Raw genomic sequence first — 70,939 nt, 5'->3', positions numbered from 1 at the left:
TGAAAACCCTGAAAGCTAGTGAATAGCATATCCTTTAGCTTCTGCCATGACGTAATTGTTCTCGGTCGAAGAGAAGAATATCATGTTTGAGCCACACTTCTGACTGCCATGACGAAGGATTTCTCCATGGCAGCAATGTTGCCCCCATATGAAGATATGGTTGCTTCGTAGCTCATCAGGAACTGCTTTGGATCTGAGTGTCCATCATACATGGGGAGCTGAGGTGGTTTGTAAGATGGTGGCCACGAGGTAGGCTATAACTCTGCTACTAGAGGAGAAGCATCATCAAAAGCAAAGTTACCGTGATGAAAGTCATCATACCATTCATCATCATTGATTGGGCTTTCTTGACGAAGCTCCCTGTGTTGAGGCCTTCGGTCTTAGGCATCCTGAGTGAGGTGACACATTTCTTTGACAGCTTCGTTGATTTTTCTCTGAAGATCGGCGAGCCGAAGCATCTTTTCCCTCTTCCTTTGCACATGTTGGTGAATAGATTCCAAGTCCCCGATCTCCTGGTCCAGCTCCTCCTCCTGAGGTGTTGGGCTAGTAGCCTTTCTCTTTTGGCTCTTAGCTTCTCGCAGGGAGAGTGTCTCCTGGTTTCTGTCCAGTGGCTGCAGGGCAGCCCCTGCGCTGTTGTCTTCTTCGGCGGCATGGTGAAGGTGGATGCTTGCCGAAGGTGGTTACGACTTTAAATATTTAATATTTCTATCTTACTTATCTATAGGATTTATATGATTCAATGACATATGAAGTTAATTGAAAGGGAAATGAGCTTAATCATTTCCTATAATCGATTTTGGTGTTTGACGTCCATCACAAACCACGTGGACTAACTAGTTTGCTTAGATGTCATTTATCTCAGGTGCATAAGGTTCAACATAAATCGAGAAATAAATTAAGTTGGGGACTCCACAAAGTTTGGAGCAAAGACTTGGAATGGTCCTGCTAGTGGCGCACCGGACAGTGTCCGGTGCCCTAGGCCAAACAACACTCAAACATGCCGCTCTCGGGTTTTCCAGGGATGTGCTCCACTATAATTCGCCACACCCAACGGTCGACTGTAAAAGGTGAACAGTGCAAGTCAGATGTCAGGCTGTGAAGTCAGAACGCACCGGACTGTCTGGTGCAACAACAGGACAAAGAACTTCAACGGTCAACCGCTCCAAACCCCAATGACGTGCTGACGTGGCACGCACCGGATAGTGAACAGTGCCCTGTTCGGCGCACCACCGGACTGTCCGGTGCGCCATCGACAACAACGACTAGAATAGTGGTTGGAGCTATAAATACCCCCAACCACCACCATTCAAGCCATCCAAGTTTTCTGAACTTCACATTCAATACAACAGCAATAGCATTCACTCCAAGACACATTCCAAAGATCAAATCCTCTCCAAGCCTCAAAATCAACTCAATTGCTTAGTGACTTGAGAGAGGGTGTTTTGTGTTCTTTTGTTGCTCTTGTTGCTTGGATTGATTTCTCCTTATCTATTCTTATTCTTCTAAGTGCTTTGTAAAGCTATCAAGAGACACCTAAGTGTGTGTGACACCCGGGATTTAGGGACCCGGACACGAACATAATCACCAGGTGTGATAGGATCATGTCTTACACATATGATGAATCATGGTACATAAACGAATGTCACATATTTACTATATAATAGGAGTTCTGTATAAAATAAATAAATAATTACATCATACGAAGACAATGATCCAGCAACCCAAAGTTGACTGGGAGACGACGGCCTAGACCTCTTACGAACACATCGCAGCATCCTCCATGCGCCTCATCCTGCGGTACCTGTTCTTGACCTATGGGGAGGTATGAGACAGCAAGGGTGAGCTCACAAATGTTCATCACTCAATAAGTTGTGGGGAATAATGTGCATTAACTCGCCAAAGGTCAGAGCCCATGTGAAGTGTAAGGCTTACCGAAGAGGATGGTTAAAGCTGAGCATTGCTTTTAAAGTTGGTCAAAATTTTATTAGCAATTACTAAATGTAAGTAGATACCAACCCAAATAAGTAATAGATCAAAATGTATTAAATATGATTTATACAAGGTTCTAGATTTTTTTGTGCTAAAAATAAATTCCTATAATCCTTTTTCCTATTTTCTCTATTTCCTGGACTGTGCGCATAATAACCAGTAAGCTCGAGGGCTAACTCACAATTGTTTCCAAGACTCAGGATACCACCGAGTGGACGGCGGGTTGATATTCACTAAATCTAGGGGCTCATATGCAATAGTGCCACAGCGAAGGGGTATGATTATATCTCGACTGTTAGATCACTAATCAACGGATCAGATTAGATCCAACCTATCTGAACCGGTACCCAATCGTTATCGTTGGCTCACCAATCAGCGCTCTAGATTTTATGAAGTCCGGACCATTCCTAGCCCACGGATTCAGATCCAATGGCCCCAACGTGACCCCGAACCGGTACACCAGGGTTTAATCTGAGCCACCCAAGCCCAGGTGGACGATTCTGATTCTTCTCACTTCCTCACCAATCGCATCCACCCGATAGGGATCGCACGGCCCACGGACTGTCTTCTCCACCCAATCCTAAGCAGCGACGACGACGCCCAAACTCACCGGCGAGTTCGCCGACCAGTGGCCAAAATCGCAACTCAGCCACGAAATCGCTAGTTCGCTAGTTCTACACGATGCTAAAGACACAGCGATGATGGGGGAGCTTCTCACCTGAGATGAGGCCGAGACGAGTCACCGCCACGGAGCAGTGCAGCCCGCGGTGGCGCAATCCCTCCAACGAGCAATTCGTAGGACCCCAGATGGATCCCCACCGATTGTGCTTTCTCCCAATGACTATAAGACTCGTCCAAGCTCCAGCTACCCCGATGGGGCTTGAATCTCGCCACTGACGCGAATCCGTGGCGGCGGCGAAGTTTTCTCCTAGCGGCGACTTCAATTTTTCTCGCCGCAGTATCGTTGATGACGAGCACTTGGCGCGGTGGCTTTGGTGAGTGCGAGCACGACCACAAAGGCCAGGTTTTGTAGGCGTAGAGGGATGGCTGTTGCGAGAATCAAGGGCCGCGACGTCCACGGCGAGGGAGAGACGGCGCAAGACCCACGCGGTCAGTTCATCGTGCTGCGTGGGTAGGATTTGCTGACGAGTGAGCCCCACGCGACAGCAGCGTGCTGATTCTTTTACTCATATATCTTGTTTTGTCCAATACTAGCTCCACAATAGTGATATGTTGATTTCGAGCTTTCCAACCTTTCTAAAAGTGTTGAATAGATTCCTAGAATATTTTCTATCATGGTACATGAAAGCATGATTCTTTTGACTACTACTAGCCATAGGGGCCTTCCCTTTCTCTTTGTTGGGAATGGGAGTCCTTTGACTTGTTAAGTTCTTGGCTTCCTTTCGAAAGCCAAGCCCATCCTTAATAGAGGGGTGTCTACCAATAGTGTAGGCATCCCTTGCAAATTTTAGTTTATCAAAGTCACTTTTGCAAGTCTTAAGTTGGGCATTAAGACTTGCCACTTCATCATTTAATTTTGCAATAGAAGTAAGGTGCTCAACACATGCATCAATATCGAAATCCTTACACCTATTACAAATCACAACGTGCTCTACACAAGGACTAGATTTATTAACTACTTCTAGCTTAGCATTTAAATCATCATTCAAGGTCTTCAAGCTAGAAATAGATTCATTGCAAATAGATAACTCAGAAGCTAGTAATTCATTTCTTTTAATCTCTAAGGCAAGAGACTTTTGAACACTAATAAATTTGTCATGTTCCTCATACAAAATGTCCTCTTGCCTCTCTAGCAGTCTATCTTTTTCATTCAAGGCATCAATCAACTCATTAATCTTTTCTACTTTAGCTCTATCTAATCCTTTTAACAAGCTAGTGTAATCTACTTCATCATCACTAGAGTGCTCGTCACTAGAAGTAGAGTACTTGGGAGTTTCACGAACGCTTACTTTTTTTTCCTTTGCCATGAGGCAGGTGTGGCATTCGTTGGGGAAGAGAAAGGACTTGTTGAAGGCTGAGGCAGTGAGTCCTTCGTCGTCGGAATCAGAAGATGAGCAGTCCGAGTCCCATTCCTTTCCAATGTGTGCCTCGCCCTTTGCCTTCCTATAGCTCTTTTGCTTCTCTTTCTTCCCGCCCTTTCCTTGTTCCTGGTCACTAGAGTTATCGGGACAATTTGCTATAAAATGACCAGTCTTACCGCATTTGAAGCAGGAGCGTTTTCCCTTTGCCTTGTTCTTGTTTGAGTATTCCTTGCGTCCTTTCAATGCGGTCTTGAAGCGCTTTATGATTAGAGCCATCTCATCCTCGTTTAGTCCGGCCGCCTCAACTTGTGCCACCTTGCTAGGTAGCGCCTCCCTGCTGCTTGTTGCTTTGAGAGCAACGGTTTGAGGCTCGTAGATGGGCATTGGGCCATTCAATGCCTCATCAACGTATCTTGCTTCCTTGATCATCATACGCCCGCTTACAAACTTTCCAAGTATTTCTTCGGGCGTCATCTTTGTGTATCTAGGATTCTCACGGATTGAGTTCACAAGATGAGGATCAAGAACAGTGAAGGACCTGAGCATAAGTCGGACGATGTCGTGGTCCGTCCATCTCGTGCTTCCATAGCTCCTGATTTTGTTGACCAGGGTCTTGAGCCTGTTGTACGTTTGCGTTGGCTCCTCTCCCCTGATCATTGCGAACCTTCCCAGTTTGCCTTCCACCAACTCCATCTTGGTGATCATGGTGGCGTCGTTCCCCTCATGAGAAATCTTGAGGGTGTCCCAAATTTGCTTGGCGTTATCCAAGCCGCTCACCTTGTGGTACTCGTCCCTGCATAAGGATGCTAGCAAAACAGTGTTAGCTTGTACATTTTTATGGATTTGCTCATTAATGAAAACGGGGTTGTCAGTACTATCAAAAAGCATTCCGTTTTCAACAATCTCCCAAATACTTGGATGGAGAGAGAATAAGTGACTACGCATTTTGTGACTCCAAAATGAGTAGTCTTCTCCATCAAAGTGCGGAGGTTTCCCAAGTGGAATTGAAAGTAAATGAGCATTGGAGTTAAACGGAATATGAGAATAATCAAAAGAAAAGTTTGAGTTAACCGGTTTCTTTTCTCGTCGTCGTCGTCTCTTGGGGAAGAAGAAGACTCATCGCTGTCGTAGTAGACGATCTTCTTGATGCACCTCTTCTTCTTCCCGTCTCTTTTCTTATGACTTGAGCCAGAATCTGAGGGCTTATCATCTCTTGGCTCGTTGATGATGGACTCCTTTGTCTTGTCGTTGACCACCATCCCCTTTCCCTTAGGATCCATCTCTTCGGGCGATTAGTCCCTTGCGTGAAGAGAACGACTCTGATACCAATTGTGAGCACCTAGAGGGGGGGGGGTGAATAGGTGATCCTGTAAAAATCAAATACTTGTAGCCACAAAACTTGGTTAAGAGTTAGTGCAATAGGACCAAGTGGCTAAGGACCGAGCTTTTGAAACACAATGATCACAGAGAAGAACAACACAAAAGACACGGTGATTTATCCCGTGGTTCGGCCAAGTATGACACTTGCCTAATCCACGTTGTGGCGTACCAATGGACGAGGGTTGCACTCAACCCCTTTCAAGTGATCCAATGATCAGCTTGAATACCACGATGTTTTCTTTTCTAATACTTTCTCCCGTTTGCGAGGAAACTCCACAACTTGGTGCCTCTCGCCCTTACAATTGATGATCACAGAGAAGTACAGAAGTAAGGGAGGGGAGAGCAACACACACAAGACTCAGAACAAGAGCACAATCACGCACACAAAGCCACAACTTGAGCTCACAACACAACTCGAGGAGTTCTCTACTCAAATGGGGCTCAAGTCACTATCTCAAAGAATCGAATGCGCGAGAATGGAGTCTTGGTGCTTAGAAATGATCAAGGAATGCTTAGATGTCTTCTCCATGCGCCTATGGGCCTCTTTTATAGCCCCAAGGTAGCTAGGAGTCGTTGGAGGCAATCTAGGAAGGCAATTCTTGCCTTCTGTCGGGTGGCGCACCGGACAGTCCGGTGCACCACCGGACAGGCACTGTTCAGTGTCCGGTGCAGATCGCCTTCCTAAAATGGCATAGCCGACCGTTGCAGAGTTGTAGCTGTTGGCGCACCGGACACTGTCCGGTGCACACCGGACAGTCCGGTGCCTCATGCCGACCGTTGGAGCGAGCCATGCGTCGCCCGTGGATTTGGCAGTCGACCGTTGCGGGAGCAGCCGTTGGCTCACCGGACAGTCCGGTGCACCACCGGACAGTCCAGTGAATTATAGTTGTACGCTGTCGACGAATTCCCGAGAGTGGCCAGTTCGCCAGAAACCAGCCTAGCGCACCGGACACTGTCCGGTGCACCACCGAACAGTCTGGTGTGCCAGTCTGCGCTGAGTCTTGGCTGCTCCAGCCAAGTCTTTTCCTTTTTCTCTTTTCTCCGATTCTAGCACTTAGACAAATATATTAGTACACAAAAACCAATGTACTAAGTCTAGAATCATACCTTCTTATTGATTTGCACTTCATTCATCATTTGGCACATAATTACTCACTCAATATGTGTTGAGCACTTAATCACCAAAATATACTAGAAATGGCCCAAGGGCACATTTCCCTTTCATTAACACCGCCTACTACTCCATCAACCGTTTATATCTACACCGAATCTTCAAGAAGACATCGTATGAACTCCTTACCGGTAAAAAGCCCAATGTTTCTTACTTTAGAGTTTTTGGGAGCAAATATTTTATTCTTATTAAGAGAGGTAGAAATTCTAAATTTGCTCCTAAAGTAGTAGAAGGTTTTTTACTTGGTTATGACTCAAACACAAGGGCATATAGAGACTTCGACAAATCCACTGGATTAGTTTAAGTTTCTTGTGACATTGTGTTTGACGAGACTAATGGCTCCCAAGTGGAGCAAGTTGATCTTAATGAATTAGATGATGAAGAGGCTCTGTGCATCGTGCCAAGGAACATGTCCATTGGGGATGTGTGTCCAAAAGAATCCGAAGAGCCACCACAAGCACAAGATCAACCATCATCTTCCATACAAGCATCTCCACCTACTCAAGAAGAGGACATGGCACAAGAAGAGGAGGATGAAGACCAAGATGATGAGCCACCTCAAGAGAAGGACATTGATCAAGGGGGAGATGAAGATGATCAAGACAAGGAAGATGATCAAGAGATTCAGGATCAAAGACCACCACACCCAAGAGTCCACCAAGCAATTCAAAGAGATCACCCCGTCAACTCCATACTTGGTGACATAAACAAGGGGGTAACCACTAGATCTCAAGTTGCTAAATTTTGTGAACATTACTCTTTGGTGTCATGTATTGAGCCATACAGGATAGAGGATGCAATAAGAGATCAGGACTGGGTGGTGGTAATGCAAGAGGAGCTCAACAACTTCACGAGGAATGAGGTATGCCATTTAGTTCCACGTTCTAACCAAAATGTTGTAGGTACCAAGTGGGTACATGGTGTGGTGACTAGGAACAAAGCCCGACTTGTTGCCAAAGGTTATTCACAAGTCGAAGGTTTGGATTTCGATGAAACCTATGGACCTATAGCTAGGCTTGAATCAATTCATATATTACTTCCCTATGCTACTTACCATGGCTTTAGGTTATATCAAATGGACATGAAAAGTGCCTTCCTCAATGACCCTATCAAGGAAGAGGTATATGTTGAGCAACCTCCCAGTTTTGAAGATAGTGAGTACTCTAACCATGTTTATAAGCTCTCAAAGGCGCTTTATAGGCTCAAGCAAGCCCCAAGAGCATGGTATGAATGCCTGAGAGACTTTCTTATCACTAATGGCTTCAAAGTTAGCAAAGCTGACCCTACTCTCTTCACCAAAACTATTGCTAAAGACTTGTTTATATGCCAAATTTATGTTGATGATATTATATTTGGGTCTACTAACAAGTCCTCTTGTGAAGAGTTTAGTACAATCATGATACAAAAATTTGAAATGTCTATGATGGGGGAGTTGAAGTATTTCCTTGGATTTAAAATCAAGCAACTCCAAGAAGGCACCTTCATCAGTCAAACTAAGTACATTCAAGACATACTTGAGAAGTTTGGAATGAAGAATGACAAACCCGTCAAGACACCCATGGGAACAAATGGGTATCTCGACCTCGACACAGGAGGTAAATCTATAGATCAAAAGGTATACCGGTCGATGATAGGATCTTTACTCTATTTATGTGTATTATACTTTCTGTATGCATGTGTGCAAGGTTCCAGACAAATCCTAAGAAAGTTCACCTTAGGGCCGTGAAAAGAATAATGAGATATTTAGTTTACACTCCTAAGTTTGAGCTTTGGTACCCCAAGGGATCTACTTTTGATTTAATTGGGTATTCCGATGCCGATTATGCTCGATGTAAAATTGACAGGAAGAGCACATCAGGGACTTGTCAGTTTCTGCGGAGATCTCTGGTGTCTTGGGCTTCAAAGAAACAAAACTTTGTAGCTCTTTCCACCGCCGAAGCCGAGTATATTGCTGCAGGACACTGTTGAGCACAATTACTTTGGATGAGGTAAACCCTTAGGGACTATGGCTACAAATTGAGCAAAGTCCCTCTCCTATGTTATAATGAGAGTGCAATCCACATGGTGGATAATCCCATTGAACACAGTCGCACTAAGCACATAGACATCTGGTATTACTTTTTGAGAGATCACCAACAAAAGGGGAATATCGAAATTGCTTATGTTAGCACCCACAGCCAATTAGCCGATATCTTTACCAAGCTACTAGATGAAAATACTTTTAGCAAACTTAGGAATGAGCTAAATATACTTGATTCTCGGAACTTTGATTGAAACATTACACATATTGCTCATTTATATACCTTTGATCATGTCTCTTTCATTTGGTACAAGTGTATATTTCTTATTCTTCTTGTGCCAAGGCTAAGACTAATGTATTTTCAAGTATATTTCTATGATTAGTCTTCAATTAAAAAGGAAATGGAGTTTTAGGCGAAAGCAAGGCTTCCACTCAACTCTATCGGTATCATTTATCCTTTGCCTTACTCATAATAGTCTCAATTGGTATGACCTTTCACTCATATACTTTTATTACCAAAGGTGAGATAATAGGCCCAAAGGGGGAGAATTTTCAGAGCTTTCAAGATTCTTCGTTTTTGGCGCTTAATGCCAAAGGGGGAGAAAGTATTAGGCCCAAAGCAAAATGACTGCACCACCATACCATTTTCAAAATTAAAAAAAATCAATTGGTATTTGATTTGGTTTCAAAAATTTCAATTGATATAATCTCATTTTGTATCTGTCTCAAAAGGGAAATCATTTCAAAAACTCTCTTGGCAGTTAAGGGGAGAATTTCTTCAGGGGGAGCTTTCATTTACTCAAAGGAAAAGCATTTGAAACAGGGGGGAAATTTAAAATCTTGAAAATGCTTATTGAAATCATATTCTTATACCTTTGGCTATTTGCAAAAGAATTTGAAAAGATTTTTCCAAAAGATTTGCCAAAAACAAGCAAGTGGTGCAAATGTGGTCCAAAATGTTTAATAAAAGAAAGCAATCACATTTATTCTTAGACTCATGTAGAAAATCTTTCAATTGGTTTAAATCTAAGTAACCTATGCACATCTATCATAATTCCAAACTAGTTATATTTTTACACTTGATATTTGCTTTGGTTTGTGTTGGCATCAATCACCAAAAAGGGGAGATTGAAAGGGAAATGAGTTTAATCATTTCCTATAACCAATTTTGGTGTTTGACGTCTATCACAAACCATGTGTACTAACTAGTTTGCTTAGATGTCATTTATCTCAGGTGCATAAGGTTCAACATAAGCCGAGAAAGAAATTAAGTTGGGGACTCCACAAAGTTTGGAGCAAAGACTTGGAATGGTGTTGCTAGTGGCGCACCGGACAGTGTCTGATGCCCTAGGCCAAGCACCACTCAAACATGTTGCTCTTGGGTTTTCCAGGGATGTGCTCCGCTATAATTCGCCGGACTGTCCGGTGTGCACCGGACATGTCCGGTGCGCCAACGGAGCAACGGTAACCTGCGACAAACGGTCGACTGTAAAAGGTGAACAGTGCAAGTCAGATGTCAGGCTGCGAAGTCAGAACGCACCGGACATGTCCGGTGTGCCACCGGACTGTCCGGTGCAACAACAAGACAAAGAACTTCAATGGTCAACCGCTCCAAACCCCAACAACGTGCTGACGTGGCACACGCTGGACAGTGAACAGTGCCCTATCCGGTGCACCACCGGACTATCCGATGCACCATCGACAACAACGGCTAGAATAGTGGTTGGAGCTATAAATACCCCCAACCACCACCATTCAAGCCATCCAAGTTTTCTGAACTTCACATTCAATACAAGAGCAATAGCATTCACTCCAAGACACATTCCAAAGATCAAATCCTGTCCGAGCCTCAAAATCAACTCAATTGCTTAGTGACTTTACAAAGGGTGTTTTGTGTTCTTTTGTTGCTCTTGTTGCTTGGATTGCTTTCTCCTTCTCTATTCTTATTCTTCTAAGTGCTTTGTAAAGCTATCAAGAGACACCTAAGTGTGTGGTGATCCTTGCGGGGTCTTAGTGACCCAAGTGATTAAGGAGAAGCCTCGACCGGTCTAAGTGACCGATTGAGAGAGGGAAAGGTTTGGAATAGACCTGGCCTTTGTGGCCTCCTCAACGGGGACTAGGTTCTTTGGAACCGAACCTCGGTAAAAAATCACCGTATTCACTTGCATTAATTTTCACTTGATTTGTTTCCCCTCATTCCTCTCTCTATGGTTCCCTTGCTCATATTGATTTGAGTTTGCTCCCAAACGTTATCCGTATTAATTGAGCAACTCTAAGCAAGGATAACTATCTTTTGAACTCCGATTTAATTCTAACGTTAACCCCGGCCTTAGTGCGAGTTTAAGTTTGTAAATTTGAAAGGGAAATAGGCTTACACCTTTTCCTAATTGATTTTGGTGGTTGAATTGCCCAACACAAATAATTGGACTAACTAGTTTGCTCTAGATTATAAGTTCTACAGGTGCCAAAGGTTCACAACAAACCGATAAAAAGACCAAGAAAGGATTCAAATAAAGAGAGCAAAAGACAACCGAAGTGTGCCCTGGTCTGGTGCACCGGACTGTCTGGTGTGCCACCGGACAGTGTCCGGTGCACCAGGGAACCCAACTCCAAACTGCTCACCTTTGGGAATTCTGGGAGCCGCTCCACTATAATTCACCGGACTGTCCGGTGTGCCAGCAGAGTAACAGCTACTACAGCGCCAACGGTTGTCTGCAACGGCAGTTAATGCGCTACAGTGCACGCAGAAGTCAGAGCAGAGCTAGAAGGTGCACCGGACAGTCTACAGGACCTGTCCGGTGCACCACCGGACTGTCCAGTGCCCCAGATGTCAGAAGCTCCAACGGTCAGAATCCAACGGCTGGGTGACGTGGCTGGCGCACCGGACTGTCCGGTGCGCCATGCGACAGAAGCCCTCACCAACGGTTCTTTTGGTGGTTGGGGCTATAAATACCCCCCAACCACCACACTTCAATGCATCCAAGTTTTCAGCCTTCAAACACCTTACAAGAGCTATAGCATTCAATACAAGACACAATCTAAGAGATCAAATCCTCTCCCAAGTCCAAAAATCATTCTAATCAAATAGTGACTAGTGAGAGAGAGACTTGTGTTCATTTGAGCTCTTGCGCTTGGATTGCTTTTCTTCTTCATTGTTTTTGTGATCAACTCAATTGTAACCAAGGCAAGAGACACCAATTGTGTGGTGGTCCTTGTGGGGACTTAGTGTCCCGTTTGATTGAGAAGAGAAGCTCACTCGGTCTAAGTGACCGTTTGAGAGAGGGAAAGGGTTGAAAGAGACCCGGTCTTTGTGACCACCTCAACGGGGAGTAGGTTTGCAAGAACCGAACCTCGGTAAAACAAATCACCGTGTCATCCGCCTTATTTGCTTGTGATTTGTTTTCGCCCTCTCTCTCGGACTCATTTATATTTCTAACGCTAACCTGGCTTGTAGTTGTGCTTAAAGTTTGTAAATTTCAGATTCGCCCTATTCACCCCCCTCCTCTAGGTGACTTTCAATTGGTATCAGAGCCCGGTGCTTCATTAGAGCCTAACCGCTCGAAGTGATGTCGGGAGCATCCGCCAAGAGGGAGATCGGGACCGGCAACAAGTCCGCAAGCTCGGGGAGAACGCACTCAAGGGAGTCCGCCCACAAGCACAAGGAGGAATCCTCTTTCTCCATCAAGTCCCAACAGAAGGGTGACAAGAAGAAGAAGATGAAGAAGGTGGTCTACTATGAGACCGACTCTTCGTCACCCTCCACCTTCGGCTCGGAATCAGCATTCGCCACTTCTAAGCGCCATGAGCACAAGAAGTATAGTAAGATGCCCCTTCGCTATCCTCGCATTTCAAAACGCACTCCATTACTTTCCGTCCCATTAGGCAAACCACCTATGTTTGATGGTGAAGATTATTCTATGTGGAGTGATAAAATGAGGCATCACCCAACCTCACTCCACAAAAGTATATGGGATATTGTTGAGTATGGAGCGCAGGTACCAAAGGAAGGGGACAAGGATTATGATTCGGAGGAGGTCGAACAAATCCAACACTTCAACTCCCAAGCCGCTACTATACTCCTCGCCTCTCTAAGTCGAGAGGAGTATAATAAAGTGCAAGGGTTGAAGAGCGCAAAGGAGATTTGGGACGTGCTCAAGACCGCGCACGAAGGAGACGAGGTGACCAAGATCACCAAGAGAGAGACGATCGAGGGGGTGCTCGGTCGGTTCATGCTTCACCAAGGGGAGGAGCCACAAGCGATGTAAAACCGGCTCAAGACCTTGGTGAACCAAGTGCGCAACCTCAGGATCACCAAATGGGATGACCATGAGATGGTTAAGGTTATTCTAAGATCACTTGTATTTCTTAATCCCACTCAAGTTCAATTAATTCGTGGTGATCCTAGATACAAGCTAATGTCTCCCGAGGAAGTGATAGGAAAATTTGTGAGCTTTGAATTGATGATCAAAGGCTCCAAGAAAATCATCGAGCAAGGCGCCTCCTCCACACCTGATGTGCAACCCATGGCATTCAAGGCAACGGAGGAGAAGAAAGAAGACTCTACACCGAGTAGAGTCCCCATCGACGCCTCCAAGCTCGACAACAAGGAGATGGCGCTCATCATCAAGAGCTTTCGCCAAATCCTCAAGCAAAGGAGGGGGAAGGACTACAAGCCCTGCTCCAAGAAAGTTTGCTACAAATGTGGTAAGCCCGGTCATTTTATTGTAAAATGTCCATTATCAAGTGATAGTGACAGGGGCGACGACAACAAGGGAAAGAGAAGAGAAAAGAAGAGGTACTATAAGAAGAAGGGCGGCGATGCCCATGTTTGCCGGGAGTGGGACTCCGACGAGAGCTCCACCGACTCCTCCTCCGACGAGGACGCCGCAAACATCACCGTCACCAAAGGGCTTCTCTTCCCCAACGTCGGCCACAAGTGCCTCATGGCAAAGGACGGCAAAAGGAAGAATGTAAAATCAAAATCCTCCACTAAGTATGCAACTTCTAGTGATGAGGATAATTCTAGTGATGATGATGATGATTTATTAACACTTTTTGCCAACCTAAACATGCAACAAAAGGATAAACTAAATGAATTAATTAGTGCTATTCATGATAAGGATGAACTCTTAGATAGTCAAGAGGACTTTCTAATTAAAGAAAATAAAAAGCATGTTAAAGTTAAAAATGCTTATGCTCTAGAAGTTGAAAAATGTGAAAAATTATCTAATGAGCTAAGCATTTGCCATGATATTATTTCCAACCATAGAAATGAAAATGCCAAATTAATTGCTAAGGTTGAGAAATCAAATGTTTGTGATGATTCATTTGACAATCTTAGAAATGATAATGTTAATTCAATTGCTAAGATTAAAAAATTAAATGCCTCTCTTGCTAGCCTTAAAAATGAAAATGAAAAATTAATTGCTAAGGCTAAGGAATTAGATGTTTGCAATATTTCCATTTCCAATCTTAGAGATGAGAATGACATTTTACATGCTAAGATTGTTGAACTAAATTCTTGCAAACCCTCTACGTCTACTATTGAGCATGTTACTATTTGCACTAGATGTAGAGACATTAATGTTGATGCTATTCATGATCACCTAGCTTTAATTAAGAAACAAAATGATCACATAGCTCAACTTAGTGCTAATATTGACGAGCATGACTTAGAAAATGAAAAATTTAAATTTGCTAGAAGCATGCTCTATAGTGGGAGACGCCCTGGCATTAAGGATGGCATTGGCTTCCAACAGGGAGGCAATGTCAAACTCAACGCCCCTCCTAAAAGATTATCTAACTTTGTTAAGGGCAAGACTCCCATGTCTCAGGATAACGAGGGTTACATTTTGTACCCTGTCGGTTATCCCGATCACAAAATTAGGAGAATTCATTCTAGAAAGTCTCACTCTAGCTCTCATCATGCTTTTATGTATAAGAGTGAGGCATATAGTTCTAGGCAATCCACTCATGCTAAATTGCCTAAGAAGAAAACTCCTATTGCATCAAATGAACATAACATCTCATTTAAGACTTTTGATGCATCCTATGTGCTAACTAACAAATCAGGCAAAGTAGTTGTCAAATATGTTGGGGGCAAACACAATTGGTCAAAGACTTGTGTTTGGGTACCCAAGGTGCTTGTTTCTAATGTGAAAGGACCCAAGACCGTTTGGGTACCTAAGAACAAGGCCTAAAATTGTTTTGTAGGTTTATGCATCCGGGGGCTCAAGTTGAATCATCCATAGCGGGTGCACAAACCACATGACAGGGGAGAAGAAGATATTCACCTCCTATGAGAAAAACCAAGATCCCCAAAGAGTCATCACATTCGGGGATGGAAATCAAGGTTTGGTCAAAGGATTAGGTAAAATTGCTATATCTCCTGACCATTCTATTTCCAATGTTTTTCTTGTAGATTCTTTACATTACAATTTTCTTTCTATTTCTCAATTATGCAAAATGGGCTACAACTGTCTTTTTACAGATTTAGGTGTTACTGTCTTTAGAAGAAGTGATGATTCAGTAGCATTTAAGGGAGTGTTAGAGGGTCAGCTATACTTAGTAGATTTTGATTGAGTTGAACTCGACACTTGCTTAATTGCTAAGACTAACATGGGTTGGCTCTGGCACCGCTGACTAGCTCATGTTGGGATGAAGAATCTTCATAAGCTTCTAAAGGGAGAGCACATTTTGGGACTAACCAATGTTCATTTTGAGAAAGACAGGGTTTGTAGCGCATGTCAAGCAGGGAAGCAAGTTGGTGTTCATCATCCACACAAGAACATCATGACGACCGACAGGCCGCTCGAGCTACTCCACATGGACCTATTCAGCCTGATTGCTTACATAAGCATCGGTGGGAGTAAGTATTGTCTTGTAATTGTGGATGATTATTCTCGCTTCACTTGGGTATTCTTTTTGCAGGAAAAATCACAAACCCAAGAGACTTTAAAGGGATTCTTGAGACGGGCTCAAAATGAGTTCGGCTTGAGGATCAAGAAAATAAGAAGCGACAACGGGACGGAGTTCAAGAACTCACAAATCAAAAGTTTTCTTGAGGATGAGGGCATCAAGCATGAGTTCTCTTCTCCCTACACGCCAAAACAAAATGGTGTAGTGGAGAGGAAGAATAGAACTCTATTGGACATGGCAAGGACCATGCTTGATGAGTACAAAACTTCGGATCGGTTTTGGGCTGAGGCGGTTAACACCGCTTGCTACGCCATCAACCGGTTATATCTACACCGAATCCTCAAGAAGACATCGTATGAACTCCTCACCGGTAGAAAGCCCAATGTTTCATATTTTAGAGTCTTTGGTAGCAAATGCTTTATTCTTGTTAAAAGAGGTAGAAAATCTAAATTTGCTCCTAAGGCTATAGAAGGCTTTTTACTTGGTTATGATTCAAACACAAGGGCATATAGAGTCTTTAACAAGTCCACTGGACTAGTTGAAGTTTCTTGTGACATTGTGTTTGATGAGACTAACGGCTCTCAAGTAGAGCAAGTTGATCTTGATGAGCTAGATGATGAAGAGGCTCCCTGCGTCGCGCTAAGGAACATGTCCATTGGGGATGTGTGTCTTAAGGAATTCGAAGAGCCTCCACAAGCACAAGATCAACCATCTTCCTCCATGCAAGCATCTCCACCAACTCAAGATGATGATGATGATGAAGATCAAGAAGAGCCACCTCAAGAGGAGGACAATGATCAAGAGGGAGATGCTAATGATTAAGACAAGGAAGATGATGAGGGTCCAAGACCGCCACACCCAAGAGTCCACCAAGTAATTCAACGAGATCACCCCGTGAACACCATCCTCGGCGATATTCATAAGGGGGTAACCACTCGATCTCGTGTTGCTCATTTTTGTGAACATTACTCGTTTGTTTCCTCTATTGAGCCACACAGGGTAGAGGAAGCACTTCAAGATTCGGATTGGGTGCTAGCGATGCAAGAGGAACTCAACAACTTCACGAGGAATAAGGTATGGCATTTAGTTCCACGTCCTAACCAAAATGTTGTAGGAACCAAGTGGGTCTTCCGCAACAAGCAAGATGAGCATGGTGTGGTGAAAAGGAACAAAGTCCGACTTGTGGCCAAGGGATATTCACAAGTCGAAGGTTTGGATTTCGGTGAAACCTATGCACCCGTAGCTAGGTTTGAGTCAATTCGTATATTACTTGCCTATGCTACTTACCATGGCTTTAAGCTTTATCAAATGGACGTAAAAAGTGCCTTCCTCAATGGACCAATCAAGGAGGAGGTCTATGTTGAGCAACCTCCCAGCTTTGAAGATAGTGAGTACCCTAACCATGTTTATAAACTCTCTAAGGCGCTTTATGGGCTCAAGCAAGCCCCAAGAGCATGGTATGAATGTCTAAGAGATTTTCTTATTGCTAATGGCTTCAAAGTCAGAAAAGTCGATCCTACTCTCTTTACTAAAACACTTGCAAATGATTTGTTTGTATGCCAAATTTATGTGGATGATATCATATTTGGGTCTACTAACGAATCTACATGTGAAGAGTTTAGTAGGATCATGACTCAAAAATTCGAGATGTCTATGATGGGGGAGTTGAAGTATTTCTTAGGATTTCAAGTGAAGCAACTCCAAGAGGGCACCTTCATTAGCCAAACAAAGTACATTCAAGACATTCTTGTAAAGTTTGGGATGAAGGATGCCAAGCCCATCAAGACACCTATGGGAACTAATGGGCATCTCGACCTCGACACGGGAGGTAAATCCGTAGATCAAAAGGTATACCGATCGATGAAAGGTACTTTACTCTATTTATGTGCATCTCGACCGAATATTATGCTTTCCGTATGCATGTGTGCAAAATTCCAAGCCGATCCTAAGGAAGTTCACCTTAGGGCCGTAAAACGAATCTTGAGATATTTAGTTTATACTACTAAGTTTGGCCTTTGGTACCCCAGGGGATCCACATTTGATTTAATTGGTTATTCCGATGCTGATTAGGTAGGATGTAAAATTAATAGAAAGAGCACATCAGGGACTTGCCAGTTCTTGGGAAGATCTCTGGTGTCTTGGGCTTCAAAGAAGCAAAATTCTGTCGCTCTTTCTACCGCCGAAGCCGAGTATATTGCCGCAGGCCATTGTTGCGCACAATTATTTTGGATGAGGCAAACCCTTAGGGACTATGGTTACAAATTAACCAAAGTTCCTCTTCTATGTGATAGTGAGAGTGGAATCCGCATGGCGGATAATCCCGTTGAGCATAGCCGCACTAAACACATAGTCATTCGGTATCATTTTTTAAGGGATCACCAACAAAAGGGGTATATCGAGATTGCATATGTTAATACCAAAGAACAATTAGCCGATATCTTTACCAAGCCATTAGATGAGCAAACATTTACGAAACTTAGGCATGAGCTAAATATTCTCGATTCTAGGAATTTTGATTGATATTTTGCACACATAGCTCATTTATATACCTTTGATCATATCTCTTTATTTGCTATGACTAAGTGGTTTTCAAGTGCATTTCATGCCAAGTCATAGATTGAAAGAAAAATGGAGTCTTCGGCGAAGACAAGGCTTCCACTCCACTCCATCGGTTATTCATTTTTCGCCGTCGCTCCGCAACACACTCTCCAATTTGGTATAATCTTCACTCATGTTATTTACCATAAGGGGAGAAAGTAGTTAAAAGGGCTTATATTTCACTCACAAGTATCCGTTTTTGGCGATTCATGCCAAAGGGGGAGAAAGTATTAGCCCAAAGCATAAGGACCGCACCACCACCAATTTCAAAAATTTAGTCTTTCAACTTGTATTTAAAGAAGTATTTTTTAAATTGGTATCTTATTTGTGATATAATTTCAAATTGGAATACCCTCTTCAAAATTAATATTTAAAACCCTCTTGAACACTAAGAGGAGGATTTCATTAAGGGGGAGTTTTGTTTAGTCAAAGGAAAAGCATTTGAAACAGGGGGAGAAAATTTCATATCTTGAAAATGCTTATCAAAATCTTGTTCATATACCTTTGACTATTTGCAAAAAGACTTTGAAAAGAATTTCCAAAACATTGCAAAACAAAACAAGTGGTGCAAGCGTGGTCCAAAAATTTTAAAATATAAAGAAAGCCATCCATGCATATCTAGTAGAAATAATTATTGGTTTCATTCCAAGCAACCTTTGCACTTACATTATGCAAACTAGTTCAATTCTGCACTTTTATATTTGCTTTGGTTTGTGTTGGCATCAATCACCAAAAGGGGGAGATTGAAAGGGAAATAGGGTTACACCTTTTCCTAATTGATTTTGGTGGTTGAATTGCCCAACACAAATAATTGGACTAACTAGTTTGCTCTAGATTATAAGTTCTACAGGTGCCAAAGGTTCACAACAAACCGATAAAAAGACCAAGAAAGGATTCAAATAAAGAGAGCAAAAGACAACCGAAGTGTGCCCTGGTCTGGCGCACCGGACAGTGTCTGGTGCACCAGGGAACCCAACTCCAAACTGCTCACCTTCGGAAATTCTGGGAGCCGCTCCACTATAATTCACCGGACTGTCCGGTGTAGCACCGGACTGTCCGGTGTGCCAGCGGAGTAACGGCTACTACAGCGCCAACGGTCGTCTGCAACGGCAGTTAATGCGCTACAGTGCGCGCAGAAGTCAGAGCAGAGCCAGAAGGCGCACCGAACAGTCTACAGGACCTGTCTGGTGCACCACCGGACTGTCCGGTGCCCCAGATGTCAGAAGCTCCAACGGTCAGAATCCAACGGCCGGGTGACGTGGCTGGCGCACCGGACTGTCCGGTGCGCCATGCGACAGAAGCCCTCACCAACGGTTCTTTTGGTGGTTGGGGCTATAAATACCCCCAACCACCACACTTCAATGCATCCAAGTTTTCAGCCTTCAAACACCTTACAAGAGCTATAGAATTCAATACAAGACACAATCAAAGAGATCAAATCCTCTCCCAAGTCCAAAAACACCTTACCGTGTCATCCGCCTTATTTGCTTGTGATTTGTTTTCGTCCTCTCTCTCAGACTCATTTATATTTCTAACGCTAACCCGGCTTGTAGTTGTGCTTAAAGTTTGTAAATTTCAGATTCGCCCTATTCACCCCCCCTCTAGGTGACTTTCTGTCGGGGACCATAATTAGGGGTACCCTCAAGGCTCCTAATTCTCAGCTGGTAACCCCCATCAGCACAAAGCTGCAAAGGCCTGATGGGTGCGACTAAGTCAAGGATCAGTCCATTCGAGGGACTCGATCACGCCTCGCCTGAGCCCAGCCTCGGGCAAGGGCAGCCGACCCCGGAGGATCTACGTCTCGCCCGAGGCCCCCCTCTAGCAACGGACACACCTTCGGCTCGCCCGAGGCCCAGTCTTCGCCAAGAAGCAACCTTGGCCAAATCGCCACGCCAACCGACCAAATCGCAGGAGCATTTAATGCAAAGGTGGCCTGACACCTTTATCCTGACGCGCGCCCTCCAGACGACAGAGCCGAAGTGACCGCAGTCACTTCGCCGCTCCACTAACCGGTCTGACAAGAGGATAGCGCTGCCTGCGCCGCACCGACTGCTGTGCCACTCGACAGAGTGAGGCTGACAGCAGCCAGGCCCGGCCTCAGGCGCCATAGGAAACTCCGCTTTGCCCAACCCCAGGGCTCGGACCCGGGCTCAGCCTCGAAAGACGACGAACTCTGCTTCGCCCGACCCCAGGGCTCAGACTCGGGCTCAGCCCCAGAAGACGACGAACTCCGCTTCGCCCGACCCCAGGGCTTGGACTCGGGCTCAGCCCCGGAAGACGACGAACTCCACTTCGCCCGACCCCAGGGCTCGGACTCGGGCTCAGCCCCAGAAGACGACGAACTCCACTTCGCCCGACCCCAGGGCTCGGACTCGGGCTCAGCCCCGGAAGACGACGAACTCCGCTTCGCCCGACCCCAGGGCTCAGACTCAGCCCTGGCCTCAGCCGACGGTCTCCGCCTCGCCCGACCCAGGGGCTCGGACTCGACCTCGGCCACGGAAGACAGACTCGACCTCGACCTCGGAGGAGCCTCCACGTCGCCCAACCCAGGGCACGGACCGACCACGTCAACAGGAGGCGCCATCATTACCCTACCCCAAGCTGACTCAGGCTACGGGGAACAAGACCGGCGTCCCATCTGGCTCGCTCCGCCAGACAAGTAATGATGGCGCCCCGCACGCTCTATGACGACGGCGGCTCTCAGCCCCCTTACGGAAGCAAGAGGACGTCAGCAAGGACTCGACAGCCCCGACAGCTGTCCTTCCGCCAGGCTCCAGCGCTCCTCCGACGGCCACGACACCACACGAACCGGGTGCCAAGACCTCTCCGGCTGCCACGATGGCATGTACTTAGGGTGCTAGCTCTCCTCCGCTAGACACGTTAGCACACTGCTACACCCCCCGTTGTACACCTGGATCCTCTCCTTGCGCCTATAAAAGGAAGGACCAGGGCCCTCTTACAAAAGGTTGGCCGCGCGGGGAAAGGACGGGACAGGCGCTCGCGTGAGGCCGCTCCCTCCCTCCCGCGTGGACGCTTGTAACCCCCTACTGCAAGCGCACCCGACCTAGGCGCGGGACAAACACGAAGGCCACGGGATTTCCACCTCTCACGCCTGTCTCCTCTCCGGCTGCCTTCCCCCCTTCGCGCTCCGTCTCGCGCCGACCCATCTGGGCTGGGGCACGCGGCGACAGTTTACTCGTCGGCCCAGGGACCCCCCCGGTCTCGAAACGCCGACAGTTGGCGCGCCAGGTAGGGGCCTGCCGCGTGTTAATGAATAGCTTCCCGTCAAGCTCCAGATGGGCAGTCTCCAGCAACCTTTCCAGCCCGGGACGGTGCTCCATTTCGGGAGTCTTGAGTTCATGTCCCTCGACGGCAGCTACGACATGATACTCCTTCCCCCGCCGTGCGACAGCGACAATGGCGGCCGAAAGCCCGCCCGCCGGCGGCGGAATCGACGACGTCTTCCCCGCGTGGTGGAAGAACAACATTCGAGCTCATCCCGTCCCCTCCCCCGCCGACGGAGGAGGAGGCGGGGCAACCAAGGCCAAGCAGGAGGCGACACCTCGTCGGCTGTCGAGCGAGTCGACGGCGCCGGCGCCCCAATGGGGGGCACGTCGGGCATCGACCTCGCGTCTGAGACAAAGACGAGCGCCGTCTCCCCGCAACACGCCAATCCCAAGCAAACGGACGACGCCAGCACGCTCGCGAAAGGCCTGTTGGGCGTCACCCTTGTACCTGAGACGATGGTGCAGTCAGTCCCTGACGTGACTTCGTCACCGCCCGTCGACCAAGAGGTACCCACCGATTCCCATCTCACGCCTTTTGGATTCAGCCTCGACCCGCCAAGCGACTTCGCTTTGGCGGACGCTCTCGTAGAGGCGAGTCCAAACCCTCTGGGGTATCGTATGCGGTCACCCTGGGACCGGCTGACGGGCGTCTCGACCTACGGGCCCTCGGGGTCCGAGGAAGATGACGAGCCCAACTTCTGTTGGGATTTCTTCGGACTTGGTAACCCCAGTGCCATGCGGGACTTCATGGCAGCATGCGACTACTGCCTTTCCGACTGTTCTGATGGTAGCCGCAGCCTCGGCGACGAGGACTGCGGCCCAAGTCGTGAATGTTTCCACGTCGATCTAGGGGGTCCCTCCGAAGGCAACCATCTTGGTATGCAGGAGAACGGTGATCTCCCTAGGCCTGTGCCTCGCGTTGACATCCTACAGGAGCTAGTTGTGGTCCCCGTTCCGGCGGGGGTCATGACCCACAGCTCGAGCAAATCCGCGGGGTGCAGGCTAGGCTCGACGAGGGAGCAGGAACACTTGAGCCGATCCGCCGGGACGTCGGGCAGGAATGGGCGGGCCAACCTCCGGCCGGAGAAGTGCGTCATCTACCCCAGGGTATCCAGCACCGCATCGCCGATGATGTCAGGGTAAGGCCGCCACCCACTTCCAGTGGAGTCGGCCAGAACCTGGCTGTAGCGGCAATGCTCCTCCGCGTGATGCCGGAGCCATCAACCACCGAGGGGCGGCGAATTCAGGGAGAGCTCAAGAATCTCCTGGAGGGCGCCGCGGTCCGACGGGCCGAAAGCTCCGCCTCCCGAAGGCAGGGGTACCCCTCGGAACATCGCGCCGCGACTTCCCGATTCATGCGGGAAGCCTCGGTCCACACCGGGCGCACGCGTAACACAGCGCCTGCGGCCCCGGGTCGCCTCGGCAACGAGCACCATCACCGCAAACGTCGGGCCCACCTCGACGAGAGGGTGCGCCGAGGCTACCACCCCAAGCGTGGGGGACGCTACGACAGCGGGGAGGATCGGAGTCCCTCGCCCGAACCACCCGGTCCGCAGGCTTTCAGCCGCGCCATACGACGGGCGCCGTTCCCGACCCGGTTCCGAACCCCGACTGCTATCACAAAGTACTCGGGGGAGACGAGACCGGAACTGTGGCTCGCGGACTTCCGGCTGGCCTGCCAACTGGGTGGAACGGACGATGACAACCTCATCATCCGCAACCTCCCCCTGTTCCTCTCCGACACCGCTCGCGCCTGGTTGGAGCACCTGCCTCCGGGGCAGATCTCCAATTGGGACGACCTGGTCCAAGCCTTCGCCAGCAATTTCCAGGGCACGTACGTGCGCCCTGGGATCTCAGGAGCTGCCGACAGCAGCCGGGAGAGTCTCTCCGGGACTACATCCGACGATTCTCGAAGCAGCGCACCGAGCTGCCCAACATCACCGATTCAGATGTCATCGACGCGTTCCTCGCCGGCACCACCTGCCGCGACCTGGTGAGCAAGCTGGGTCGCAAGACCCCCACCAGGGCGAGCGAGCTGATGGACATCGCCACCAAGTTCGCCTCTGGCCAGGAGGCGGTTGAGGCTATCTTCCGGAAGGACAAGCAGCCCTAGGGCCACCCACCGGAAGATGCCCCCGAGGCGTCAACTCAGCGCGGCGCCAAGAAGAAAGGCAAGAAGAAGTCGCAAGCGAAACGCGACGCCGCCGACGCGGACCTTGTCGCCGCCGCCGAGTACAAGAACCCTCGGAAACCTCCCGGAGGTGCCAACCTCTTCGACAAGATGCTCAAGGAGTCGTGCCCCTATCATCAGGGGCCCGTTAAGCACACCCTTGAGGAGTGCGCCATGCTTCGGCGTCACTTCCACAGGGTCGGGCCACCCGCGGAGGGTGGCAGGGCTCGCGACGACGACAAGAAGGAAGATCACCAGGCAGGAGAGTTCCCCGAGGTCCGCGACTGCTTCATGATCTACGGTGGGCAAGCGGCGAACGCCTCGGCTCGGCACCGCAAGCAAGAGCGTCGGGAGGTCTGTTCGGTAAAGGTGGCTGCGCCAGTCTACCTGGACTGGTCCGACAAGCCCATCACCTTCGACCAAGCCGACCACCCCGACCGCGTGCCGAGCCCAGGGGGAAATACCCGCTCGTTGTCGACCCCGTCATCGGCGACGTCAGGCTCACCAAGGTCCTCATGGACGGAGGCAGCAGCCTCAACATCATCTACGCCGAGACCCTCGGGCTCCTACGTGTTGATCTGTCCTCGGTCCGAGCAGGCGTTGCGCCTTTCCATGGGATCATCCCCGGGAAACGCGTCCAGCCCCTCGGACAACTCGATCTTCCCGTCTGCTTTGGGACACCCTCCAACTTCCGAAGGGAGACCCTTACATTCGAGGTGGTCGGGTTCCGAGGAACCTACCACGCCGTGCTGGGGAGGCCATGCTACGCGAAGTTCATGGCCGTCCTCAACTACACCTACCTCAAGCTCAAGATGTCGGGCCCCAACGGGGTCATCACCGTCGGCCCCACGTACCGACACGCGTTCGAATGCGACGTGGAGTGCGTGGAGTACGCCGAGGCCCTCACCGAGTCCGAGGCCCTCATCGCCGACCTGGAGAGCCTCTCTAAGGAGGTGCCAGATGTGAAGCGCCACGCTGGCAACTTCGAGCCAGCGGAGATGGTTAAGTCCGTCCCCCTCGACCCCAGCAGCGACGCCTCCAAGCAGATCCGGATTGGCTCCGAGCTCGATCCCAAATAGGAAGCAGTGCTCGTCGACTTTCTCCGCGCGAACGCTGACGTTTTCGCGTGGAGTCCCTCGGACATGCCCGACATACCGAGGGATGTCGCCGAGCACTCGCTGGACATCCGAGCTGGAGCCCGACCCGTGAAGCAGCCTCTGCGCCGATTCGACGAAGAAAAGCGCAGAGCCATAGGCGAGGAGATCCACAAGCTAATGGCGGCAGGGTTCATCAAAGAGGTATTCCATCCCGAATGGCTTGCCAACCCTGTGCTTGTGAGAAAGAAAGGAGGGAAATGGCGGATGTGTGTAGACTACACTGGTCTAAACAAAGCATGTCCGAAGGTTCCCTACCCTCTGCCTCGCATCGACCAAATTGTGGACTCCACTGCTGGGTGCGAAACCCTGTCTTTCCTCGATGCCTACTCAGGGTATCACCAAATCAGGATGAAAGAGTCCGACCAGCTCGCGACTTCTTTCATCACACCCTTCGGCATGTACTGCTATGTCACCATGTTGTTCGGCTTGAGGAATGCGGGTGCAACGTACCAACGGTGCATGAACCATGTGTTCGGCGAACACATTGGCCGAACGGTCGAGGCCTACGTCGATGACATCGTAGTCAAGACGAGGAAAGCCTCCGACCTCCTTTCCGACCTTGAAGTGACATTCCGATGTCTCAAGGCGAAAGGCGTGAAGCTCAATCCCGAAAAGTGTGTCTTCGGGGTTCCCTGAGGCATGCTCTTGGGGTTCATCGTCTCCGAGCGGGGCATCGAAGCCAACCCGGAGAAGATCGCGGCCATCACCAGCATGGGGCCCATCAAGGACTTAAAAGGCGTACAGAGGGTCATGGGATGCCTTGCGGCTCTAAGCCGCTTCATCTCACGCCTCGGTGAAAGAGGCCTGCCTCTGTACCACCTCTTAAGGAAGGCCGAGTGCTTCACTTGGACCCCTGAGGCCGAGGAAGCCCTCGGGAACCTGAAGGCGCTCCTTACAAACGCGCCCATCTTGGTGCCACCCGCTGCCGGAGAAGCCCTCTTGATCTACGTCGCCGCGACCACTCAGGTGGTTAGCGCCGCGATTGTGGTTGAGAGACGAGAAGAGGGGCATGCATTGCCCGTCCAGAGGCTAGTCTACTTCATCAGCGAGGTACTGTCCGAAACCAAGATCCGCTACCCACAAGTTCAGAAGCTGCTATACGCAGTGATTCTGACACGACGGAAGTTGCGACACTACTTCGAGTCTCGTCCGGTAACTGTGGTGTCATCCTTCCCCCTGGGGGAGATCATCCAGTGCCGAGAGGCCTCGGGTAGAATTGCAAAGTGGGCGGTGGAAATCATGGGCGAAACGATCTCGTTCGCCCCTCGGAAGGCCATCAAGTCCCAGGTCTTGGCGGACTTCGTGGCTGAATGGGTCGACACCCAGCTCCCAACAGCTCCGATCCAACCGGAACTCTGGACCATGTTCTTCGACGGGTCGCTGATGAAGACAGGAGCAGGCGCAGGCCTGCTCTTCATCTCGCCCCTCGGGAAGCACCTACGCTACGTGCTACGCCTCCACTTCCCGGCGTCCAACAATGTGGCTGAGTACGAGGCTCTGGTCAACGGGTTGCGCATCGCCATCGAGCTAGGGGTCCGACGCCTCGATGCTCGTGGTGACTCGCAGCTCGTCATCGACCAAGTCATGAAGAACTCCCACTGCCGCGACCCGAAGATGGAAGCCTACTGCGATGAGGTTCGGCGCCTGGAAGACAAGTTCTACGGGCTCGAGCTCAACCACATCGCCCAACGCTACAACGAGACTACGGACGAGCTGGCTAAAATAGCCTCGGGGCGAACAACGGTTCCCCCGGACGTCTTCTCCCGAGACCTGCATCAACCCTCCGTCAAGACCGACGACATGCCCGAGCCCGAGAAGGCCTTGGCTCAGTCCGAGGTACCCTCGGCTCAGCCCGAGGTACCCTCGGCCCCCGAGGGTGAAGCAGTGCGCGTCGAGGAGGAGCGAAGCAGGGTCACGCCTAATCGAAACTGGCTGACCCCGTACCTGCAATATCTCCACCGAGGAGAGCTACCCCTCGACCGAGCCGAAGCTCGGCGGTTGGCGCGGCGCGCCAAGTCGTTTGTCTTGCTGGGAGATGGGAAGGAGCTCTACCACCGCAGCCCCTCAGGCATCCTCCAGCGATGCATTTCCATCGCCGAAGGCCAGGAGCTCCTACAAGAGATACACTCGGGGGCTTGCGGCCATCACGCAGCACCTCGAGCCCTTGTTGGAAACGCCTTCCGACAAGGTTTCTACTGGCCGACGGCGGTGGCCGACGCCACTAGAATTGTCCGCACCTGCGAAGGGTGTCAGTTCTACGCAAGGCAGACCCACCTGCCCGCTCAGGCCCTGCAGACGATACCCATCACCTGGCCTTTTGCTGTGTGGGGTCTGGACCTCGTCGGTCCCTTGCAGAAGGCACCCGGGGGCTTCACGCACCTGTTGGTCGCCATCGACAAATTCTCCAAGTGGATCGAGGTCCGACCCCTAAACAGCATCAGGTCCGAGAAGGCGGTGGCGTTCTTCACCAACATCATCCATCGCTTTGGGGTCCCGAACTCCATCATCACCGACAACGGCACCCAGTTCACCGGCAGAAAGTTCCTGGACTTCTGCGAGGATCACCACATCCGGGTGGACTGGGCCGCCGTGGCTCACCCCATGACGAATGGGCAAGTAGAGCGTGCCAACGGCATGATTCTACAAGGACTCAAGCCTCGGATCTACAACGACCTCAACAAGTTTGGCAAGCGATGGATGAAGGAACTCCCCTCGGTGGTCTGGAGTCTGAGGACAACGCCAAGCCGAGCCACGGGCTTCACGCCGTTCTTTCTAGTCTATGGGGCCGAGGCCATCTTGCCCACAGACTTAGAATACGGTTCCCCGAGGACGAGGGCCTACGCCGACCAAAGCAACCAAGCTAATCGAGAAGACTCGCTGGACCAGCTGGAGGAGGCTCGGGACATGGCCTTACTACACTCGGCGCGGTACCAGCAGTCCCTGCGACGCTACCACGCCCGAGGGGTTCGGTCCCGAGACCTCCAGGTGGGCGACCTGGTGCTTCGGCTGCGACAAGACGCCCGAGGGCGGCACAAGCTCACGCCTCCGTGGGAGGGGCCGTTCATTATCGCCAAAGTTCTGAAGCCCGGAACGTACAAGCTGGCCAACAGTCAAGGCGAGGTCTACAGCAATGCTTGGAACATCCAACAGCTACATCGCTTCTACCCTTAAGATGCTTTCAAGTTGTTCGCATACCTCGTTCCCACGCAAAGTTTAGTCATCAAGGAAGGGTCAGCCTTGCCTCGGCAAAGCCCGACCCTCCCTCGGGGGCTAAAAGGGCGGAACCCCCCCTCTGCGTCGAAATTTTCCTCGAAAAAAGATCCTTTCTGCCAGAATGTCTTTCGTGCTTTTCGACTACTTCGAAAGTGGATCCTGAAAACGACGGAGTACACGTAAGCAGCCAAGGCTGACCGAGCCGAGGGACTCCTACGCCTCCGGGATACGGATACCTCACTCATCACCTTCTGCGATAAGTAACTCGCGTTCGGATAAGTGATTCCGCGGACCAAACAAGTCTTCACGCTCGAAAGCTCCTCTGCCGAAGCGATTCTTCGGGCCTTCTCGACTGCGTCGGTGACAAAAGCCTATGGACGGGTAAGAGTGCGCGTAAGCGGCAAGGCTGACCAAGCCAAGGGATTCCTACGCCTCCGGGATACGGATACCTCACTCATCACCTTCCGTGAAAAGCAACTCTCGCTCACGCAGACAATTCTGTTACCGACGAAAAGGTCCAGATACTCGAAACAAGAGGAAAAGAAGCGCAGCTTTACGACACGACGATGGTGTGTTTGGGCCTCGGCGGCCACATAAAACACACACTACAAGATAATCCGATCCTGCAGGCTCGGACCTTGACAGTTGAAGGGAGCAGCAGCACCCTCGGCGTCAACTACACCTTCGGCGAGGTCCGACCTAGCCTCGGACGGCGACGCGGTCGGATGATCTCCACTCTGAAGGACGACATCATCACCACGCCCAGGCCATCGCTGCCAGGGTCTTCTCCAAGAATCCGGCTCGAGCAGACGGCTCGGCCGGTCACCCCGAGGCCTCGGCCAGCTGTCCCCCGAAGACATCAGCCCGGCCCGAGGCCTCGACAACTCAATTCCGGTGTCGGTCCCGCCAGTGGACGACCCGGCCAGGCTCTGGCCGACCAAGTCTTCTTTTTGAGCCAACTCTACCTGTGTCCGTGCTGACACCGCTACCCCTGGTTTCGGCTCATCGAAGAGCGGCCGAGGGGTTCCTTTAACTAAGCAAGAGAAGCCTCGGACAGCAAGGCCGACCGAGCCGAGGGACTCCTACGCCTCCGGGATACGGATACCTCACTCGTCACCTTTGCACGGGGTGACTCACGCTTGGTGAAGCGGTTTAGATAACCAACAGGCGAGTCTTAGTGCTCGAAAATGAGGAAAAAGCACGGCTCCGCGCCAAAATTACATACGTGTTCAGGCCCCGATAGCCACAATGAACAAAACACCGACATTCAAGATGCCATTACAAACGGAACCCCGGTTCCACCTCCGCAGGTACGAACAACCCCACACGATTGGGGGGCCTGCGGAGCAACAGAAGGCCGACGGACGGCTCACCGTCGCCCGCTCCAGCAGTAGCGACAACGACCCCTGCTACGGGTGGCCGAACTGCATCAACGATGGCCTCAGGGCGAACGCCGCTGCAACCTTGCCCTCGCCCACGCCGACGCTCGAGGGGCGAGGACAAGTACAAAGAGCCGGAGGCCTGAAGCGCAGAAGGTGGTGGTGATCCCGTCGGCGACGGGGACTTCTCGAGCCGCCCCCACCTCGGCACCGACGACAGGAGCCGTCAGCCCTCCGGCAGATCCCCACTCAGATCCTCCCGGACGAGTGGAGCACCGACCTCCGCGCGGAGGCGCCGTACCGATGCAAAGGCAGGACCGCCCCAGAACACGAACGCCGCCCTAGCAGCGCGCGACGTCTTGGGCGGTCCTCCCGTGCGCGCGGCGCGACAACCGCCCTTGCGGCAGGAGGGGGCACCATGAGCCAAGCCGGCGAGCCCAACGCGCTGAAGCTGACGACGCCCGCCGTCGACCAGCCCCGCGTTGTCGAAGTCCGCCCCTCTCGCAGGGCCAGTGAGCGCCCTCTCCCTCGAATGTTGAAGGAGAGGCTGACCCACGAACCCGCGCGGGAGGTAGAGCTCCGGCTCAGCCCGGCCTCCGCCCCAGCGAGGATGATAAACATCCTTGAAGCTGAGGGCTTGACCAAGATCGCAGCCCGACTTGTTTCTCCCCACCCAGGGGCTGGTGGTCACCGTCTTGGGTGACCACCGGCGAGGGGGTGCAGCTGGGCCGCGTGATGAAAATCCTTGAAGCCGAACGATGGCTGAAAGGTACCAACTTCCACGAAGTTGCGTTCCTCCAACGATAAGGCGGAAGGATTGCGGGTGTTCCCCATCCGGGGGCTCGGAAGGTGGAAAGACACGATGCATAAGGGAGCGCGAAGACATGGTCGCCTTTCAAGGGGGCCGCCCTCCTTTTAAAGGCGACTCTCCCTACTTGCGTCCCCAGCCGTCGTGGGCTGAGTCTTCTCCAACACGCTCCAAGGTCCTCCCCCTATGGCGCGGGGGCTGGGTCCCATGCGTCATGCAAGCTGGCCAAGGGCAGAAGAAGCCAAACCGCCGCGCGCGGTGCATGCAACCGCCCAGCGGTTACAAGCGTCCCTCCACTTTCGCCCAGACCAGCGGGTGAAAGGGCAGACAGCCGTGCAGGCGGCATGCAACCGTGCCAAGAGGGTGCGCCCCTTCGACTTCCAACGCACCCAGCATGGAGGCCTAGGCCCACGCGTCATGCAACCGGCGCGCCGGTTGCTACGTGCAAGCAACTGCACCGCCACTCGCACCACTACCACGCCTCCTCGACTGCGGAACCAGTACCGCGACTCGAGGCAACCCTGCGTACAACCCAGTAGTGCCAGCCAGGCGCGACGGTCAATATGGCCAAAAAGGGGCCGGCAGTAATGGCGGTGGCAGGCGGGCAGGAGCAGCGGTCACGTCGTCAGCCAAGCTCACGTCACCTCGTGAGACAGCGAGAGAACCCTCTCTCACGGCGTGAAGACGGCGCGCCCATGTTCCGTTCCTCGAACGGCTTGCGCACGCGCAACGGCCGCCCCGCGAACCGCTCGCCCCGTCGCATTAACTCTGCGGCGGGACAGGCGGCGCCTCTGGCAGGGGAAGCGAGCGATGCTTCGCCTTCGCCATAATGACCGCGTCAAAAAAAGTAGGCCACGTCATTCGATTTCGTATCCTTTTCCTTTTCCTCTTTCTCTCTCTTACAACAGGGACCGGGAAAGGGGGATACCCCGAAAAGGATCCTTCTCCGTGAAGGAAACAGGCTCCGAGCCTCCCTACTGATCAGAGGTTCGAAGGCTGGCCCCTCGGAGGGATTCAACAGCCGCCTCAGAGCGCTTGGGTTCTGCGCCCACTACTGGTCAGAGGTTCGAAGGCCGGCCCCTCGAAAGGGTTCAACAGCCGCCTCAGGCCACTCGGGCTCCGTGCCCACTACTGATCAGGGGTTCGTAGGCTGGCCCTCGAAGGGTTCACAGCCGCCTCAGACACAAAGCGAGGGATGACCCTGGGTACGTTCGATACATAACCAAGGCTCGGGCTACGCTCCCGAGGTACCCTAGGACATTTCTGAGACCAGCGGGAACGATCTTGTAACGGAATCCCATCAGAGGAAGGCATCGAGCCCTCGGACCCCGTCGACAGGGGACCGGGTCTGGCAGATCACCCGCAGGTACTTTTGAGCGTGCCTCCGGGCCTCTAGCCGACCCCTAATAAATGGGGCACGGGCGTCCACTCGGATTACCCGCCAGCAGCTCACCGGAGACACCATGTTCGGCGCCCTCCGAGGGCAACATGGCGCTTTCCCCCCCCCTCCTCCTTGCGGAAAGGCGACGCAGGGGCGTATGTAAAAAAGTCGAGTCTGTACTTGACCGTCCTCTCGCCCTGTGCGGAGGCTCGGGGGCTGCTCTCGCAAACCCGGCTCCGGCCAAACCGTTGACAGCGTCAACATACCAGCCCGAGAACTTGGGACCCGACCGTGCACCCGGGCTACGGCCAGCTCGCATGAGGGAACAACCAGACCAGCCGAAGCATTGCGCGATGCATTAAGACCTCGGAGGAGTCAAACCACTCCTCCGAGGCCTCGGGGGCTACACCCGGCGGGTGCGCTCGCGCGCACCCACTGGAACAAAACGCAACCGAGAAAGGCTGGTCCCCTTGCAAAAAAGTGCGACGAAAGCCTCCAAGTGAGTATTAACACTCCCTTCGAGGCTCGGGGGCTACTGTTGGGGACCATAATTAGGGGTACCCTCAAGGCTCCTAATTCTCAGCTGGTAACCCCCATCAGCACAAAGCTGCAAAGGCCTGATGGGTGCGACTAAGTCAAGGATCAGTCCATTCGAGGGACTCGATCACGCCTCGCCTGAGCCCAGCCTCGGGCAAGGGCAGCCGACCCCGGAGGATCTACGTCTCGCCCGAGGCCCCCCTCCAGCAACGGACACACCTTCGGCTCGCCCGAGGCCCAGTCTTCGCCAAGAAGCAACCTTGGCCAAATCGCCACGCCAACCGACCAAATCGCAGGAGCATTTAATGCAAAGGTGGCCTGACACCTTTATCCTGACGCGCGCCCTCCAGACGACAGAGCCGAAGTGACCGCAGTCACTTCACCGCTCCACTGACCGGTCTAACAAGAGGACAGCGCCGCCTGCGCCGCACCGACTGCTGTGCCACTCGACAGAGTGAGGTTGACAGCAGCCAGGCCCGGCCTCAGGCGCCATAGGAAACTCCGCTTTGCCCGACCCCAGGGCTCGGACTCGGGCTCAGCCCCGGAAGACGACGAACTCTGCTTCGCCCGACCCCAGGGCTCGGACTCGGGCTCAGCCCCATAAGACGACAAACTCCGCTTCGCCCGACCCCAGGGCTCGGACTCGGGCTCAGCCCCGGAAGACGACGAACTCCGCTTCGCCCGACCCTAGGGCTCGGACTCGGGCTCAGCCCCAGAAGACGACGAACTCCGCTTCGCCCGACCCCAGGGCTCGGACTCGGGCTCAGCCCCGGAAGACGACAAACTCCGCTTCGCCCGACCCCAGGGCTCGGACTCGGGCTCAGCCCCGGAAGACGACGAACTCTGCTTCGCCCGACCCCAGGGCTCGGACTCAGCCCTGGCCTCAGCCGACGGTCTCCGCCTCGCCCGACCCAGGGGCTCGGACTCGACCTCGGCCACGGAAGACAGACTCGACCTCGACCTCGGAGGAGCCTCCACGTCGCCCAACCCAGGGCACGGACCGACCACGTCAACAGGAGGCGCCATCATTACCCTACCCCAAGCTAACTGATAGTCGCCTAGAGGGGGGTGAATAGGGCGAAACTGAAATTTACAAATATAAACACAACTACAAGTCGGGTTAGCGTTAAAAATAAAAACGAGTCCGCGAGAGAGGGTGAAAACAAATCGCAAGCGAATAATGAAGTGAGACACGTGGATTTGTTTTACCGAGGTTCGGTTCTCTCAAACCTACTCCCCGTTGAGGAGGCCACAAAGGCCGGGTCTCTTTCAACCCTTCCCTCTCTCAAACGGTCCCTCCGACCGAGTGAGCTTCTCTTCTCAAATCAAAACCGGGAACAAAACTTCCCCACAAGGGCCACCACACAATTGGTGCCTCTTGCCTTGATTACAATGGAGTTTTGATCACAAGAACAAGTGAGAAAGAAAAGAAGCAATCCAAGCGCAAGAGCTCAAAAGAACACGGCAAATCTCTCTCGCTAATCACTAAAGCCTTGTGTGGAATTGGAGAGGATTTGATCTCTTTGGTGTGTCTAGAATTGAATGCCTAGCTCTTGTAAGTGGTTGAGAAGTGGAAAACTTGGATGCCATGAATGGTGGGGTGGTTGGGGTATTTATAGCCCCTACCACCAAACTTGACCGTTGGTGGAGGTTGTCTGTTGTATGGTGCACCGGACAGTCTGGTGCACACCGGACATGTCCGGTGCGCCAGCCACGTCACCAGTGCCGTTGGATTCTGACCGTTGGAGCTTCTGACTTCTGGGCCCACCTGGTTGTCCGGTGCACACCGGACATGTACTGTTCAATGTCCGGTGCGCCAGTATGGGCGTGCCTGACTTCTGCGCGCGCAGCGCGCATTTAATGCGTCGCAGATAGCCGTTGGCGCCGGAATAGCCGTTGCTCCGCTGTTACACCGGACAGTCCGGTGAATTATAGCGGAGCAGCTGAAGTGAATTCCCGAGGCTGGCGAGTTCCTGAGGCCATCCTTCCTTGGAGCACCGGACAGTCCGGTGAATTATAGTGGAGTCGCCTCTGGAATTTCCCGAAGGTGGCAAGTTTAAGTTGGAGTCCTCTGGTGCACCGGACACTGTCCGGTGGTGCACCGGACACTGTCGAGTGTACACCGTACAGTCCGGTGCCCCAGACCAGAGGTGCCTTCGGTTGTCCCTTTGCTCCTTTGTTGAATCCAATATTTGATCTTTTTATTGGCTAAGTGTGAACCTGTTACACCTGTATAACTTATACACTAGAGCAAACTAGTTAGTCCAATTATTTGTGTTGGGCAATTCAACCACCAAAATTATTTAGGAACTAGGTGTAAGCCTAATTCCCTTTCAATCTCCCCCTTTTTGGTGATTGATGCCAACACAAACCAAAGCAAATATAGAAGTGCATAATTGAACTAGTTTGCATAATGTAAGTGCAAAGGTTGCTTGGAATTGAGCCAATATAAATACTTGCATGGATCGTTCCTTTGTTTTTTTTAACATTTTGGACCACGCTTGCACCACATGTTTTGTTTTTGCAAACTCTTTTGTAAATCCTTTTCAAAGTTCTTTTGCAAGTAGCCAAATGCAAATGAATACGATTTTATGAAGCATTTTCAAGATTTGAAATTTTCTCCCCCTGTTTCAAATGCTTCTCCTTTGACTAAACAAAACTCCCCCTAAATGAGATCCTCCTCTTAGTGTTCAAGAGGGTTTTGATATATCATTTTTGAAATACTACTTTCTCCCCCTTTTGAACACAATAGGATACCAATTGATCTACTTTCTCCCCCTTTTGAACACAATAGGATACCAATTGATAATATTCTTGGAAACACGAAGTTTTTGAAATTGGGTGTGGTCCTTTTGCTTTGGGCTCATACTCTCTCCCCCTTTGGCATGAATCGCCAAAAACGGAATCATTAGAGCCCTCACAAATACTCTCTCCTCCTTTGGTCATAAATAAAAGAGTGAAGATTATACCAAAGATGGAGTCCTTTTGCTTGATGCTCATGCTTTCTCCCCCAAGAATGGAGAGTTGCTTGAAGTGACGGCGAAGGATGAGTTATGGAGTGGAAGCCTTTGTCTTCGCCGAAGACTCCAATTCCCTTTCAATACACCTATGACTTGGTTTGAAAAAGACTTGAAAACACATTAGTCATAGCATATGAAAGAGACATGATCAATGGTATACAAATGAGCTATGTGTGCAAGTTAGCAAAAGAAATTGCGTGAATCAAGAATATTGAGCTCATGCCTAAGTTTGTTAAAAGTTTGTTCATCAAGAGGCTTGGTCAAGATATCGGCTAACTGATCTTTAGTATTAATGTAAGAAATCTCGATATCTCCCTTTTGATGGTGATCCCTTAAAAAGTGATACCGAATGGCTATGTGCTTAGTGCGGCTATGTTCGACGGGATTATCCGCCATCTTGATTGCACTCTCATTATCACATAGCAAAGGGACTTTGGTTAATGTGTAACCGTAGTCCCGCAGGGTTTGCCTCATCCAAAGCAATTGCGCGCAACAATGGCCTGCGGCAATGTACTCGGTTTCGGCGGTGGAAAGAGCGACCGAATTTTGCTTCTTTGAAGCCCAAGACACCAAGGATCTTCCCAAGAACTGGCAAGTCCCCGATGTGCTCTTCCTATTGATTTTACACCCCGCCCAATCGGCATCCGAATAACCAATCAAATCAAATGTGGATCCCCTAGGATACCAAAGCCCAAACTTAGGAGTATAAGCCAAATATCTCAAGATTCGTTTTACGGCCGTAAGGTGAGCTTCCTTAGGGTCGGCTTGGAATCTTGCACACATGCATACGGAAAGCATAATATCCGGTCGAGATGCACATAAATAGAGTAAAGAACCTATCATCGACCGGTATACCTTTTGATCCACGGACTTACCTCCCGTGTCGAGGTCGAGATGCCCATTAGTTCCCATGGGTGTCTTGATGGGCTTGGCATCCTTCATCCCAAACTTGTTTAGAATGTCTTGAGTATACTTTGTTTGGCTAATGAAGGTGCCCTCTTGGAGTTGCTTCACTTGAAATCCCAAGAAGTACTTCAACTCCCCCATTATAGACATCTCGAACTTCTGTGTCATGATCCTACTACATTCTTCACATGTAGACTCGTTAGTAGACCCAAATATAATATCATCAACATAAATTTGGCAAACAAACAAGTCATTTTCAAGAGTTTTAGTGAATAAAGTAGGATCGGCCTTTCCGACTTTGAAGCCATTAGCAATAAGGAAATCTCTAAGGCATTCATACCATGCTCTTGGGGCTTGCTTGAGCCCATAAAGCGCCTTAGAGAGCTTATAGACATGGTTAGGGTACTCACTGTCTTCAAAGCCGGGAGGTTGCTCAACATAGACCTCTTCCTTGATTGGTCCATTGAGGAAGGCACTTTTCACGTCCATTTGATAAAGCTTAAAGCCATGGTAAGTAGCATAGGCCAATAATATACGAATTGACTCAAGCCTAGCTACGGGTGCATAGGTTTCACCGAAATCCAAACCTTCGACTTGGGAGTATCCCTTGGCCACAAGTCGAGCTTTGTTCCTTGTCACCACACCATGCTCATCTTGCTTGTTGCAGAAGACCCATTTGGTTCCTACAACATTTTGGTTAGGACGTGGAACTAAATGCCATACCTCATTCCTAGTGAAATTGTTGAGCTCCTCTTGCATCGCCACCACCCAATCCGAATCTTGAAGTGCTTCCTCTACCCTGTGCGGCTCAATAGAGGAAACAAAAGAGTAATGTTCACAAAAATGTGCAACACGATATCTAGTAGTTACCCCCTTATGAATGTCGCCGAGAATGGTGTCGACGGGGTGATCTCGTTGGATTGCTTGGTGGACTCTTGGGTGTAGCGGTCTTTGCTCTTCATCCTCCTTGTCTTGATCATTTGCATCTCCCCCTTGATCATTGTCGTCATCTTGAGGTGGCTCATTTGCTTGATCTTCTACTTCATCATCTTGAGCTTCATCCTCATTTCGAGTTGGTGGAGATGCTTGCGTGGAGGAGGATGGTTGATCTTGTGCATTTGGAGACTCTTCGGATTCCTTAGGACACACATCCCCAATGGACATGTTCCTTAGCGCGATGCACGGAGCCTCTTCAATACCTATCTCATCAAGATCAACTTGCTCTACTTGAGAGCCGTTAGTCTCATCAAACACAACGTCACAGGAAACTTCAACTTGTCCAGAGGACTTGTTAAAGACTCTATATGCCCTTGTGTTTGAATCATATCCTAGTAAAAAGCCTTCTATAGTCTTAGGAGCAAATTTAGATTTTCTACCTCTTTTAATAAGAATGAAGCATTTGCTACCAAAGACTCTAAAATAAGAAATGTTGGGCTTTTTACCGGTTAGGAGTTCGTATGATGTCTTCTTGAGGATTCGGTGTAGATATAACCGGTTGATGGCGTAGCAGGCGGTGTTGACCGCCTCGGCCCAAAACTGATCCGAAGTCTTGTACTCATCAAGCATGGTCCTTGCCATGTCCAATAGAGTTCTATTCTTCCTCTCCACTACACCATTTTGTTGTGGCGTGTAGGGAGAAGAGAACACATGCTTGATGCCCTCCTCCTCAAGGAAGCCTTCGATTTGAGAGTTCTTGAACTCCGTCTCGTTGTCGCTTCTTATTTTCTTGATCCTTAAGCCGAACTCATTTTGAGCCCGTCTCAAGAATCCCTTTAAGGTCTCTTGGGTTTGTGATTTTTCCTGCAAAAAGAACACCCAAGTGAAGCGAGAATAATCATCCACTATTACAAGACAATACTTACTCCCGCCGATGCTTATGTAAGCAATCGGGCCAAATAGATCCATGTGGAGTAGCTCAAGCGGCCTGTCGGTCGTCATGATGTTCTTGTGTGGATGATGAGCACCAACTTGCTTTCCTGCCTGACATGCGCTACAAATCCTGTCTTTCTCAAAATGAACATTTGTTAGTCCTAAAATGTGTTCTCCCTTTAGAAGCTTATGAAGATTCTTCATCCCAACATGGGCTAGTCGGCGGTGCCAGAGCCAACCCATGTTAGTCTTAGCAATTAAGCATATGTCGAGTTCAGCTCTATCAAAATCTACTAAGTATAGCTGACCCTCTAGCACACCCTTAAATGATATTGAATCATCACTTCTTCTAAAGACAGTGACACCTACATCAGTAAAGAGACAGTTGTAGCCCATTTTGCATAATTGAGATACAGAAAGCAAATTGTAATCTAAAGAATCTACAAGAAAAATATTGGAAATAGAATGGTCAAGAGATATAGCAATTTTACCCAATCCTTTGACCAAACCTTGGTTTCCATCCCCGAATGTGATCGCTCGTTGGGGATCCTGGTTTTTCTCGTAGGAGGAGAACATCTTCTTCTCCTCTGTCATGTGGTTTGTGCACCCGCTGTCGATGATCCAACTTGAGCCCCCGGATGCATAAACCTACAAAACAAGTTTAGTTCTTGACTTTAGGTACCCAAATGGTTTTGGGTCCTTTGGCATTAGACACAAGAACTTTGGGTACCCAAACACAAGTCTTTGACCCCTTGTGCTTGCCCCCAACATACTTGGCAACGATCTTGCCGGATTTGTTAGTCAAAACATAAGATGCATCAAAAGTCTTAAATGAAATGCTATGTTCATTTGATGCACTAGGAGTTTTCTTCTTAGGCAACTTAACGTGGGTTGGTTGCCTAGAGCTAGATGTCTCACCCTTATACATGAAAGCATGGTTAGGGCCAGAGTGAGACTTCCTAGAGTGAATTCTTCTAATCTTGCTCTCGGGATAACCGACAGGGTATAAAATGTAACCCTCGTTATCCTGAGGCATGGGAGCCTTGCCCTTTACAAAATTAGACAATCTTTTAGGAGGGGCATTGACATTGTCTCCCCTTTGGAAGCCAATGCCATCCTGGTTGCCAGGGCGTCTCCCATTATAGAGCATACTTCTAGCAAATTTAAAATTTTCATTTTCTAAGTTATGCTCGGCAATTTTAGCATCTAATTTTGCTATATGATCATTTTGTTGTTTAATTAAAGTCATGTGATCATGTATAGCATCAATGTTAACATCTCTACATCTAGTACAAATAGATACATGCTCAACAATAGATGTAGAGGGTTTGCAAGATTTTAATTCAACAACCTTAGCATGTAACATATCATTCTTAGTTCTAAGGTCGGAAATTGTAGCATTGCAAACATCAAAATCTTTAGCCTTAGCAAGCAATTTTTCATTTTCATTTCTAAGGCTAGCAAGAGAAATGTTTAAATCTTCAATCCTAGCAAGCAAATCATCATTAACATCTTTAGGATTGGAAGTTGAAACATTACAAACATGAGAATCAACCTTAGCTAACAAATTAGCATTTTCATTTCTAAGGTTGTCTATTGTCTCATGGCAAGTGCTTAGCTCACTAGATAGTTTTTCACATTTCTCAATTTCTAGAGCATAAGCATTTTTAACCTTAACATGCTTCTTATTTTCTTTAATAAGGAAGTCCTCTTGGGTGTCCAAGAGATCATCCTTTTCATGAATGGCACTAATCAATTCATTAAGTTTCTCCTTTTGTTGCATGTTGAGGTTGGCAAAAAGAGATCGCAAGTTATCTTCCTCATCACTAACATTTTCATCACTAGAAGACTCATATTTAGTGGAGGATTTAGATTTAACCTTCTTCTTTTTGCCGTCCTTTGCCATGAGGCACTTGTGGCCGACGTTGGGGAAGAGAAGTCCTTTGGTGACGGCGATGTTGGCGGCGTCCTCGTCGTCGGAGGAGTCGCTAGAGCTTTCGTCGGAGTCCCACTCCCGACAAACATGGGCATCGCCGCCCTTCTTCTTGTAGTACCTCTTCTTCTCCTTTCTTCTCCCCTTCTTGTCGTCGCCCCTGTCACTATCACTTGATAATGAACATTTAGCTATAAAGTGACCGGCCTTACCACACTTGTAGCAAACCTTCTTGGAGCAGAACTTGTAGTCTTTCCCCCTCCTTTGTTTGAGGATTTGACGGAAGCTCTTGATGACGAGCGCCATTTCCTCATTGTCGAGCTTGGAGGCGTCGATTGGTTGTCGACTTGGTGTAGACTCCTCCTTCTTTTCCTCCGTCGCCTTGAATGCGACGGGTTGAGCTTCGGATGTGGAGGGATCATCAAGCTCGTTGATCTTCCTTGAGCCTTCGATCATGCACTCAAAACTTACAAAATTCCCGATTACTTCCTCGGGGGTCATTAGTGTATATCTTGGGTTGCCACGGATTAATTGAACTTGAGTAGGGTTAAGGAAAATAAGAGATCTTAGAATAACCTTAACCACCTCGTGGCCATCCCACTTTTTGCTCTCGAGGTTGCGCACTTGATTCACCAAGGTCTTGAGCCGGTTGTACATGTTTTGTGGCTCCTCCCCTTTGTGAAGCCGGAACCGACCGAGCTCCCTCTCGATCGTCTCCCGCTTGGTGATCTTTGTGAGCTCATCTCCTTCGTGAGCGGTTTTGAGCACATCCCAAACCTCCTTGGCGCTCTTCAACCCTTGCACTTTGTTATACTCCTCTCTACTTAGAGAGGCGAGGAGTATTGTTGTCGCTTGAGAGTTGAAGTGCTCGATTTGGGCCACCTCATCCTCATCATAGTCTTTATCCCCTATGGATGGTACCTGTGCACCAAACTCAACAACATCCCACATACTTTTGTGGAGTGAGGTTAGATGAAATCGCATTAAATCACTCCACCTAGCATAATCTTCACCATCAAAAGTTGGTGGTTTGCCTAATGGGACAGAAAGTAAAGGTGCATGTTTAGAAATGCGAGGATAGTGTAGGGGGATCTTACTATACTTCTTGCGCTCTTGGCGCTTAGAAGTGACGGAAGCCACGTCGGAGCCGGAGGTGGATGGTGATGAAGAATCGGTCTCGTAGTAGACCACTTTCCTCATCCTCTTTTTCTTGTCCCCACTTCGACGCGTCTTGTGAGAAGAGGATTTCTCCTTCTTCTCCTTTTGGTGTGAAGAAGACTTCTTCTCCTTCCCTTTGGAGGAGTTCTTCTTCTCCTTTCTCTTGGTGCGGGACTCCTCCGATGAAGTGCTCCCATGGCTTGTAGTGGGCTTTTCGCCGGTCTCCATCTCCTTCTTGGCGTGATCTCCCGACATCACTTCGAGCGGTTAGGCTCTAATGAAGCACCGGGCTCTGATACCAATTGATAGTCGCCTAGAGGGGGGGTGAATAGGGCGAAACTGAAATTTACAAATATAAACACAACTACAAGCCGGGTTAGCGTTAAAAATAAAAACGAGTCCACGAGAGAGGGTGAAAACAAATCGCAAGCGAATAATGAAGTGAGACACGTGGATTTGTTTTACCGAGGTTCGGTTCTCTCAAACCTACTCCCCGTTGAGGAGGCCACAAAGGCTGGGTCTCTTTCAGCCCTTCCCTCTCTCAAACGGTCCCTCCGACCGAGTGAGCTTCTCTTCTCAAATCAAAACCGGGAACAAAACTTCCCCGCAAGGGCCACCACACAATTGGTGCCTCTTGCCTTGATTACAATGGAGTTTTGATCACAAGAACAAGTGAGAAAGAAAAGAAGCAATCCAAGCGCAAGAGCTCAAAACAACACGGCAAATCTCTCTCGCTAATCACTAAAGCCTTGTGTGGAATTGGAGAGGATTTGATCTCTTTGGTGTGTCTAGAATTGAATGCCTAGCTCTTGTAAGTGGTTGAGAAGTGGAAAACTTGGATGCCATGAATGGTGGGGTGGTTGGGGTATTTATAGCTCCAACCACCAAACTTGACCGTTGGTGGAGGTTGTCTGTCGTATGGTGCACCGGACAGTCCGGTGCACACCGGACATGTCCGGTGCGCCAGCCACGTCACCAGTGCCGTTGGATTCTGACCGTTGGAGCTTCTGACTTCTGGGCCCGCCTGGTTGTCCGGTGCACACCGGACATGTACTGTTCAATGTCCGGTGCGCCAGTATGGGCGTGCCTGACTTCTGCACGCGCAGCGCGCGCATTTAATGCGTCGCAGGTAGCCGTTGGCGCCGGAATAGCCGTTGCTCTGCTGTTACACCGGACAGTCCGGTGTACACCGGACAGTCCGGTGAATTATAGCGGAGCAGCTGAAGTGAATTCCCGAGGCTGGCGAGTTCCTGAGGCCATCCTTCCTTGGAGCACCGGACATGTCCGGTGTACACCGGACAGTCCGGTGAATTATAGTGGAGTCGCCTCTGGAATTTCCCGAAGGTGGCAAGTTTAAGTTGGAGTCCTCTGGTGCACCGGACACTGTCCGGTGTACACCGGACAGTCCGGTGCCCCAGACCAGAGGTGCCTTCGGTTGTCCCTTTGCTCCTTTGTTGAATCCAATATTTGATCTTTTTATTGGCTAAGTGTGAACCTGTTACACCTGTATAACTTATACACTAGAGCAAACTAGTTAGTCCAATTATTTGTGTTGGGCAATTCAACCACCAAAATTATTTAGGAACTAGGTGTAAGCCTAATTCCCTTTCACTAACTCAGGCTACGAGGAACAAGACCGGCGTCCCATCTGGCTCACTCCGCCAGACAAGTAATTATGGCGCCCCGCACGCTCTATGACGACGGCGGCTCTCAGCCCCCTTACGGAAGTAAGAGGACGTCAGCAAGGACTCGACAGCCCCGACAGCTGTCCTTCCGCCAGGCTCCAGTGCTCCTCCGACGGCCACGACACCACACGAACCGGGTGCCAAGACCTCTCCGGCTGCCACGATGGCATGTACTTAGGGCGCTAGCTCTCCTCCGCTAGACACGTTAGCACACTGCTACACCCCCCGTTGTACACCTGGATCCTCTCCTTGCGCCTATAAAAGGAAGGACCAGGGCCCTCTTACAAAAGGTTGGCCGCGCGGGGAAAGGACGGGACAGGCGCTCGCGTGAGGCCGCTCGCTCCCTCCCGTGTGGACGCTTGTAACCCCCTACTGCAAGCGCACCCGACCTAGGCGCGGGACAAACACGAAGGCCGCGGGATTTCCACCTCTCACGCCCGTCTCCTCTCCGGCTGCCTTCCCCCCTTCGCGCTCCATCTCGCGTCGACCCATCTGGGCTGGGGCACGCGGCGACAGTTTACTCGTCGGCCCAGGGACCCCCCGGTCTCGAAACGCCGACACTTTCAAAATTTCAGGTTTCGCCTATTCACCCCCCTCTAGGCAAATTTCACTAATGATATATATCTAAAGTTACAATCTTTAAATGGTATAGAACTAATTATTTCTATTATTTTATAATTTGGATGCTTGCGTCGTCTCCACACCATTTCCCTCATTTCTAGTCTTATTTATACATTTTATTATATTATACTATATCTTCTAAATAATATTCTCTATACATGTTGTTTCTAACCCTCCTACCTATTCAGTTTAATCTTTACGCTATAACTCAGTTATTTGTTATTATTATGTCTGTTTTTTAAGTTTTAAAAATCACACAATATTTATATTATCATAATACACATCGCTGATTATTGACCTTAATAGGTTAATTTTATAAATAAACACATTAATTAACAAATAGTGAAAGATTAGGGCTCCTAACATCTATGGGGGATTCCTCTCTCTCCCCAAACATGGTGACGCGTGTCAGCGTGTGGGGGTGTTGGAGCGTCCGCACCTTCACCTGTACACGCGAGCGGGTGTGGGTGTAGCTCCTCATGTCGTTGTTAGAAGTCGCCTCAATGTCACCCGCAATTAGGGATGGCAATGAACTCTAAATTTTACACTATAAAATTTGAGTATCGAGCTCTATTGCTATTCATTTTTGAACCGAAATCTATTAAGAACCCTAATCTATTGTGAATAAGCATTTGGATCGTGATCCATTACCACTCCTACCTGCAGCTACTCCCGCGTCTGTCTTTTTGTACTGGCTAACGAGGAGGGGAGGCAGGGCCTCATGAGTAAGGCGGGATCCAACGACGCGATCGCTGACGTCGCACAAACATTAATCGGCAAAGGAAAGCTTACGTAACAAACCCGATGAAAAATGAAATTTAACCTAGAGCACATGTAGCATACTCTTCATCATCAATCCAAGCAGTGCACACGACACAGTGACCTTGAGTCTGACGATACGAGAAAACAATGTTGCCGAAAAACGTCATGACACAGTGCTCACGACACGAAAAGACAACTCTAATGGACATGACAAGGTGCTCTTCAATTATAACTCTGCATCACCCGATAGTGTCAAACCACCATGCCATATTGGCCACGATAAAGCAAGAGCGTAATGCAAGGGTAAGGAGCCGACGAGAAGTACTATCTCTCTTGCTGAGAAGAGGGGCATGACAAAGAAGCTCTGCATGGAGATATGTAGGGCAAGGTCAGGCCTTGCCCCCCCCCCCCCTCCCCCAACCCTCTAGCATTGCTTATATACATACAATATAAAGCATAGAATTTTCTTTGGTCAAAATAAATTTCTCTATTCAAGTAAAAATTTGTCGCATTATTGAAACATCAAATTTGTCTCTAATAATAGAATTGATGAATTTTAGTGTAAAGTTATCACAGAATAGTTGATATGTGCGTGACAGATTTGATGTTTCACCTTGAGTATACAACCATCTAGAGTCAAAATACATTACGCTCTTTTGTTGATTTGACAAAAAAAACTTATCAAATTATGTAAATTAATATACACATGTTTATATATTTTACGATATGTTTTTCACCATATAGTGCTCGGTTCCTTCCTCCTATGTTGTAATCCTGGCTCCCTCTAATATGTGGTACACCCTCCGTCAAGCTCTAATATGTGGTACAACTGTCTTTCTCATTCCCCCCCTTCCCGCAATTCCCATTCCCACGTGCATCCCACGCCTAGCTAAAATTAAATTAAAAAACACAAATGTGGCTTCAATGGGATTCAAACCTGCGACCTCTCAAGCAAATGTGCTCGTAGCTACCACTACACCACATGTGTGTTTATGTCAATATTTGTTACAGTAAAAATATATACTACATCTCTTCCAAAGCCCACCTGCTACCTTTGCACAATGTGTAGTAGTAGATAATTATCAACGAGATTCCTGAATTATATTTTTGGATGGAGTAAGTAGTATTTAAAAAAGAGCCTTGCATGCAATTTCTTTTGTTTGAATAATGTTTTCAACTTAAATTCTTTTTTATATGTGTGACATTTATTCTCCGTAATATTTTTCCATGGCTCTGACTTGTGAGTCATTTTCATAAACCAACGCCAAAGATAAATCCATGTTTCTTACTTGGAAACCTCGAACAAACACCACTGGCAGGAGGCGCTCGCGTTGGCATCGCTCATCGACGACGAAAAGAAGCTTGGCGACTGCCAGTTCGACCTCTGGAAGCAGTACTACATGGCCGCATGCGTCGCTGTGTTCGGCAAGCTTCGGTGCAGCCGTCGCTTGGACGCGGTCCAGAGCGGCTGCACCGCGCTGTCCATATTCAAATAGGGGGACCTCATGGTCGTCGCCAATGCCGGCGACTCTCGGGTTGTTCTGGGCACCGCATCCGACAACGGCGCCGTCACACCGTCCAGCTCATCATCCACCTGAAGCTCAACCTCCCACGTAAGTCACTACTGACCGGCCATGAATTCTTGTGCGTTGGGACGACGGTCGTTGCTGACGTTGTGTGAGTGTCCTCAAACAAGATTTATGTAAAGTAGCACATCCGGTGGTGCAACGGCTAGGTGTACTACCTCGCTGATGAGCTCAGGGTGCACTTCGTTTGGCAGCCCAAACAAGAGTCATCGGTACTCGTCATGTCGTGCGCGTTCGACGACTACTATATCAAGGACTATGGCGTCATCTTGGCACCAGAGGTGACGTAGAGGAGGACCGACAACAATGATCACTCGCCATCATCGGGGTAGCTTTTGTGCCGGCCTGCCTTTAATTCTCTTCGCAAACACATACACTTGCTTTTTTTTGTTTAAGCAAGCGTGTATGGTGGTACGTACATGATGACTGACAATGTACGAGGGAATTTCTACCGACAGGTGTGACACGTGCTCTTAAATGATAAGACCATGCAAATCGTGACATATATCGAAGTCTGCATGATACTGATGGTTGCAATGGAGTAGTGAAATAACTAAATTAAAATAACAAAATTTATGTATGACTAGAATTACAAATGGATTATAAAATATTTTTTATAACAATATAAGACACATTTTGTATATAAGTTATTATATTATTATATGTTCCCGTTGCAACGCATGTGTGCTCAGCTAGTTATTAGTGATATAGCATAGCTACAGCACATGACCGAGAGGCGTGCTCTCGTCGTACACCAAACCAACTGTTATGTGGCTCGGGGCATCTGTGTCTGCAGGGCAGGGCAAGGCAACGGGAAGCCTAGATAGATAGATAGGTGCTATGATTTGCCCAGCTAGAAAACTGGAAACATAGATAGATAGATACAGATACTCCTCCTTGTGATGTCCAAGTTGCTGCTGCTGCAGGAGGGGAAAGGCTGGATATGTGGTTGTGGGGGCAGCACAGGGCATCTTACATCACCAGCAGCACGTACCTCTCCATCCCTTGCATGTCCTTGGGACCATCTGGGGTCAAAAACCCCAACTTTTTTGCAATTTGGCCCTTTTCGAGTTTTTTTCCCACATTTATGCCCCTGGCAGTTTCATTTCAAAAAATGGACCCTTAGCTCGGCGCCGTCATCATTGGCGCCGAGCTTGTGTGTGCCGGCGCCAATACTATTGGCGCTTATACGTTAGACGCCGGTGTGATCTGGATTGACGTGGCACGTACCTCGGCGCCATAGATCTTGGCGCCGAGGTAGGCGCCCGGTCAACGACGCCTACCTCGGCGCCAAGATCTATGGCGCCGAGGTACGTTCCTATAAATAGTACCCTACGTCTGGCTTGTTGCTGTGCTCATTTCAATTCTTCTAAACTAGAGATGTCTAGGCGTGGTAAATATGCTAAACAAAGGTAAGTTTTGGATCTGCCTCTTATTTTGTGAGTCTATTATATTTCTGATTGTTATAGAGTTTATGGAAATTTAGGAAGGGTCCTTTGACCGGAACTGCCTTCGACCCGCTGCCTTTGCCAAGTGGTGTTCCAGTGCCTATGTGTTTTTGTGGTGATCCTTGTAAGGTCGATAAGTCTGAAGATCATGACACCTATCGACAGAGGTATTGGATGTGTGCTAACTTTGCATTTGAGCCAACTGTTGTTCAACGTCGGATGAATTTAATGGTGAGAATAGTCTTGTAATATGTTTACATTTGTGAATGTTTTTGTAAATGTTTTTTTGCGTACTAATAATTGCACATTTTGTAGACTCCTCCACCGCTATGTGATTTTGAGCAGTGGATTGACACCGAAATATCAGAGAAAGATAAGAAGTGGCTGGAGAATCTTCAAAAGTGGGATGCAGAGGACAAAGAGAGGATGAAAAAAAGACGAGAGGAGCTTGCTGCCGAGCAACAACGTGAAGACGAAGAGAAAATGAGGCGTGTTGCTGAATGCAGGGAAGATAAGGAGAAGAAGCTTGAGCGTGCACGTCGTGCAAAGGAAGCAATGGAGGAGAACCCTGATGCATTTCGCAAAGGCAAATGGCCCCATTGTACTCAGTAGTATTGCTGTTTTATTTGAAGTTAGGTAATAATGAACTTATTATTCGGTAATATGTATTGTCGAACAATGATATTTCGTAATGAATTACCTGCAAATTGATGAAAAATTACATAAATACATAATTGATGAAAAGTAGATTTAAATCAATTCTTGAAGGCGACTTGAAGCAATTGAAATAGATAACCAACACGCTAAAAGCAATTGATACATAAGAGTTTTCTAGTAGTGCTCCCACATTCCAAATTGAGTTGACCCTTCCCCATAGTATCCTCCCATTGTTGGTGTCTGCTGTGGGTGCGGTGGAGACGACGGAGGACCAACATTCTTGTTGTGACAAGGGCAGCAACAATATGGATCTGGGCATACTTGCACCTGTGAAGCACCACCATTGTTTGTGTCTCTTTCTTCCTCATCATTTTTGTTGCTTACTTCTCTCTCTAGATCAAATATCCTATTTTGTAGGTAGGATATGTATTCCGCATGAGGAAAAATTGGACGAGGATCTACCCAACGAGTGAACCCACAATTCTCCTTGACCAATGAATGCTGCATAAATGTTTATAGTTAGTTTCACTGAACAACAAAAGTATTTAGAAAAAAGGACTAGAAATTAATTTGTACATATGCATAAGGACATCTGAAGAAACGCCGGCCTCCATCAATTCCACCCTCAACGAACATCTGCACCAAGCAATCCTCGCCATGCATGCACTTCGGCCAATCTTCTCTCCTATTATCGTAGGACCTAAGTCTAACCTCTTTGTTGAAATCTTTTTTACTTTGAACTGGAAAGTTAAAAACCGCCTCTTCAAAAAAATCTGGACCAAGAGGGCCATCAAAAGACATTGGAGTTAACTTCCCTCCATCCTTTCGTCTCTCATTTACCGCACCCTTGCCCCTAGAAGACCCTGAAGCCATTCTATTGCACAATGAAGCAAATGTACAAAGGATCGTGTATATATAGGCTAAAGGATAGATAGTGTAATAGATTATAAACATCAGATATGTACAAAAACTCTGAAAAGGCTATGTTCTAGTTCTGAAAAGGCTACATGTCCTACGCTATGTTCTTTTTCTGAAAAGGCTATATATACAATCCTGAAAAGGCTATTTTTACACTCTGAAAAGGCTATATAAGCACTCCTGAAAAGGCTACGAAATGGATCTGAAAAGTATAGATGCTAGTCCTAAAATTAATGCTTCTGAAAAGGCTATGTAATAGTTATGTAAAGGCTACATGACATAACCAACAATTTCACAAAATTTCGGCAGAGTTTTCTCTGTTTTTTGTCAATCCAAGACATACTCATAGATAAGCATAACATACAAGTGCATACAATTGTAAACAATTCCAAGCAAGCTCATAAAAGTCTAAACAAGTTCATTACAAGTCCATTAAAATGTCATACAAGCCCGTAGAGGCCAAATGAGTCCATTACAAGTCTATATAATTCATACGTTACATAACAAGTCCATAGAGTCCAAACCAATTCAACGTCTCCTAGTCTTACCCTTGCCTAAAGCGTCGGTGCCTGGAGTGTAACGTTGTGGAGAGCGGTGTCGCCTACGATCCTGTGGTTGTAATGGCTGTGTCGAAGGAGCCCCCTCAAGCTGTGAAGGTCCTATCTCGTCGTGATCGTAGTCGAAGCCAGCACCAAGACCTGTGGAGGGCGTTGCTGTGTCGGTACACGATGGTACATGGACGTCATGTGCAACAGTAGTCCTGCAGCCACAGCGAGCAGCAGCTCCACGTAGGCGCCTAGATAAACGCTGCATGCCAAAGACATATTAGTTTACAACATATTCATAACACGCTAAAGGCTATAAACGATGCATGTGGGCTTACCTGCAAGAAGCTGCGCATGCTGCTGTCGCCCGTAGTCAAAAGTTGGCGATCAATGTCCTCTACCGACCGTCGCAATGTGTTACCCTGTACAACACAATTTGCATCACACATACTATTTATACATGTCGAGTATTAAAATCGAGTAAAACTTACCACTCGATCTAATATGGGTGCCGCCTCCACTTGGGTTCCCAGTCTAGTGGTCAGGTCATACTCCGTTTCTTCATCGTCTGAAGAATCAATGTCGGCGTAGTCTTCCGCTGTCCACTGCTGGCGAAGCTTACAACGAGTCGCACCCTGGTACCAAGCTTGGTACCGCCTGTAATCACTATTGTTGTGCAACTCATCGTTGGAATATACATTCTCAGCACCCGATTCCCAATCATTTACTAATATCAGATGATGTTGACGAAAGTCCGTTATCTTCTTTTGCTTCCGCCGGTCAAATCTACACACAAATCATATCATATAAATAACACAAAGTTAAGAATGATTGATGTTATAAATTGCAAACTGGATTTATAGATTGCGAACTTACTTGTGTAGCTCCTTTGAAGTAGGAACATCTTCAACCGGCCATAGCTGGTTCCTACCAAACTGTCTCTGAACCCTGTGAGGTAGGTGCCACTCAACACACCAGAAACAGACCAAAGGACATTGCATCATATAGAGTTCATCTTCACTGCTGCATACTACACTAAAGATCATCCCAGCATACTCAGGTGCGTTGTATGGCTGCCATGTGACCTAAAACAAAAATGAAGCAATCTATGTTAAGTATAATAAAACAAATTTCATAACGATAAGTTTTTCATTGTTGAGTACTTACGCTAGAGGCAGAAAGGGTGTCAAACTCGTTAACATACTCCATGTATGCCCTCTTAGCTCTCGCAAAAGGAGCTGCCACTTGGTCCCAAATATAAGCATACGTCGGTCGAAGACGATCATTTCCATGAATCATCCATGGCCAGGGTCTAGGCTGGAAAACACGTGGTCGACCAACTGGTATGCGAAACCTGCAAAATGAAATTTATGTTAGTAAGTAATATAGCCTTATTAAATAAAATTTTGAAGACTTCGGTCCAAGACGTACCACATCCATATCTGCAGGAGGTAGACGCAACCGCCTATAGACGAAGAGGAGGACGTACGACGGCAAGCTTCACAAAGCTGCCGGTACAAAAAAGAAAGCACAGCGGAGCCCCAACTGTACTGTCCAGCTGTATCCCAGTCGGTTAGACATGGGATGTACATCCAGGACGCGCAGTCTCCTGTGGCGTCTGGGAAGAGGACACAACCAAACATGTGCAAGATCCAAGCTCGACAATAGAACTGGACTGTAGCCTCATCAGCATCAGCAGGGCACACACCAAAAGACTGACGGAGCCATGTGATGCCTACTCCAGCAGTCCGTTCAACGCCCTCAGCAGGAAGCTCCCTACCAAGAAAGGCCTCAACTCTAGCCCTCCATCCGTCAGAGTCACATTGGCCTGTCACTGCTCTGCCACCAACATTGAGTCCAAGTATCTTCTGTGCATCCTCTAATGTGACTGTCATACGGATCTTGTTCCACATTGCCTCCATGATATAAGCTCAAAAAATTGTCCATCTATTTGAAACACCAATTAAACATTCAATATAAAATGTGGATGGTTATTACCTAACCACAACACACTAATTACTAGCTACATAACTATAAATATAACCACAACCCACTAATAGACTAACCACCTTATAAATTACTCATATATAATAATTGAAAATTTTGACAGCACCTCCCCTACACGGGGAGGATAAAAAACATGCACATTTGACTCACTTTCATAATATTCATTCAAATTTGCATTTATCACAATAACTCATATTCATCACATTCAAAAAACAACTAATTATAGCAAAACAATCTAACATATTTAACACTAAATGCTACACAATAACAAAAATAATCAAAAATTTACCTTAACGGTCGGGGTCGGGGTCGGGGTTGGACGACGACGACGCGGGCGGGGAGCGGGCTCCGGGGCGGGGCGGCGTGTCGCCGGCCGGTGTATGGGCGCGGGCGGGGAGCGGGCTCCGGGGCGGGGCGCGTGTCGCCGGCTTGGTGCGCCGGCGGGGATGGGGCGCGGCCGGGGCTCGACGTTGGGGCGGCGGCCTTGGCGGTGTGGGCCGGCGGCCTTGGCTGGAAGGGGGCGGGGCGCTTGCCGGGGGAGGGGCGGGGCGGGACGGCGCGCCGGCGTCGAGCAGGGGGCGGCGCGGGCGGCCTCCGGTGGTCGCGGCCGCCGTGGAGCAGGGGCGGCGCGGACGGGCTCCGGTGGGCGCGACCACCGTGGAGCAGGGGCGGCGCGCAAACTCCGGTTGGCGCGGGCGTCGGCGAGCGTCGGCGGCGCGAGGGGCAGAGGGATAGAAGGCCGACGGCGCGGTTTGAAAATTTTGGTTGAAACTCGGGCGGCTCAGAATATAAGGGGTCGGCGCCATAGATCTTGGCGCCGACCCCTTGGTACGAATTTTGCAGACGCGGGGGCGGCGGCGCAGATGCCAGGAGGTCGGCGCCAAGATCTATGGCGCCGACCCCCTGACACGTCGGCTGCCAGGTCAGATTGTCCGGCGTCAATAGTATTGGCGCCGGCACACACAAGCTCGGCGCCAATGATGACGGCGCCGAGCTAAGGGTCCATTTTTTGAAATGAAACTGCCAGGGGCATAAATGTGGGAAAAAAACTCGAAAAGGGCCAAATTGCAAAAAAGTTGGTCAAAAACCCAGCCATGCCAGCCACACGGGCAGGGGCGGCCTCCGAGCTCCCAAACACAGCACGGGCTGAGCGCAGGCAGCAATAATAATCAGCAGGTAAACAATGATCAGCAGCACCAGCGCTGCTGGCTGTTTCCCCCACACAAGATCCCGTTGCATCTCCCGACTACACATGACCGGAGAAGTGCTGCCATCCATCAACCATTAAGACGAGATAGGTATGTATGTCAGAAGAAAATGATCTCCAAAATCAGAATGGCAAGGACAGTGGCACACATCACCCTTTCTTCTCCTGCTTCCTCTCAGCCTGCACAACACATTAGACTGCAAGCTTCAGGTACCGATGCATACAGCTAGCTTTCTTTATTTTAAGAAACACGACTGGGTACATAATGCATACAGCTACCTGTGACATATGAGAGGGGGGAGAGAGAGAGAGAGAGAGCATAAAGGCACAAGACAGTGCCTGCTGTAAGCAGTAAACTCAAGGGTTGGACAAAGATTTTACTGCCCCAGTCGCTTTTCTTAAGTTTTGACACCTGAAAGTCAAGAGAGCATAAAGTTTTGACACCTGAAACCCAGACGCAAGATAGTTGCTTTTCTTAATACTGTGTGGCGGTCTTTCTTCTACCGTCCGAGTTTTTATATTTGACATAAGTTACTATAGGCACTCCTCATGCTATATGCAGAGATAAAAAGAACCACCACAATCAGGTATGCAGCATGTAAAAGGTATTCGCCAACAAAAGCATGTCACTCAGGGTTGGGCAAGCATTTGATCTGCATCTAATTATCTGATGACAACAGAAAGGGAACCTCTTTTTGTTGCCGAAGCTCCTTTGAATATGATGACTGCTTTTTCCAGAACCCCAATGATAGGTTTTGCAGGTCCATAGCAAGAGAACACTGCACATAACAGCCAAGTATTTTGTCTGTCAAACAGGGGGGACGAACAAAGTACACTCGTTAACTTGTAACTACCAACGATGAATAAGGTCCTATTGTCACCTGGACATTCTTTCGAAAATTTGAATCCTCTGATGGATCTTCCATGGATAGCTTCTGCGGCCTCTTCTCAGACCTCTTCAGCAAGTTTGTTATCTCATGTGTGAGAACCTCAATCACTCGCTGGTTGCCTCTGCAATCACCAAAGGATGGCATCAAGGCTTTGGCATGTTCAGTGTGGTTCATCAGATGTGTTTGATCCTCCTGTTGAAGGACATGCTGCAAACTACAGTGTGAAGGGGTATCTCAGTTGGTCATACTGGGTGCAATGGGCAGAATGGAAGTAGCGCTGTCGCCAATATTGCAAGACCAAACATAGAGCATGTTAATGGTACCATGAGCCAAAATATCGGTGGAGGTGGCATTGTAAGTGGGAGTGGCAATGACATGTATCAGAATCGGTTCTCCCAATGAGCAGCTGCATTGAACAAATTCAGATTGGGGGCGGAAAGATCATGTTTCCAAATGAAAACAAGTTGGGGTTTGCATTCCCTGTTTCCTTGAAAAAGAAATGTGACTGTTGCGTGAGATGCAAAATAGGTCTCTTGTGCGAGATCAAGCTCAATGAACTTGGCTGTGGCGAACACTTTGTAAGCTATGTTGACTTGAACACAAACAAAATTGTGAAATGAAGGATTGGACAAAACTTTACTGTGCTTAGCACAAGGTACACGAAGAATAGCAGCACTGGTTATCAGTTATCACAACCAGAGTTGTTTCTACTGTATACAAGTATTCCCTAATGTCTACTCCCTGGATAGAAGAAGTCAGCACCGTTTTCTTTCACTTTGAAATGGAAGTTCCAAACTTTCTGTGCTTTTGCCCTTTGCTCGCTGAATGTACCCTTGTTCACAACCGCCAGCTGCAGAAACATTTCAACCGCTTCAGAATAAAAAGATTTGTCTCAGGGCAAAATGGAAGACGTTAAACATGAAGATAAGATCAAGTAATGCAAATTCATCAACCTACCAGGTCAACGAAAAGAAACCAACTAAGCCATCATGTTACATCTCAAACTTAAACAAATATGTAGGATCCGGAGCCTAACCTGTCCATGAACATCAGCAGCCAAACCAGTGCTTAAAGGTGCTGCTTTAATCACAAGATCCGCAATGTAGCGCAGATGTAAAAGGAGACCCATGTTCTCCTCATTTGCGTATATATCCTCGTGAATGAGGATCACTAGCTTGCAATTCTGTCAGGACATGAATAAAGTGTAAAAGACATGACCATGACTTAGCCATCAGCAGTAGTTACTGTAATGTTTGATTGGTCAATAATTTACCATCTCAGACGTGAGTGTGAAACAATAGTGCAAGAAATCCAGCACATCGCTTACAGAACCAAGGGCCACGACTTCCAACAGGGAAGCGTCGTCTATAACGATGGTGAACTGGCCTTCATTTTCTCCAGCCCTGTTTGCCTCCACCAGTCTTTGAATTTCATTGTACAATAGAGCAAAGCTATCAGCAATGGTGCCTTCCCTTGCTCCACCTGCAGGTAAAGAAACGTACTGAATGGCACCTCCCTAACTAGGAATCGCCCAACATTATCTGAAAAATGCACACTGCAATAAAATGACGGCTTGCCTGGGAATCCTAGCAATTCAAAGAAATGAAGCCTCTCATTCCTCCTATGCAGGGAAAGGTTACAGCCCTGGCAAATTCCCGAAGACCAAAAAAGATGGATATAAATGCAAATGTGTAGATTTTGACTAGAGCAATCCGGTATGCATTTTCCAGTATGCACGCTGTTGTAACAGTGAAGCTAACATAGGCAGCCCGGCATGAAGCCGGTAAGCACAAAACGTGTTTGACGAAATGCCGGTGAGGTGAAGAGGGGGCGGGGGGCGAGCGGTACCATCTTGCGCAGGACGCGATCGTAATGGGAGAAGGGCTGCGCGAGGGCGAGGAAGGCAGCGGAGCCGCAGCCGGCGAGCGCGCGCTTGAGGAGGAGGTGGAGGACGAAGGCCCCCGGTGCTTCCACGCAATCCTCTACCACCACGACCTGCGCCGCAGATCCCATCGCCTCGCACAGGAGGTCTTCCGCTCCGTGCTCCTCCATGGTCCCCTAGCAAACACCTTTCACCGGAGAAGCAAACTTCCACCGAGAAGCAAACACCTCCGTCAGGTTAGGGTTTGAAGTGCGTGAGCCGTGAGCGTGATTAATCTTTTCAAATCCTGTCCAAAACTCTAAATTGAAACACTAATTTATCCGAGCCTGTTTAATTTACCATAGAAGACTCGGCGCTCGGCGGCGGCTCGGCTGCTCGGCGGTGGCTCGGCTGCTCGGCGACTTGCTGCTCGCTGCACCGTATTCTAAGGACGTCTGGTGGATGCCGGAAGCCGGAGCTCGGATGGCCTGCAGCCCTACACGAGCACGGCTGGAGCTTCAAGCTTGGCGGCTAGGGTTACAAACTTGGAGACAAGAGAGAGTGAGAGAGAGAGACCGACTGACCGCGCGAGACTCAGAGGGCGAGAGGTATAGAGCCGTACGTAGGCTGTTCGCTTGGAGCTGGCCTGAGTCCTGGGCCGCTTGGCGCCTTGCTAGTTGCTGCTGACGCGTTGATGGCTGACCCCGCGAAGTAGTGATTCAGTGAACAAGTAGAAACCCCAAGGAGGCTGGACGCTAGCCGTTGGGATCTAGGATGCGTCCACTGTTTGGGTCCACATGTCATATGTCCATCGGGTGACGAATATGGATAGCCGATATCCATACCTGCGAAATTATTACATGTGGATATCATATAGTATCCATATCCGTACCCGCGGATATAAAACTCCATCATATCCACACCCAACGAGAATATTCGTACCCACTGCCATCTCTAAGCGTGACTCTGTGTGAGTGGGAGCGGTAGGGGCGGGGGACACCAATGCCAACTAGTAGTTGGGCCACGGGGAAGACGCAAGGTTGGGCTAGGCGGGGGGGAGGGCTGGCTGGTGGTGTGTGGTTCGCTATCAAGGAGTAAGTTTGTGAGATGGGCTGGACTAGTTGTCCAATGGGCTATCTAAGTGTAATGCTTGTTTGTTTGTTTTTTTTGCTTCATTTTCATTCATGAAGACAAAAGCTTCTTCCTAGACCTAGACGAGAGAGAGAGAGAGCTTCTGCAGGATCTATCCATATTGGCAAACTGTCGACTTTCCCCGTTTCCCGGTCTCTCATTCTCTGTCCAACTACCGTTTCTGTATGAATGGGAAACCGAAAAGAGAGTGTTGCAATATATTCCTTCCTGAGCAGTTCACAATGTGTCAGCATAGCACAGCCAGAAGGAAACAGATGGATTTGAATTGCTTTCAGGCTAAGAGAGCACATCGGTCTGGATTGCTTTCAAGCTTGCGCCGATCCCTGTAGCGCAAACCAATAATACATTTTGAGCAGCCATAGCACTTGTATGCAAATTACTCATCCGAAGAGCACCTAATATAATGCAGTTCACTCACTAATCCTAATAAAACATGACATCCTCACTCACACCAAGTCCGTTCCTACTTAGTCCTTGTTCGATTATTCCCACTGCACATGAATCGGATGGGATTGGAAAAAATTAAGAATAAGTTTGACTTGTTTGAGATTCAAACTCATCCAATCTCACTCAATCCATGTGTATTAGGAATAACCGAACAAGACCTTAACAGGCTAACAGCATCAGAAAAAACAACAATAGAGCGATGGGATCAAGAAGACCATGGCGCTGTCTCAAAGCAGCCGATGAGGACGGTGTAGCTCCCCATGGAGACGACGGTCCCGATGAAGAACATACCGAGGAACGCGGCGCCGGCAGCGCGCGACAGAAGGGTGAGCGCCGGCAGGACCATCATGAGCGCGTCCGGCTGCAGGCCGTGGACGATCCCGGTGGCAAACATGGCGAAGCTGACCTCCTTCTTGTCGGCTCCCCATGTTATTAGGTGCTTATTTTATATTACTGTTTAGCTTTTTATCCAATCTCTACCACTTATTAAGGCAGTAAGGGGTAGGTTGTCATACCGTGTTCTTCCATTCCCATTCCATGTTCTGTCTTTCCATTCCCTCTCCCTGCACAGTTGTCATTCTCATTTATTGTTCTGCCTTTCTCATTCTCCCCTCCCCGCACAGTCCATTCTCATGTTCTGTCAACGTACATCTCACGCCTAGCTAAAATTAAATTAAAAAAACACAAATGGCTTCAAGGGCATTTGAACCCACAACCCCTCAAGCAAATATGCTCGTAGCTACCACTATACCACATGTGTGTTTATATTTACGTCTATTACAGTAAAAACATCTATTACATCTCTCTCGAAGCCCACTTGCTACCCTTGCACAATGTGTAGTAGTTGAAAGTCGCCTAGAGGGGGTGAATAGGCAAATCTGAAATTTATAAACTTTAAGCACAACTACAAGCCGGGGTTAGCGTTAGAAATAAAGTTGAGTCCGAAAGAGAGGGCGAAAACAAATCACAAGCAAATGAAGAGTGTGACACGGTGATTTGTTTTACCGAGGTTCGGTTCTTGCAAACCTACTCCCCGTTGAGGTGGTCACAAAGACCGGGTCTCTTTCAACCCATTCCCTCTCTCAAACGGTCACTTAAACCGAGTGAGCTTTTCTCCTCAATCAATTGGGACACTTAGTCCCCACAAGGACCACCACACAATTGGTGTCTCTTGCTTTGATTACAATGGTGTTGAGAACAAAAAATGGGGAAGAAGAAAAGCGATCCAAGCAATTAGAACTCAAATGAACACAAATGTCTCTCTCTCACAAGCCACTAAATCTTTGGAATGTGTTTAGGACTTGGAGAGGATTTGATATTTGCTTTTGTGTCTTGGAGTGAAGTCTAGAGCTCTTATATTGAATGTGATGGCTGAAAATTTGGATACCTTGAAGTGTGGTGGTTGGGGGTATTTATAGCCTCAACCACCAAAGTGGCCGTTGGAGAAGGCTGCTGTCGAAGGGCGCACCGGACAGTCCGGTGCGCCAACCACGTCACCCAATCGTTAGGGTTCGACCGTTGGAGCTCTGACAAGTGGGGCCACCGGACAGTCGGGTGGCGCACCGGACAGTCAATGTTCACTGTCCGGTGCGCCTTCTGGCGCTTGCTCTGACTCTGCGCGCGCTGTCCGCGTACTGTAGCTTCACTGTTTACTTTTGCAGATGACCGTTGGCGCTGTAGCCATTACTCCACATGGCACACCGGACAGTCTGGTGAATTATAGCGGAGTGGTATTTCTAGAAACCCGAAGGTGGCGAGTTCGAGTTGATCCACTCTGGTGCACCAGACACTGCCCGGTGGCACATCGGACAGTCCGGTGCGCCAGACCAAGGCAACCTTCGGTTTTCTTTTGCTCCTTTCTTTTGAACCCTATCTTGGACTTTTTATTGGTTTGTGTTGAACCATTTGGCACATGTAGAACTTATAATCTGGAGTAAACTAGTTAGTCCAATTATTTGTGTTGGGCAATTCAACCACCAAAATCATTTAGGAAAAGGTTTGACCCTATTTCCCTTTCAATCTCCCCCTTTTTGGTGATTGATGCCAACACAAACCAAAGCAAATATATAAGTGCAGAATTGAACTAGTTTGCATAAGGTAAGTGCAAGGGTTACTTAGAATTAAACCAATTTACATTTCATAAGATATGCATGGATGCTTTCTTCTTATTTAGCATTTTGGACCACGCTTTGCACCACTTGTTTTGTTTTTGCAAATGTTTTTAGAAATTCTTTTTCAAAGTCTTTTTGCAAATAGTCAAAGGTAAATGAATAAGATTTCGAGAAGCATTTTCAAGATTTGAAATTTTCTCCCCCTTTTCAAATGCTTTTCCTTTGACTAAACAAAACTCCCCCTCAATGAAATTCTCCTCTTAGTGTTCAAGAGGGTTTTAGATATTTATTTTGAAAGAGGTCATACCAATTTGAAATTATATCAAAAATAAGATACCAATTGAAAAACTTCTTTAATACAAGTTGAAGAGCTGCATTTAAACATTTTTGAAATTGTTGGTGGTGCGGTACTTTTGCTTTGGGCTAATACTTTCTCCCCTTTGGCATGAATCGCCAAAAACGGATACTTTGTGAGTGAAATGTGAGCCCTTCTTAAACTCTCTTCCCCTTTGGCAAAGAATATATGAGTGAAGATTATACCAAATTGGAGAGTGGTGCGGAGTGACGGCGAAGGATGGATAATTCGACGGAGTGGAGTGGAAGCCTTGTCTTCGCCGAAGACTCTATTTCCCTTTCAATCTATGACTTAGCATGAAATACACTTGAGAACCACATTAGTCATAGCACATGAAAGAGATATGATCAAAGGTATATAAATGAGCGATGTGTGCAAAGTATCAATCAAAATTCCTAGAATCAAGAATGTTGAGCTCATGCCTAAGTTTGGTAAAGGTTTTCTCATCTAATGGCTTGGTAAAGATATCGGCTAATTGTTCTTTGGTGCTAACATAAGCAATCTCGATATCCCCCCTTTGTTGGTGATCCCTCAAAAAGTGATACCGAATGGCTATGTGAGAGCACCTATAGGGGGGTGAATAGGTGATCATGTGAAATTCAACACTAATAACCACAAAACTTTGTTATTAAAGTTAGAACGGCTAAGTAGCTTGAAATGAGCTCTTGTGAACACAGATAATCAAAGGTAAAGCACACAAGAGACACACAATTTTATCCCGTGGTTCGGCCAAGTAATACTTGCCTACTTCCACGTTGTGGCGTCCCAATGGACGAGGGTTGCACTCAACCCCTTTCAAGTGGTCCAATGATCAACTTGAATACTGTCACACCCGTTTCCCAAGGGCAGAGCCGGGTGCATAGCATATGTGTGCCAGGATCTATTTCCACACATATGTTGACGTCACAAGTGTAATATATCAAAAGAACAATGCATAAAAGCATAAATAACGATTATATTAACATATTACACTTTGAACAGACATAATGTCTTAACCTTTATTCATCAAAGTACAGCGAAACAAGGACATCCATCCACAGGAAGATGACCGGGGGTATCACTAGACTAGCATCCATGGAGTCCAGCATCATAACTTCATCTGCAAACTTCTGATCAAAATTAAGCAAGGGTGAGCTCACTTATGGTCGGGGCTCAGCAAGTGGGGGAAAAACTAATGCAAGTCTAACAAGGTGAGGCTGAGGTTGAGCAGTAAGCATTTTAGTTGGTCAACATTTTAATAACAACACATGTCTTACTAATAAGTGTGAATCCCAAGTATTCCCATTAAGCAAAGATACAAGATTATATCAAAAACACTTAAGTGAAACCACTTAAGCAAAACCATTGGCAGATCATCGGATCTCGATTTATTTCCATCTTCAAGTTCAATTATCATGTGAGGAGTCTAGGCTGCTCATAACCGTGAGCACGGCTGATATATCAGTTTTACACTCTGCAGAGGTGGTACAACTTTACCCACAAGCCGTGTATCCCCTCTAGCCTGGGTCGGCCAAAACCCGTAAACACTTCCGAGGTGAGTGGCTAGGGATCCACTATGAGGCTTTCACAAAATACACTTAATACGAAGCAACCCGCTAAGGTTTCTAAAGACGATGGTGGTGGCCCCCTGGGTGAGGTACCTTAGCCAAGAATACGTTCCCATGTTAACGTGGGCTGCCAACACCTACCGCTCCCCCTCTTGCCCATATTTCAGGTAAGGTTGCCAGGCACTAAGCATATAAAGCTAATTACCAAAGCCAGAGCCATGATAGCACTCGTGGTTGCACTGTTTTCCCGGATGGTCACTCCATGTTCCAATTAATATGCAATAATCTTGTTTAACCATCGGGTTAACAACAATAATGTAAACTTACCATCTTGGAACATTAATATCATAAGCGGGAGTGACTGCATAAAGTTAAGTTGTAGCATTAGCACAACTACGAAGGTAAAGTATAATTCCCAGGTTTGATCAAGGAATAAGGTTGGAAAGGTTATCTAAATAGGTAACCCGTCAAATTATGCATATATATCCAAAAGAATAAACTTTATTAAATGTATTGTTTGGGATCAAACAGAGTATGCAGAGGGAGAAGTCCACTTGCCTTGCTTATTGAAAACTTGAGGTTCTTCCACGGATAGGAATAGATCTTGATTCTTAACTACTAGATCAACCACTGAATATCACACAAACAAACAAGAAGAACAAACACCACTCAATATCATACCACATTCACCATACATAAAGCTAAAAGAAAGCCTAATGAAAAGAGCGTTCGTTTTTTTCAAAAACGTCGCAAGTAATGGTTATAATAAGAGGGTATTCTTTTCAAAAATGTGTGATCTATACTTTATAAAACAAGACATGAGCTTATAATATCTTAATTAAAATATACAAATATTAGGTTCATCAAATTAATCTTTTATAAAACGTCATACACGATACGTCTAAGATAAAGGGTTTATAAGATGATAAAACATGTTATAACAATATTAAACCTTTTTATCCTTTTTAGAAAAGATATATGTTATATATCTAGGGTTAATGCGTTATGAAATACATTGTTAATTTATGAAGCATTATGGAACATATAATTCATTGTTAAACCTATCACTTATGATAAACTAAGATATAAGTCTAAATAGGTTTTATGTGAAAAGGTCATTATTATTATTAAACACCTATTTATGGAAAGTTATGATATATGCCTTAAATGAACTTTTATGTAAAAGATAATGAACATACAACTATATTTTATTTTTATTAGAAATCACATAGCCTATATTATTATATTTGAAATATATAAAGTAACATTTTAAGTTTAAAAGAATCTAAACTCCTATTACTTTATTTTATCCTTTAGGAAAAGCTAAGTGATTCGTATATAATGTGGACTAAATTTTATAAAATCATTAATCACGCCATAAATCTAATTAAGAACAAATTGACTATAGGTTTGATTAATATATTATGATAATGATAATTAATCTATTAATTATCTTTAATTTTATTGTAGGAACAAATTATCTAATTTATTAGAAAGGAAATTATGTATAAACTATCATTTTAGTTTATAAATGATCCTTGTTATCTTTTAATAAAGAAAATATAAATAATTTATTAATTGGACATATATTTGTCTTCTATTTTTATTAAGAAACATATGGTCTACATATTTTTTTAAGTTTTTATTTAACACGGTTATTTTTAAACTTCTATAACGAACCTTGTTAAATATGATATCTATCAAAAAGGTCATTTTAAAGTTAGAAACAAATTATCTAATTCTTTAGTAAGAAATCTATGTTTACCAATATAACTATCAAGTCCTTTATTAGAAAAGTATGAGCGCCTAATTAGATTATTTTAACATAATTATAAATTCTACTATTTCGATTTTTCTCCTTTCTTTTCTAAATAGAATTTATACATATAACTAAAAATTGTTTATTTAATTCTTCTAACATTAATATACTAAGAATTAATTGTAAATTACTAAATGGGACTTTTAATGACACATTCATGGTTATTATGACATAAATAAATCTTAATAATTCTAAGTAATTAAGTGATATACTTATGAATACATTTATTATGAATAGTAAAATCTATATATTTTCACTCGACCGAAAATACGTGGCTTAAATTCCTATTTCAATTTCTTATATCACTAAAATTACACTTATAATACTACTAACAATTATCGTTCCACACAATAAAGCGAAATTAATTATAAACATTTCTAGTATGAAAACCACGGAAGTAATGTATAGTGACTGTGTTCATTTTTAGAATTATAAAATCCTACGCATATTCAAAGTAGTGTCGCAGGGTTCGATTTTGGCTACACGTATACATCGCATCTCTAAATATCATACGCGTGAATCGCCAAATTACAACAATAATTCATAAGATCAATAAAGTAATTCAAACATGATTTAGAAAATATATTAACGGGTTGGGGTTGTCTTCAACCTTGAGTTCGCTCATGTGTAGGGATGAACGTCGTCGAGGGGGTTTCGACCGTGCAGAGGAGGGACAGTGGGTTTGGCGTCGAGCAGGGAACGACGCGATCCTCGTGCTGCGTTCAACGGAGCTCCGGCGGGGTTCCACGGATGGCGAACGACGTATGGATGCAGACGGTCCGGCGACGAGCTTCACGACGACGAGCTGTGCATGGCACGAGCAGGGGCTCGACGGCTGGTACGTGATGTTGCTGCGGATGCTGGGGTGCTGCGCGGACGAGCTCCAGCGCGGTGGGCACTAGCTCCGGTGACGGTGTCCGACGATGCAGGCGCGGCCTATGGCGAGAGCAAGGAGAGCGAGGGAGATATGGCGAGTTCTGGGAGGGAGAGCTCATGGGCACCACTGTCCAATTTATAGAGGAGAAGAGGGAAGATTAAAGGGTGCCGGGGAGGGAAGAAAGAGCGGCCATAAACACCATTAAAGGTGCCGAGAAGAGAAACGACGGGGGTGGGAGGAAAGGAGGTGTTATCACCATTAATGGGAGATGAATGGGAAGGGAGAAACGGCAGCCGTTAACGGCTCGGCATCAATGCGTGAACGCGTCCTGGCGCGCGGGGTCGCTGCTCGGCAGGCGCGGCTAGCGTCGGCGTCCTAGTCGGGTGCTAGGCTTGAGCGCGTCGCGGGGTCTTCAGGCACGCGGCCGGGTGGCTGCAGGGGCGTGGCGTCGCGGTGCTCGGCCGGAGGAAGAGCGTAGGGCGCGGTCGGTCACCTGGTGCTCGGGTCCTGAAGCGGAGGATACAGGGCGCGGTGCTCCACTGAGCCGAGAGGGGAGGCAGATGGACGGGCGCGACGGCTGCAGTGTTCCATTATGGTGGCATAATGCGCGGCGAGAACGGCCGGCGGCGCAGCATTTTAATTAGCAACATACGGGAGCAAGTGTCTCGCTGAAGGAAAAGAAAGTCCTGAGGAATGGTCCCACATGTAAGTGACTAAAGAATAGAGAACGAGTGAATACGGTTGGCTGCTTGGGCTGGGAGCAGGTCGAGATGTTTCTAGTGTTTTGCTTGTTTTTTTATTTCCAAATCTTTCTATTATATATATATATATATATATACTCCAACAAAAATTAAGAAAATCCTAAAGATAATATTAACACAAGTGCAGTTCACATTTTTTTAGAAAGAATATCTAGCGATCATTACATCTTTATAAAATTAATCCATCCAAATAAACATGTTTATATTGGAATGAAGACAAGGATATAATTAACATGTCTAGCTACAAATTTTCGAAAAAAATACTTCAATATCTTTTTAGCAAATCAGTTTTTTTCTCATAGGATCAAATCCCAAGAATTAGGCTTGAAATTCAAATCAAACAAATTATGCCTCGACATGAATGCATCAAACACTTGAACTAATAATCTATTCAAGAAATTCTTCAAATCATATATATCAAGGTTCTCCTTATTTGAAAACATAAATATTTTTCCTTTCTACTAAAATTTAATAATCCAAATAGGGTTGTTTGTTTTTGCTAGATTTAGGGTGTTACAAATACCACGGTTTTTCCTTTCTTTGTCTTTCTCCCGTTTGCGAGGAATCTCCACAACTTGGAGCCTCTCGCCCTTACAATGATGATCACAAAAGATGTACAGAAGTAAGGGAGGGAAGAGCAACACACACAAGACTCAAATCACAGCACAATCACCCACACAAGTCACAACTTGAGCTCAAAACACAAAGCACGGAGTTCACAACTCAAATGGAGCTCAAGTCACTATCTCGAGGAATCAAATGCGCTAAGTTGGAGTCTAGAAGTCTTAGAATGTTTCTTGAATGCTTGGGGTGACTCCTCCATGCGCCTAGGGGTCTCTTTTATAGCCCCAAGGCAGCTAGGAGCCGTTGGAGGCCAACAAGGAAGGTCATCCTTGCCTTCTGTCGGGTGGCACACCAGACAGTCCGGTGTGCCACCGTATAGTCACTGTAGACGGTCCGGTGCCGATCTCCTTCCTATTCTGGTGCAGACAACCGTTGCAGATTTGTGGCAGTTGGCGCACCAGACAGTCCGGTGCCCCCTGCCGACCGTTGGCGCGGGCCACACGTCGTCCACGGATTGCGCGACCGACCGTTGCGCTGGCGGCCGTTGGCTCACCGGACAGTCCGGTGCACCACCGGACAGTCCGGTGCACCACCGGACAGTTCGGTGACTTATAGTCGTACACCGCCGATTTTTCCCGAGAGTGGCCTGTTCACCGGAGGCTGGCCTGGCGCACCGGACAGTCCGGTGTGCCAAGCCGAGCTGGACTTCGGTTGTACCAAGCCAAGTCTTTTGCATTTCTTTTCTTCTCTTCTTTTCTCTGTTTCTAGCACTTAGACAATATATGTTAGTACTCAAAACAATGTACTAAGTCTAGAAACATACCTTGTTACATGATTTTCACTTCTTGCTTGTTTGGCACATAATCAACTCACTTAATATGTGTTGGACACTTAATCACCAAAACATTATAGAAATGGCCCAAGGGCACATTTCCCTTTCAATCTCCCCCTTTTTGGTGATTTATGCCAACACATCAAAAAGCAACAAAAACAAGTGCAACCTCGATGCAAATAAGGATCAAATAGTTTTTGACTCTAACTTGGCATATTTGGATCATTCTTTGCCACCACTTGGTTTGTTTTTGTAAATCAAATTCATTTTTCTATCTCTAAGTCAAACTCACTTGTTTGGGCATAAAGAGAGATATTCCAAGAGTGAAATTGATCAAGATCCAAAAACTCCCCCTTTTTCCCATAATCATAAATTCTCCCCCACAAGAGACCAAATTCTGCAATAAGAGTATTTTGGACAAATCAAAAATTCTAACTCTACTATTTTCAAAATTCTCAAGTGGTAGCTGATCCATTTTCTTTGGCTTTTATTTCTCCCCCTTTGGCATCAAGCACCAAAATGGGATCATTTTTTGCCCTTTAACCCCTTTGCCTCACCAAAAATGTGAATTAAGAGCAAAAAGGCAACTAGAGCATAAGAATGAACTTGGAGGTGAATACACTAATACCAGAGTGCAGTGGAAGTCTTTGCATGGTCCAAGTTCACCTTTCCCTTTCAATTCACCTTTGAGACTACATCAAGTATACTCAAACACAAGGGTTAGTCTCAAAGGGTCAAGTTGTAGCACTTCTCCCCCTAAATATGTGCACATTCACACATGGACTTGTGAGGTCCGGGGATCCCTTGCCCAACTTGAGCACCATAAATAATCAACAAATTTCATAAATGCATAAAGTAACTTGATCAAAGGCATAAAACGCATGTATGATATAAATCAATCCAAGTTACGCGAATCTAAGACATTTAGCTCACTACGCAGCCTGCAAAAGGTTTTCTCATCTAATGGCTTGGTAAAGATATCGGCTAGCTGGTTCTCGGTGTTAATATGGTACACCTTGATATCTCCCTTTTGCTGGTGGTCCCTCAGAAAGTGATGCCGGATGTCTATGTGCTTAGTGCGGCTGTGTTCAATAGGATTATCCGCCATGCGGATTGCACTCTCATTGTCACATAGGAGTGGGACTTTGCTCAGATTGTAGCCAAAGTCCCGGAGGGTTTGCCTCATCCAAAGTACTCGGCCTCATCGGTGGATAGGGCAACGGAGGTTTGTTTGTTTGAGCTCTAAGACACCAGGGACCTTCCTAGGAATTGGCATGTCCCTGATGTACTCTTCCTATCAACCTTGCATCCAGCATAATTGGAGTTTGAGTATCCAATCAAGTCAAAGGTAGACCCCTTTGGATACCAGATCCCGAAGCAAGGCGTAGCAACTAAATACCTAAGAATTCACTTAATGGCCACAAGGTGACATTCCTTGGGGTCGGATTGAAAGCTAGCACACATGCATACACTAAGCATAATATCCGGTCTACTAGCACATAAATAAAGTAATGACCCTATCATAGACCGATATGCTTTTTGATCAACGGACTTACCTCCTTTGTTGAGGTCGACATGTCCGTCGGTTCCCATTGGTGTCTTTGCGGGCTTGGCGTCCTTCATCCCAAACCACTTGAGAAGATGTTGTGTGTACTTCGTTTGGGAGAGGAAGGTGCCATCCTTTAGTTGCTTCACTTGGAACCCAAGGAAGTAGGTCAACTCGCCCATCATCGACATCTCAAATTTTTGTGTCATCACCCTGCTAAACTCCTCACAAGACTTTTGATTAGTAGAACCAAATATTATGTCATCGACATAAATTTGGCACACAAAAAGATCACTGTCACAAGTCTTAGTGAAAAGAGTGGGATCGGCTTTCCCAACCTTGAAAGAATTAGCAATTAAGAAATCTCTAAGGCATTCATACCATGCTCTTGGGGCTTGCTTAAGTCCATAGAGCGCCTTAGAGAGCTTAAACACATGGTCAGGGTACCTGTCATCCTCAAAGCCAAGGGGTTGTTCCACATACACCTCCTCTTTGATTGGCCCGTTGAGGAAAGCGCTCTTCACATCCATTTGAAACAACCTGAAAGAGTGGTGAGCGGCATAGGCTAATAATATTCTAATTGACTCTAGCCTAGCCACAGGAGCAAAAGTCTCCTCGAAATCCAAACCCGCGACTTGGGCATAACCTTTTGCCACAAGTCAAGCCTTGTTCCTTGTCACCACCCCGTGCTCGTCTTGTTTGTTGCGGAACACCCACTTGGTTCCCACAACATTTTGCTTTGGACGTGGCACCAGGCTCCAAACTTCATTCCTCTTGAAGTTGTTGAGCTCCTCCTACATGGCCAACACCCAGTCCGGATCTTGCAAGGCCTCTTCTACCCTGAAAGGCTCAATGGAAGAGACAAACGAGTAATGCTCACAAAAATTAGCTAATCTTGAGCGAGTTGTTACTCTCTTGCTTATGTCACTCAGAATTTGATCGACGGGGTGATTTCTTTGGATCGTCGCTCGGACTTGAGTTGGAGGGGCCAGTGATGCTTCTTCCTCCATAACTTGTTCTTCTTGTGCTCCCCCTTGATCACGTGCCTCTTCTTGAGGAACCTGTTCATCATCTTGAGTTGGGGGATGCACCATTGTTGAGGAAGAAGGTTGATCTTGCTCTTGTTGTTCCTGTGGTCGCACCTCACCTATCGCCATCGTGCGCATTTGCGGCCGTCGGAACATCATCTTCATCTATGTCATCAAGATCAACTTGCTCTCTTGGAGAGCATCAAATAAAACGTCGCTAGAGACTTCAACCAAACTTGATGATTTGTTGAAGACCCTATACGCCTTTGTATTTGAGTCATACCCTAGTAAAAACCCTTCTACAGCTTTGGGAGCAAATTTGGAATGTCTACCTTTCTTCACCAAAATGTAGCATTTGCTCCCAAATACACGAAAGTAAGAGACATTGGGTTTGTTACCGGTAAGGAGTTCGTAGGAGGTCTTCTTAAGGAGACGATGTAGATAGAGCCGGTTTATGGTGTGGCAAGCTGTGTTCACAGCTTCCGACCACACCATTTTGCTGTGGTGTGTAGGGAGCGGAGAACTCATGCTTGACACCTTCCTCCTCAAGATACTCCTCAACTTGTAAGTTCTTGAACTCGGACCCGTTGTCGCTCCTTATCTTTTCCACCTTGAGCTCAAATTCGTTTTGAGCCCTCCTTAGAAAGCGCTTTAGGGTCCCTTGGGTTTCTGATTTATCCTGCAAGAAGAACACCCAAGTGAAGCGGGAAAAGTCATTTACAATTACAAGACCATACTTACTTCCCCCGATGCTAAGGTAGGCGACGGGTCCGAAGAGGTCCATGTAGAGAAGCTCCAGAGGTCTTGATGTTGTCATCACATTCTTGTTGTGATGAGTGCTTCCCACCTGTTTCCCTGCCTGACAAGCTATACAAGGTCTGTCTTTCTCGAAGCAGACATTGGTTAGTCCTAACACATGTTCTCCCTTTAGAAGTTTATGAAGGTTCTTCATTCCAACATGTGCTAGACGGCGATGCCACAGCCAGCCCATGCTAGTCTTAGCTATTAAGCATGCATCTAGATCGGCCTCCTCTTTCGAAAAATCAACTAAGTAGAGTTTGACGTCTAATACACCCTTAAACGCTAATGAACCATCACTCCTTCTAAAGACAGAAACATCTATATTTGTAAATAGACAATTATAACACATGTTACATAATTGACTCACAGTCAGTAAGTTGTACCCGAGCGATTCAACTAAGAACACATTGGAGATAGAATGCTCGGATGTAATGGCTATCTTTCCCAATCCTTTAACCTTGCCTTGGTTCCCATCTCCAAAGAGGATTGAGTCCTGGGAATCCTTGTTCTTGACGTAGGAGGTGAACATCTTCTTCTCCCCCGTCATGTGATTTGTGCATCCGCTGTCGATAATCCAGCTTGAGCCCCCAGATGCATAAACCTGCAAGGTAATTTACACTTGGGTTTTAGGTACCCAACTCTTGTTGGGTCCTACAAGGTTAGTCACAATAGCCTTTGGAACCCAAATACAAGTCTTATCTCCCTTGCATTTGGATCCCAACTTCCTAGCAACTGCTTTTTCATTCTTACAAAAAATTGCAAAAGAAGTATTGCAAGCATGGTAAATAGTAGAAGGTTCATTACATACTCTCCTAGGCACATGATGCACAACATGATTTCTCCTAGGCTTACTTCTACCATGCACAAAAGTAGAGCTAGAAGCAAACATAGCATGTGAATTAAACGCATCATAACTCCTATTATAATGAGCATTCCTAGAAAATTTTCTATCATTATAAATGAAAGCATGATTTCTTTGAGTACTACTAGCCATAGGGGCCTTTCCTTTCTCCTTGTTGGGAATGGGAGCCCTTTGGCTTGTTAAGTTCTTGGCTTTCTTTCGAAAGCCAAGTCCATCCTTAATTGAGGGGTGTCTACCAACGGTGTAGGCATCCCTAGCAAATTTTAACTTATCAAAATCAACCTTGCAAGTCTTAAGTTGAGCATTAAGACTTGCCACCTGAAAGTCGCCTAGAGGGGGGTGAATAGGCAAATCTGAAATTTATAAAGTTTAAGCACAACTACAAACCGGGGTTAGCATTAGAAATATAACCGAGTCCGAAAGAGAGGGAGAAAACAAATCACAAGCGAATAAGAGCGGATGACACGGTGATTTGTTTTACCGAGGTTCGGTTCTTGCAAACCTACTCCCCGTTGAGGTGGTCACAAATACCGGGTCTCTTTCAACCCTTTCCCTCTCTCAAACGGTCACTTAGACCGAGTGAGCTTCCTTCCTTGATTTCCCGGGTCACTTAGACCCCACAAGGACCATCACACAATTGGTATCTCTTGCGTTGCTTACAAGGCTTTGAGAGTAAGAATGAGAGAAAGAATAGTCAAAGGTAAATGAATAAGATTTCGAGAAGCATTTTCAAGATTTGAAATTTTCTCCCCCTTTTCAAATGCTTTTCCTTTGACTAAACAAAACTCCCCCTCAATGAAATTCTCCTCTTAGTGTTCAAGAGGGTTTTAGATATTTATTTTGAAAGAGGTCATACCAATTTGAAATTATATCAAAAATAAGATACCAATTGAAAAACTTCTTTAATACAAGTTGAAGAACTGCATTTAAACATTTTTGAAATTGTTGGTGGTGCGGTACTTTTGCTTTGGGCTAATACTTTCTCCCCTTTGGCATGAATCGCCAAAAACGGATACTTTGTGAGTGAAATGTGAGCCCTTCTTAAACTCTCTTCCCCTTTGGCAAAGAATATATGAGTGAAGATTATACCAAATTGGAGAGTGGTGCGGAGTGA

At 47.5% G+C, this 70,939-nt stretch overlaps 3 protein-coding genes across 6 annotated transcripts; 1 reads left to right on the top strand and 2 right to left on the bottom strand.

Moving 5' to 3' along the window:
• The first annotated feature begins 46,825 nt into the window (after positions 1-46,825).
• On the top strand, positions 46,826-47,691 carry LOC103644543 (uncharacterized). The gene is made up of 3 exons (XM_020544295.3): positions 46,826-47,002; positions 47,077-47,269; positions 47,354-47,691. The coding sequence occupies exons 1-3, from the start codon at positions 46,890-46,892 to the stop codon at positions 47,648-47,650; spliced, it is 603 nt and encodes a 200-aa protein (XP_020399884.1). The 5' UTR covers positions 46,826-46,889; the 3' UTR covers positions 47,651-47,691.
• A 1,289-nt stretch (positions 47,692-48,980) lies between these two features.
• On the bottom strand, positions 48,981-51,510 carry LOC103644544 (serine/threonine-protein phosphatase 7 long form homolog). 2 transcript variants are annotated; one of them, XM_020544415.1, is made up of 7 exons: positions 51,455-51,510; positions 50,590-51,105; positions 50,326-50,512; positions 50,035-50,243; positions 49,650-49,944; positions 49,497-49,580; positions 48,981-49,420 (listed from the first exon to the last, which is right to left on the bottom strand). In XM_020544415.1, exons 2-7 carry the CDS (start codon positions 51,078-51,080, stop codon positions 49,142-49,144), a joined length of 1,545 nt encoding a protein of 514 aa, XP_020400004.1. In that variant the 5' UTR covers positions 51,081-51,105; positions 51,455-51,510; the 3' UTR covers positions 48,981-49,141. The 2 variants fall into 2 exon arrangements, with proteins under 2 accessions (XP_020400004.1, XP_020400006.1); XM_020544417.2 differs by lacking the exon at positions 51,455-51,510 and having other exon boundaries at positions 50,590-51,426.
• Positions 51,511-53,780: 2,270 nt separating this feature from the next.
• Positions 53,781-55,860, bottom strand: LOC100280349 (uncharacterized). 3 transcript variants are annotated; one of them, XM_023300979.2, is made up of 7 exons: positions 55,708-55,860; positions 55,484-55,619; positions 55,111-55,350; positions 54,840-54,906; positions 54,536-54,744; positions 54,299-54,445; positions 53,781-54,112 (listed from the first exon to the last, which is right to left on the bottom strand). In XM_023300979.2, exons 3-7 carry the CDS (start codon positions 55,312-55,314, stop codon positions 53,990-53,992), a joined length of 750 nt encoding a protein of 249 aa, XP_023156747.1. In that variant the 5' UTR covers positions 55,315-55,350; positions 55,484-55,619; positions 55,708-55,860; the 3' UTR covers positions 53,781-53,989. The 3 variants fall into 3 exon arrangements, with proteins under 3 accessions (XP_023156747.1, XP_035818119.1, NP_001338762.1); XM_035962226.1 differs by lacking the exon at positions 55,708-55,860 and having other exon boundaries at positions 55,111-55,371; positions 55,484-55,699; NM_001351833.1 differs by lacking the exon at positions 55,708-55,860 and having other exon boundaries at positions 53,823-54,112; positions 55,484-55,695.
• Positions 55,861-70,939: the final 15,079 nt, after the last annotated feature.

Source organism: Zea mays, chromosome 9 (assembly GCF_902167145.1).
Source record: "Zea mays cultivar B73 chromosome 9, Zm-B73-REFERENCE-NAM-5.0, whole genome shotgun sequence".
Lineage (NCBI taxonomy): Eukaryota > Viridiplantae > Streptophyta > Magnoliopsida > Poales > Poaceae > Zea > Zea mays.
Note: the sequence above shows the minus strand (reverse complement) of the source record. Positions and strands in the feature narration are given on the sequence as shown.

Excerpts from the sequence above, each read along its gene's own strand:
- LOC103644543 (XM_020544295.3), top strand. The coding sequence starts at position 46,890 with ATGGCGCCGAGGTACGTTCCTATAAATAGTACCCTACGTCTGGCTTGT. Across the intron at positions 47,003-47,076 it reads GGTAAATATGCTAAACAAAG|GAAGGGTCCTTTGACCGGAA; the intron begins GTAAGTTTTGGA and ends ATGGAAATTTAG. Across the intron at positions 47,270-47,353 it reads AACGTCGGATGAATTTAATG|ACTCCTCCACCGCTATGTGA; the intron begins GTGAGAATAGTC and ends CACATTTTGTAG.
- LOC100280349 (XM_023300979.2), bottom strand. The coding sequence starts at position 55,314 with ATGGAGGAGCACGGAGCGGAAGACCTCCTGTGCGAGGCGATGGGATCT. Across the intron at positions 54,446-54,535 it reads TCACACTCACGTCTGAGATG|AATTGCAAGCTAGTGATCCT; the intron begins GTAAATTATTGA and ends ATGTCCTGACAG. Across the intron at positions 54,113-54,298 it reads CTGCTGATGTTCATGGACAG|CTGGCGGTTGTGAACAAGGG; the intron begins GTTAGGCTCCGG and ends ATGTTTCTGCAG.
- LOC103644544 (XM_020544415.1), bottom strand. The coding sequence starts at position 51,080 with ATGGAGGCAATGTGGAACAAGATCCGTATGACAGTCACATTAGAGGAT. Across the intron at positions 50,513-50,589 it reads CTCCTGCAGATATGGATGTG|GTTTCGCATACCAGTTGGTC; the intron begins GTACGTCTTGGA and ends TTCATTTTGCAG. Across the intron at positions 49,581-49,649 it reads CACCCATATTAGATCGAGTG|GGTAACACATTGCGACGGTC; the intron begins GTAAGTTTTACT and ends TGTGTTGTACAG.